Consider the following 55,203-nt stretch of genomic DNA (forward strand, 5'->3'; position numbering starts at 1 on the left):
TCTAATACCACATTTTCTTGTTTATATTCATATCAATAGACCACTTTCGAGTTCATCTGTCACCGGCAAAAACTCGTCAATTATACACGCCTTTATGACGTCATTTACCAGATAGAGGGGCTCGCCTGTATCCCTGCACTATTTACGTTCATCAACCGTCTTAGTGATCGTCTTTGTGCAGGATAAACTAGAAATAATGGTTGCTCTGTAGGTACTTACTGACATTTCCCTAATGACAGCAGTGTTGATTGTCAATTTTGAGAATTCAATTTGCCGAATAATTCGTACAATATAGAATTATAGTTTTCCAACCACTCGCTCAACATTGGAAGGAAGTGACGACGCCCCTAAACGCACAAATGACGATGATAAAGGCGCGTATAATTGACGAGTTTTTTCCGGTGACGGATGAACTCGAAAGTGGTCTATTGTATTTTATATACTGAACTTTTAATAAAACAAAAAGACAAGGCAAGTGTTTGCACATTTTATTACAAAATCGTTTACAAGCAAGGTATCAATATATTATTTATTTTCAAATAGAATGCTATGTAAACGTTACAATCCCTCTAAAATACACAAAAAAAAAGATGATATAAATTCGATTAACAAACAATTTAAACATGAGTTATATGGTCATTTTTTTTTAAAGTAAATTAAAATTTGAATTGAAACTATATATAACTAGAAGTTGCAAGACATGTCATGATAGCATACTTAGATTTGTAGTTCAAAATATAAGAAAATGGAGGTCAGAGTATCGACCGATTGAATAGCTCTTACATGTTGCAAGTCAATAATGTACGTCAAACAGTAACACAAGATAATACCAGTGCCATCTCTGGGGCAGATCCAGCCATTTAAAAAAGGGGCGGTTCCAAACCCAGGACAAAAGGGGGGGGGGAGGTTCCAGCTATATGTCCCCATTCAAATGGATTGATTGTCTAAAAAAAAGGGGGGTTCCAACCCCCAGAATCCCTCCCCCTGGATCCTCCACTGTGTCTCACTTTTTACTTTCAGATAATCTGATGAGATTGTGTACAAAGAATGCTATATCTGATATGACAGCAAATTGCCTTTTTCATTAAAACATTTTTGTACATCTCTGCCTTATGACAAGAACAGTATTCATGAGAAAAAATATGAAGGAGTTCTTTATAAATATATCAGACAGACTTACCATTGTAAAAGTGTTCAAATTAGTCAAGATTTATGTTTATATACGACAAACTAGTATATTGTGTGGATTCAATATCATTTTAGGGTTTTAAATTTTTGTGGATTTCATGGGCAGGAACTACAATTTTTAGAATTGAACTATACATAAATTTCTTATAGAAATTTCCACATGATTTGTCAAAACTATAACATGAAGTATCAACATAAAACATAATCCCCCAATCAATTGACAATAATTTTTGAATGCTACCACAATTCTGTGTCACACGATTACATCACAGCTGACTGTTTAACAATGTTTTGATCAGAAAACTCTGTATTCATAAAAGTCACATAACATTTTACTAAAATTCCACTTTAAAATAACAGACAGTATATAGAAAAACATAACCACTGTTGCTGGATATAATATGATTCTCGTATTCTTCAAAAACGGCAAAGCTGAAAGTATAGATGAATTAATGATAACTTCATGATAATATGAATAATAAATTGGTCCTTTTGCAACATTTGATTACAATACATTAATAACACTTTGCAATATTGCTAATAATCAGAATTAGCTGGATATTTATCTTGAAAACCCATACAAAGGGAACTAAAATAAAAATCTTTTTTATTGCTGTGTCGTTGATGTTTTTATTAACTTATTCATTATAAAAGGGATTGTCTTTTTTGTTCTTGTCCTGTAGATGTTTGAATTGATTCTGTTATATATTTGGCAAAAGAGAGTCAATGCCAACAGATGTGACAATTGGTTTATAGTTACGGAAAATATTTTACACATTTAAAATAATAATTCGCTTCATACAAATATTGAATGGTAAGTTGGATGGTGTAGAAGATGATTAAATTAATAAAAAAAAATACAATTGCAAGATAATGATGCCAAAAGATGGCAACACGTTACACTAGATGTCATAAGTGGCTGTTTCTAGGTAAATATCAATGTTTTCATTTCATTAGGGAATTATCTGTCAACTCTACATGTTCAATTTAATTATAAGTTTTCTGATTTTTGACATTTTTACCTATTATGTCTGTTTGATTTGTTCACACATTGTGTCAATTATTAAAATGAAATTTTATGCAACTGTTATACGTGTGAGAGGTTTAGCTAGCTACAAAACCATATGTACTCCTCCATTTTCTACATAAGAGGTGCCTGTACTTAATCAGGAATATGACATGTGTTTTTCACTGGTTTGTTGTTTCAGTTGTTGATTTTGCGTTCTGATTTAATTTTTTCTTGGAGTTTAATGTTTTTGTTATTTTACTTTTTTCGAGACTTGGAATGAATTGAGATTATTTTGTATAAACATAAGTTGAACATGTTTGATGTTTGTGCCTTATGTGGTTGGTACTAATTTGTTTGTACATAATGTAAATATACCTTTCATTTACTGGTTTTAATTTGTAACAAACAAATTGATAATACATACCACTATATCCTAAAAATGTGTTGTAAATATAATACATGATTGCTATCAGCCATAACGTGTTACCAAACACTAATCCCAGGAAATATCCTGCATTAATGAATGCTGAAATATAAAAATGAAATAATCAGTTTGATGGCAAATACAAGTTTAAGATATATGTCTGGTAAAAGACAAACCATTTCCTTGTAAATTACAATGGTAGTTTAGAAATCACTTATTCAAAGTACTGATCAGTGGACACATATGAATCAGGAAAATAAATAAATATAAATTTTAGATATGTTCTTGCTCATAACAATCATGACAATGGTAGTTTTAATCAAAGAGCATGATTTCTCTGAGGGAAACGATTGCCATTGTTCATTGAAAGTATTAGTATAATTATCAAAAATAAATTCAACTGCACATGTAAAATGTAATTTACATAATCTGAATAGTTATTCAAATTTAAAAAATAGCCAAACTTCGATACAAGTGCATGAATAATGCAACTATTGTGTTTTATTTTTATACTATCAATTCCAAGTTTACTTTCCACAGTGCTCAGTCACTGAGAGTGAGAGAAGGTATTTCACTTTGTACCTTATCTCCTATTTTCCTACGTGAATTTTTTGAGAAATCCCATTCCTAACTCTTTAAATATTTATTTTCCTTTGGGTCAGTGGGCATGACTCCTTTCCATACACATTCCTCTGTTTAAATTGCGATCTTTTTTAATATACTAAGACGTATATCAACATATTGTCGAATTTTGATTCAGAATTGATGGAAGTATAAGAAAGACAACTTAAAGCAAAAATATTGAAGACTCCATTTCAGCTGAAGGAGTGTTCTAGTTACACCTTTACATTGTGGACTACCTTTATTTTAATTTAAATGATGCATATGATTTAAAATTATGCCAAAACAATAACCCTCAATAGCAGACAGACATAGAAAGAATCCCATGAGTTTCAAATTAATCAATGAAGTTGGGAATCCAGAGCAATCATTTAATCTGATACCCCTTGAAGTCAAGAAAACTATAGTCATGCTCATAATGGTGACATACATGTATAAGACATACATCTATATTGTTTATATAGATTAGACCGTTGGTTTTCCCGTTTGAATGGTTTTACACTAGTAGTTTTGGGGCCCTTTATAGCTTGTTGTTCGTCGTGAGCCAAGGCTCTGTGTTGAAGGCCGTACTTTAACCTATAATGGTTTACTTTTTAAATTGTTACTTGGATGGAGAGTTGTCTCATTGGCACTCACACCACATCTTCCTATATCTATATAAGAAAAACTCCACTTCAGTTCTTATATTACAGAAATACATTTATCTGAATTCAGAGAACTTTCGCATTTTATCAAAACTGTGGAATTCCCTCTTACGTGTTTCTAAATTTATAAAAACACTAAATATTTATACTGCTTAATTCTGATTTTCCGTGTTGTTAAAAACACGCATATGAGTTGAGAGAAATATTGAAACATGAAAATTATGAGAAGAACATTATAGGACAGTTGTTTAAATTCAATCCTTCTGTTTGTTTTTACCTTTTAAAGCAAAACAATCTTAAGAACCTGAGATGTACCTTAATTTTAACAATAAAACAATTGATGTGAGAGCATGGCCCTGAGTCAATGGTAAAGGTCTACCTGATTGCTTGAAAGTAATCATATCCCAAATATTGTTCATTGTTTAGCCTGCATTATTTTGATTTCTCAAAACTTATAGATTGGATCTTCATTTTTATATCAGACTAATTCAAAATAAAAAATTAATGTCAAGATTTGTAAAATGTAACACTAATTGATGGCTTCAGTACATTTTAATTCAAAATAATTATTTAGACTGACTTTGTCCTCTTTCATAGTTCACACATGTCTAATATTTTATTATCTCCACAAAAAATACATTGGAAGTTGTGAAATTTTAACAAAATTTGCTGCAGTGTGAATAATTCTACAATTTAAATACTTACGTCCTAAAAACACTAGCTGGAATAGATGTAATATCATCAATAATGGGAAGAAGGCGTTCAAATGGACATCAAACGCATAGCCCCATTCAACGTCCTGTCCCCTGGGGGGAGCCATTATCATATACTTATTGGAAATCAACCTGGAAAAACAATATTCATGTTACAAATAATTAAAACACTACTTAGCTGATATATATAAGTTTAAAATATAAGTATATGGAAATGTGGTATGAATGCAATTGAGACTACTCTCCACAAGAGACAAAATGACATAGAAATTAACAGTAATAGAAATAGAAAATTAATATATTGGAATATACTAGAGTACACCCATAATATTGCGGGTCCATGACCATATTAAAGTATATGATAATGTGTAAGCAGCATTTTAGCCTGAACTTTAAGTACATGTATTTTTATTGTCATTTGATAAAGTGATTCTGATTATAAGATGCACAGTTTTCTCTGCTTTCAAAATTTTTCTGTTTGAACCTGTGGACCTGGAACTAATCACTTATTGGTAATATTATTTATTTGGAAAACAAAAAGGCCTGGAACTGAGTCATTTTTAATCAACAGCATTGTACTATACACATGGAAAAAAGTATTGCAACACCCTGATTTTTCAAAACTTGAAAAATCAGCCTTTTATTTTGGATGGAATATAATAAAATATTTGTAAAATAATATTGAAACATAGTTTATGATTACATTGGCATTTTAACGAACAAAAATGTTTGAAAAAAAATTGATTTATCTAACCACAATTTTAAAAACAAAATGAAGTGCTTTTTGTACAAAAAAATGCATTTTACAACTTTAACCGTAGTCGAACATTACAGTGTCAGACATTTCAAAATTAATCTTAAGATGATTGTTCACATCATGGTTGATCGTTATACGCCAAAGAATTAGTACTTTGTGCGCAGTATCCATTCAAACAGTCAACCGCCAATTAACGTCTTATGATTCCTCCAATAAATTGACTAATTTGTTGCTTAGGTAGCAGCAACCATTTTGATGAAGGGCATTGTTTATTTCATCACGTGTTTGGACTGGGGTGTCCTTTCGCTCACATTACGCCCGCTAGTGTCCCATTTATGCTCGATATGGTTCAAATCCGGGCTATGATCGGGCCAAGGAAGATAAACAGAATTCCATTTGAACAATGGACAAAATGATGGATCTTCCTCCACGATTCTTATTTCCAATTTTGGCAAGCTCTGCACTACATAGGATACGGATAACTGTGTGTCTCCGAAATGGTCTTATCTCACAATAACCAGTAGAAATGAGTCAATCTCGAACAATTATTGTTAAAAGGCTCATGTATGCCCACCACTCTCTTTTTAGGATTGTATTGTATGTAATGGGTTTCTTTCTGACTAAGCTTCATCATGCTTGATTTTCCCGAGCAGATGGCATAGGGGGTCTTTTTGATCTCGGATAGTCTTTTAAAATGTTTTATATCGTTTATTGCCCGATTTTTATTCTCAAAACGACTATAGTGGAAAAGTGATGACCGAAAAATATGTGCGGTTGTCAAAGCGACATTCCTGCTTCTTTCATGCTGATAATCTGCCATCTTGCTGCGGTTAAGAGTTGTGGAGGACCAATTACAAGGTGTCAATCACATAACTTTATAAACTTGGTTATTTAAAGTGTTGAAAACAATGATGGTACGTATACAAACACCTGTTTTGCTGTTTACGGGTACATGTAAACAGCAAAACAGGTGTTTGTATACGTACCATCATTTTTTCATGTGCAGATAAGAACTTATCGAGTCGATAATTATTGATCAAACTCAGGTGATATTTAAATAATGTTTAACTATAGTTCTATTTTAACAAATTATATCAGAAAAAAATAAAGAGTGTTTTTTTAATTTCAATTTCAAATTGGTGTTGCAATACTTTTTTCCATGTGTATATATAAGTTATAAAGTTGAATTCTTTGATTCACAGTTTTTACGTCATGTTGGCTAGGCCTTAATTTAAGTTTAGATTTTTAGTATTCATATTGTCATTGTAAAAAGTCATGCTGTTTAAAATACTACAAAAGGAAACAATTTGACAATGATTGAACTTAGTTGTGTCAACCCTGTGATTATCAGACATGTGTATATAGCAAATCCCAAATACATGGTTTGGTGGTGCCCCTGACATGACAGATGTGGAACGTAGAGAATAGGTAATTTGTAACATGTAACATTTAATGACATGGCTTAAAGGAAATCACATCAGATAGTTCTGGAAATTATTAATTTGCCGGATTGCTTATTATTTGAAACAGTAATTGATGTTAAAGGGTAAAACTTTCAGTGTACCCCATCAAGTATATATAAGTTTTGACTTTAGCTTTCCTCGGTTATTCATTTACCAGATGAACAAAATAGAACAAAAATGAACAATGTAGAATATGATCTAGTCGATGAAAAATCCTACTTTCTTAGTTATCTTACTTTAAAAAAATTAATTGTTACTTTTTCAACCATAATTTTTTAGATATTACTAAAATAATAGACCACTTTCAAGGTTCATCCGTCACCGGCAAAAACTCGTCAATTATACACGCCTTTATGACGTCATTTACCAGATAGAGGGGGTCGCCTGTATCCCTGCACTATTTACGTTCATCAAGCGTCTTAGTGATCGTCTTTGTGCAGGACAAACTAGAAATAGTGGTTGCTCTGTAGGTACTTACTGAAAATTCCCTAATGACAGTAGTGTTGATTGTCAATTTTGAGAATTCAATTTGCCGAATAATTCGTACAATATAGAATTATAGTTTTCCAACCACTCGCTCATCATTGGAAGGGAAGTGACGACGCCCCTAAACGCACAAATGACGGTGATAAAGGCGCGTATAATTGATGATTTTTTTCCGGTGACAGATGAACTCGAAAATGGTCTATTGGATATTAACAATGTTGACTAAATCATGATTGTTTTTTAGACTCCTTACCATCATGACCATGCTTACGATTAACATTCAGTCTTCCATTCTCAATTTTATTTGATATGTGAATTATAGTTATATTGATTTCTTATTTTGTCTGTCACAACTTGTTGTTTAAATTTTATACGGCAATAAATATTTGAATTGGAAATGATTTTTATTTTTGTTTTTACTTAATTATTAAGTTAATATAAATTTTAATCAAAGGTGTGAAATCCTCACAGGTATTGGGCATCAATTTAATATAAAATACAATGTATCATGTTAAATATTGAAATTATTTCATTTCAAAAACCCATTACACAACATTATTTACTACGCAGTTAAATACAATGTATATTTTCCCCCAATAACTGTTTCTTTTATAAACATAACTATAACCTGAATGTTTTTTAAATTTAAAAAAAAATCCAATATAAATACATTAATAAATATAAAGTATGTTTGCCTAATGTTCAATGAAAATATTACAATGAGTGAATTTATGACATCTCTGCTAGATATATAGGAAGATGTGGTATGAGTGCCAATTAGACAACTCTCTTTTGACCAATTCACAATTAATAAAAGTAAACCATTATAAGTTAACAGTGGCGGATCCAGAAATTTTCATAAGTGGGGACCCATTGACTGCCTAAGAGGGGACCGCTCCAGTCACGCTTCAGTGATTTCCTATATAAGCAACCAAAAATTTTCAAAAAATTAAAGGCCCGAGCCCCTCCTCATAATCCGCCTCTGGTTAAGGTATGGTCTTCAACAATGAGCGATATATATATGACATGTATGATGATAAGAATTTTATATACACATGTTGTTTACATTCTTTGAATTTCATGGAGAGAATAATACCAAATCTCCTTATTTTTATATTATATGTCTGTGTTTAATTGATTTGATTTGATATAAAGATATTATCATCATTTCTACAAAATCAAATTTGGATTGAATGAAATCTAAATAAAACTACAGCAATCCAAATGTGACTGTCTCCACCATTACAAATATTTGTCCAAGGGCAATAACTCCAAAATATTTGTTTATGGTTGCATTTAAGTTTTATTATTCATTGAATCATTCTACAAGAAATGTAGGCTTGAAATTGCTCACAATGAATTTATCTTTATCATTTTAAGGCATTACAAGTGCTGATTATAAAGATGTCTAAGACCATGCTATAAGAAATCTTTGGGATCAATTTCATAAAATTCTGACACAAAATGCAGATCTTTATATCTATTTGAGTGTTTTAAGGAAGATTTAGTTTGGTATGTTTTGATAATTATTGCTTAAAGTTTCTTTGTCTGTAAACAAGAGCAGATCATGTGTATGTATTATTGTTAAACTCTAATTCATTTTAATCAATGTGCTATAAAAAGCCTGACTATGATGAATTTCAAATAAAAATTGTATTTAACAAATATATGATACATGTAGGTATGTATAATTGCCCACATTGAATTAACTTGTGTATCAAACAAATGAAAAGACCTTCAATGGGTTTTATTTTTTGGGGAGGGTTTATGTATCCTTTCATATAGGTTCATTGAAAAGGGGCAGTATGACCTTTTTCAGGAATGTTGAATTCAATGGCCATTTATTCCATGGGAAATTTGAAGATATGTAATTTTTGGTGCCCTTTTATAGCTTGCTGTTTGGTGTGAGCCAATGCTCTGTGTTGAAGACTGTTCTTTGACCTAAAATGGTTTACTTTTACAAATGGTGACTTGGATGGAGAGTTTTCTAATTGGTAATCATACCACATCTACTTGAGTGTAATTTCAATTCAATTCATATGTACAAGGGAAATTGCTCCTTTTCAAATAATTGATTGGCACTATTTGTTTAACTGGTCTGAGACATTGCTGATATAAATCTTTTGATATAAATTTCATACAAATCTGAAAGTTATTTTACCAGATAAAGGGAGGTAAGAAGGGATGGACATACAGACAGACAAACACTGGTATTATATATATTTCTTCTACTGCATTGCACAGAAGACAACTACATAAAATATTAATTATATACGTGTATGACATGTCTGAAAACTAAGAAAACATTAAGTAAACAAATTCAACTAGTTTTAAACTTACCAAAATGTTGTTGCAATCAGGAGTCCAACTCCAATATAGTCAACAAACACAGTCCATAACACAAGCTTTAAAAATCCAACAAAATGTATCTTTAACACTACACTAAATCCAATGGAGGATACTGAAAAAAAAAAAAAATATTATTTTAAGTAGCAGCCCAAATTCATTGACTTTTATCCAGTTGGTCAACTCACTTTTTAAAAAGAACCTTCACAATTACCTCATTGTTTCGTTCCCTTAAAAATGCATGAGACATTTGTCTTTGGAAACATCAAGCAAAATGTTTTACATGTATTCTTAGGTATATATCATATGTACACAAACGTATTGTCATATTTTATAAAATTATAAAACTGTAATTACACTTACTGAGAATGCATAAACCAACTAGTACAAGAAAAGCAGGATCATCTCTGGCCCACTGATCTTTTGTATCTAAAATAACAAGAAACAATCAATTCATCCTTATCCTGTACATGTACATCAACATGGTTAGTCCCTTTTGTTTTTTTGGTGTTTTTTTTTCAGGGGGAGAACCTAAGCTTATATCTAGCTTGAAAAAACTAACTATAAGTAAGTAAGTAAGTAAATTTTTTATTATAGTGACATGTGTAATCATTTCAGTAAAGTACAATATATTATATACACAATAAAATACACCCGACCCATTGGGTCTATAAGTCACTTTCAAAAATTAAACGTAATTCTTTATCACGGATTTCAAACAAAATAATGAAAATTAAAATTAACCTTAATTCAAAATAATTAATTAATAGTGAAAAATAGTGAAAAATTCAAACTTATATAAAAGAAAAGAAAAATAAGTTGTCAGAAGATAGATTTAGTAAATTTCCAGTTGAATGCATAATAAATTAATATTTATAATAAAGAAACTGAAAATATTCATATTGACCATGAAGTAACCTTTTTATAATCATCTATAAATTAAAGTTTTTGATAAATAACTAAACTTGTCTGAATACAACTTGACGTCGTTTCCTAATTGTGTCCACCAGATATTTAGCAGTTTTTCGTGGAAATTTTAATAAAATATCTCTCTATATATACATACCATAATAAAATATCTATGATATTCAGATTGAAAATATTATCAAAAATGTACCATACATATTTATAGTGGAAAATAAACCTTTAAGATGTTCTGCCTATGTCATGTATGTGGTTAATAAATCCTGGAAGATTCTGTCTTTTAATGACATGTGAAAATTATTTTGAAAAAAATCATAATTCAACTACAGGTTTCTAAGAACTACTTTCTCAAATTATTAATAATTAGAACAATAATTAAAAATACTTACATTTTCTATACTGAAAATTTCTATACCTGAAATAGAAATAGATTTTTGAAAATAATTACAAATTCATACCAGTTTACACATATTTTTTTAGCCATGAACATGTCAAAAGATAATAATTTTTGTTAGCATGGATAGACAGTAAAAGTTATATTTCTTTGAACATTTTGTTAATCAATTTCCAACAAATCTATGTCTACAGTACAATTTATACCTCCATTTGTACATTGTACATACATGTATGTCATTTATTTGCAAACACAAATATTCATTCATTATTTAACTAATTAAACATATTACATGGACATGTACATATTACCTCCAATATTCATGATATTACATGTACATTTTTATTGTCTGGAAACTAGGAAAATGCTTGTTTTTTTGGCAAATACTTGGCTACTTATTCCTGAACATTTTTTATAATGACCTCCAAACTCAATCCCAGCATTCCATTTGTGATATAGAATCGTGCAGTAAAATTTTATAGAGATCTATTAACTTATACTTAAGTTATTGTCTGGTATCCAAATGTGTCTTCAGACGATGACATGATAGCTTTATATTGATTCAATTTTTTTTTGGCAGTCTTATAAAACACTGTTACATGTACTAGTTCTTTGATTACCTGCTACAATAATTAAAATGAACAAAACTATAAAGTATTACTTACACTTTCTGTGGAGATATGAATAAATAGATCATTTGCCAAAAGGCATACTCGAAATCCATCTGTCTGAATTTACACAGTCTCTTGAGATATTTCTGTCTTTTTGCTGTAGCTGTGAGTCTGGCTTCATTCCTGCTATCGTGTGCTCCATCAACAGAATTAAAGGATGAAGAGTGGGTGGATGTTGTTGGTGAGGCTGGAGGCGAGGATTTACTAAAACTCTGCATACTGATCCTTATTTGATCTACTCAATCCATAGCTGGAAAAAAATCATTACCTTCATCATGTTTATTAACATATACATGTATAAATTTGTAACATTTAACAACTTCAATTCCTGTTTGATTTGCTTACAGGTAAATAGAGAAGTTAAGGGCCGGTTTTGGCCTCAAATTTCAAGTTCATATGACGAAAGATTTTGGACACTTTTTAAACCCTTAAATGTCTATTTCACTTGATTTTATTATGTTTTGTGACAGATTTTAACTGAATCACTCATTATAAACGCTCTGATTCTAGCTTAAATACAAATCTATCAAAAATCTGAAACTTTTCATATGTTTTTTGTCAAAAATGGAAGTGGATGCATGCGTTTCATCCTCGACCTTTATAAATGTTATGTATTATCATTAAACACAACTTTCATTTCGATATTATGAATGAACACTAATGGGGCCACTTTCATTCAAGACGGAAACCGTCTAAAATTTAACTAAAATTGTGAAGATTTCAGTAATTTAGCATTAGACATTTTAATTATCTACCCAGTACATGTAAACATTTTAATGCTACTGGATATTGAAAAATTATAGATATATATGCACTTGAGCAGCCTAAATAAATGTTTAACATGACCAGAAGAAACCAGTTATTGAAATAGAAAACTTTGAAAATGCAAAAGGTCTTTTTCACCAACAAATCATTTTGCAAAAAACAAAAAAATGATGCATATGTAACAAAGGAAGATTTGGTAAAATTTACATTTTTCTTCCACTTTGTAAACAAAGCAATGTTTAAATCTAATACAATATGGGCTGTACTTAATTTCATGTAACAACTGAAATTTTAAAGTCAGATGTATTTCAAACAAAACTTGAACTGAAAATGGACATTTTGGTTGTGTTGCTCACAGTTAAAATAAAATTCAACCAACCATGCCAACTGTAAATATGCTTATCATGATTAAGAGTAATTTCTTGCAATTTGATTGGCTGATATTGACGTAATAAATTTCAGTACAATTTTTTATAACGACAATTGGTATTATCTCCCTTATAACGTTGACCTAATAATTATTTTTTTTAGTTGCTTTATACATGTTATATAGTCCTAATATTTTTCATATTTCACAATTTTAGATTAAATATATAATTTTACTTGTTGATGTATAGTCCTTATAATTGAATTTGAAGATATATTGATTTGTAATATTACAAAATTAGAATAAATTTGTTACACAGTGTGCAATTGTCCTAACACAGAATTTATAGGGTCAATTAAATTCATATCGTGTTTGGCTTCGCTTCACCCAATATGAACTGTCTTGACCCAATAAATTCTTGTATTAGCATGATTAGTACAATTGCACACTGTCAATGACTGTGTAACAAATAAAACAAGTAAGTTTACATGTACAGGTATCTGTCATTTTATAATGTGAAACAGTTCTTATTCTTTTACATGTTTAAAAAGCTTCATCAAATCATATCGGCTGCCTTAAGAAAAGAACCACCATATGTCTTATAGGTTCACTTCGAAGTATAACAGTGCTGAATTTTTTACCCCTAGCTAACCATACTAACTGTCTGTCATAAATATATTGACAAATATAATGGCCACTGATGTTAAACTGTGTAAACATGTATTTCTTAAAGAGGATACCATCCATCAAAGACCTAAGGACAAGGAAGTTATCAGTTATAATGTATCATATAGCCTTCAACAATGAGCAGCAACAGTAACTCATAGTAATCAAATTATTATGAGACAGGTGTAAAACATCATGGTGAAAGAGTCCCCCCCTTCTTGAAAACAAATAAGCACTGTTTAAATCAACATTCTGTTTGAATTGTGACTGTTAAAGTTTGTGAGTCCAACTACCCAACCCCCTTGGAAATTCATGGCTGCGGTCCAGATAACCATCATAACCATGATTGGCATAAGAACTATTGATACAGGAAAGATATTTAAATAAATTTGACATACATGTAATCTAAGACAATGTTTAAATGTTTTGTTTGTACTACAATGTAATACGGTATAAAAGCTCAATATAGCTTTTGTTTTCTGTACATAATGATCTCTTCTATAAAATAAAGCTTTTGAACATTGAAAAGACGCATGTGTCTAGTTTTCAGTGCTTACAGGCATGACAGGCTTTGATTAGTTTTTGTCTTGGTACAGCATCACCGAAAATAAAGTGCTCTTGCCTACAGGGGTTTGTTACAATTGACGGGTTTACTCTCCATACGAACACCTATATAAACAGGGGGTTCGGAGGTTTGTCCAAGACACGATGTTGATTCGATATCAATACACGACTTATCGTATGTATGTTGTTATGTCCACATGGCCTGAATCCCTTGTTTTGAATGTTAATATCGAATTGATATCAACAAGCATTCCATATCAGTAAACCTCTGTCTTTGTTGTCGATATCAACAATATCAAATTGATATTGACTAACATCCCATAACTTGAACATCTGTCTTTGTTGTCGATATCGACAATATCAAATTGATATTGACAAACATCCCATTACTTGAACAACAGCCTGAAACCTCTATCTTGGTTGTCAATATCAACGATATCGAATAGATATTGACAAATATTTCATAACTGGAACAACGGCCTGCAGGTGAAATTTTGACATCATAAAACAAAATATCTGATGCCACAATGGAAAAGTGATTGTTCTTGACGTCAAAAATTCAAGCGGCCGGGTCAGCCGGGATTAGCGATAAGGTGTATTGTAACAAACTCCTGTGCTTTGTCTTTACCTGTTTACACCATGTACACAGGGCTCAGTTGTGCAACATACATGTATGATACTACATGCAGGTGGAGATGTTGCCATTCTATCTAGCTTTATATACTGCGACGTTTGGGCGTTTCACATTTACAAGAAAAAATTATTTGTGAAAACAAGGCTTTTTACAAGGTAAATTATATATTTGTGGATTAATCTTAAATTTTTCTCTTTTCGTGTGGAAAAATAACAGGTTACAAGTCTGATTCGAATATATTGAGTTATCTTTTAAGAAATAAACTAGTGTTACCTGTAAATAATGGTAAAATTAACTTTTTCGTGGTGATTTGGTGATTTGTAGAGTTTGACGTTTTCATGTAAGCGTCTTGAAGACAAAGACGCATTTGCAAGTCCTTAAAATGTTTTGTAAAAAGAACCCACAAAACGAATACGGCACAATAATTTCCGTACATTATAAATAATTTAGAAAAAAAAACTTTTGATATGAATATATCAGACACAGAAAGATTTACAGTGCAATTAATAGTATGAGGAAGCCGATACATTAAATGCTAGCTTACCAAGTTTATGTCCTACAAAGTGATTGATTATTAGTTTGCTTAACGTCCAGCGGCAAATATCTCATGCGGCATGTTCCAGGCAGTACGAATGTCCTACATATTTAGTTTTTGTTTAAAATTAAATAATAAGCTAAGATGGAAAATATTTAGGGGAAGTTCTTTGAACTTCAAAAGGCTGGAGGGGGTAGGGTTTTTTTCCACTTAAAAACTTATGATTTTCTGATTCCCAAAATTGATCAGTGAAAAAATAACGGTCTGAATCCAGATTTCCCCCGGGCTTACCTTCAAGTGTTAAATATATACCAAATAATGTTGATAGATAGTACGTGTTGAAGCCCATCGCGTGAAAAAAAATCTGACTCAAACAAAAGACTGTACCTCCCACGCTTAAAGCGAAATGGTTGCTCCCTTATGGCCAATATTGTTTTCTGCTGAAAATTAATTTAAGGTGATTTATATAATAAACTGAAAAAATAAAGCATAACAATTAAAAAATAAAGCACACATGCAAAAGACTTTAAGTTAACTTCAAGGCAAACTGCAAACGTTTATTTAGAGATGTAACTAAAAATTACACGAAAAGCTTATCTCAATGACATGCAAAACATTCATCAAATGTGTACCACTGTCCAGGACCGTACAAGGTACTTGATTATTGAGAAAAAAACTAGTTTCTGTCCTGAAGTGGTCAGGTATCATGCCGTTCCACAGAGAGTAGCGTTAACCAGATGCCGAAAGGACTATATTTTCAAAGCTTGACTTCTAATAAAGTTTTTTAAGTTAGACAAACTTTATGGAAAATGTTTTTTTTCCTTCAACTTGATCAAAATATCTATTACTTCAAAAAGAAATGCAAGAATGAGAAATTTATATATAAATATACTCTTCTGAATGAATCTTAACGAAATAATTTTAGACTGTTGCTGAATTGATGCTGTGAATATGTCAACTGCAGAACTTACGGAAAGTGGCAGTCTAGTCAATTTGACACCTTGTATACAATATCTTTAGTACCGTTGGTCCACAGACACTTGTCTCAGATTTTTTTTTAATATATATACTTGTATATATTAGGTATATAGGATATTTTTTCTGGAACAAGTGCCTGAACGTTGGTCTGATGTGTCCAAACAAAATAATTTCTTGTCAGTGAAGCCTTTTTTCCTTAAGCTGTATAATTCTGGACAACAAAGAGTAGCTTTGTGACAGCGGAAATTCACGTTTCACTTCTTGTTTCAAATTTTTGTGTTTTATTGTATATTTATAAAAATGCGTTTTAATAAAGATTCTTATTTTCATGATTTTTATAATAAAAGTTCATTTCTAAGTTGTATGACTTTACAGATATCTGATATCACATGGAAAATTTCCGCTGTCACAGCTTTATCAGAAAATGATATCTTTTTTTCTATACAATTCACAATAAAATCAGGAATGATGTGATACGTGAAATAGTGGAAATAATCATAAAAAAAGTGGTAAGAACATCCGCTATGACAGCTTGAGTCTAGTTGAAATATCAGAAATAATGCCAGACAAAGTTGAGAAAATAATGATTCTCAATAAAATCAAATCATAATAAGCTTCTGGATTGATGGTATTCGGTAATACCTACAATAGTTGTCAATATTTCCAGATAGATGAACATGGCTCAATGAACATTACTACACTAGGAAAACGATTAAAATTATTCTTAAGGCGGGATTTTCTCGCTGTGTTGAAGACCCATTGGTAGCATTCGACTGAGTTTTGCTCTTTGGTTTAGTTGTCTTTTTGAAACATTCCTCATTTTTTTACTATTTTTTTTTAATTATACAAATTAGATTGCAGATCAGTCATTTTCTCTCGAATTTTTAACGTGTTTTTCAGCTACAACTTGGTCATTATTTTGGTTTTTTTTTAAATCTTTGTGTATTTTGTCGTGAGCTCAAATGAAGTATAACGGAATGAGTTTTATATTTTAACTAAATTGATTGCGACGGTTTTTGGTTGACCTTTCATAGGCTTGTGACTGCATTTTTTTTGGCTTGACAAATTATATATATGTATATGGCTTTTCAGCTCATTCAGTTTCTCTTCTAAAGTCGTTTTAGTAGCAACTGTCACAAGTCTTACTTAGAACATGCCTTTTCCGAAAGAAAAAAAAAACAAGTAAGTTTGACAAGGTTAACAAATTGTCTTTCTACTATACACAATGCACAGAACATTGCCCTCCACTCAATCATATCTTACGCACTATCTTTCTCACACTCAATACATATCATTAATGGGGACTTCAGAAACATCGAACGTTGTATCTAAAACAAATTGAATCTGATTCTACTTAACTTGATATGACTTTATTCATCTAAATTTTAATTCCAATTTTACACCCGTTTTATCATGTTCATTAACATTCATCACAATGCCAATATGTGTCTTTTGTCAGCAGTGCGGAATTTGAACGACACCATTTATCGCATTTGGGAGTCAGAACTCAGCTAATCTAGTCAATGCATTAGTGTGTACACGTGTCCAGAAAGGAACTGCATTCGAGACAAGTCATTTCAATTGATATATTAGAGTGGGTCTTTATTTCTATGTTGTTATGTTATATATTACTAACAGCAGTATGGTGAGAGTGAAGGTTGGCACCTGTTAACAGGTTTACATCCGTTTGCATCTGTCCTAAACAAGGAACCTTTTATTCAGTGGTTGTCATTTGTTGAGGTGGTACATAACTCGTTTCTCGTTTCTCTAGTTTTAAATATAGATTAGACCGTTGCTGTTTGAATTGTTTTACACTAGTCAATTTGAAGCCCGTGAGCAAATGCTGAGGGATAAAGGCAGTGCATTGACCTATGGTTTACGTTTTACAAATTATGACTTATTTCTATCAAAAGATCAATATAGTAAGTACTCATACAAACTATGTATCCTGCAAAAAGCTGTACCACTAACAGAAATGAACACTAAAAACAGTTATGAAAGTATAATTGAGTTAAAAGACATCGTACCAATAGTGACCTATCTTCTTTTTTAAATTTTGTTCGAACCATTTATAAGCAGTATTTTGTACGTGTTATATCACATGTACGAGATACTTTTGTTCAGGTTATATCTTGTATTCTAATATTTACATTGTTCATGTATATCATGACTGCGCATTATTTCTTTACATGTTACAACATTAACAAAATCGCAACTTGTACACGACACATACATTGGCACCGCTTCGTTCTTATTAAGTTGGAGCTCTTTACTAAAGGTGTTTTTGTTTAATTTTTCACCATATTTTTTATACATCTTATTTTTTTTTGATAAATGAGGCGTATACATTTCTTTTTATTTATTATATAAATATTATATGTAATTTTGTACTTCAGAATAGCTTACAGTACGAAGTTGTAGAGCATTCAAATCCGAAATTTTCAAAGGTTTTACCAAAAACAGACAACTAAGATAATCGTTTTCTGTGGTAGAACTCTTTAGAGTTTCAAACAATTCAAAGATTTATTAACAGTTCACTATGACCATATGAATGACATGTCAACAAATAAATGTGGATTACTGAACTGGTAATACTCTTGTCACCACTATGACCATATGAATGACAATTGATGTCAACAAAGAAATGTGGATTACTGAACTGGTAATGATTTTGTCACCACTATGACCATATGAATCACATTTGATGTCAACAAAGAAATGTGGATAACTGAACTGGTAATGCTCACGTCACCACTATGACCATATGAATGACATTTGATGTCAACAAAGAAATGTGGATTACTGAACTGGTAGTGCTCTTGTCACCACTATTACCGTATGAATGACATTTGATGTCAACAAAGAAATGTGGATAACTGAACTGGTAATGCTCTTGTCACCACTATTACCGTATGAATGACATTTGATGTCAACAAAGAAATGTGGATAACTGAACTGGTAATGCTTTTGTCACCACTATGACCATATGAATGACATTTGATGTCAACAAAGAAATGTGGATTACTGAACTGGTAATGATTTTGTCACCACTATGACCATATGAATCACATTTGATGTCAACAAAGAAATGTGGATAACTGAACTGGTAATGCTCACGTCACCACTATGACCATATGAATGACATTTGATGTCAACAAAGAAATGTGGATTACTGAACTGGTAGTGCTCTTGTCACCACTATTACCGTATGAATGACATTTGATGTCAACAAAGAAATGTGGATAACTGAACTGGTAATGCTTTTGTCACCACTATGACCATATGAATGACATTTGATGTCAACAAAGAAATGTGGATTACTGAACTGGTAATGCTCTTGTCACCACTATTACCGTATGAATGACATTTGATGTCAACAAAGAAATTTGGATAACTGAACTGGTAATGCTCACGTCACCACTATGACCATATGAATGACATTTGATGTCAACAAAGAAATGTGGATAACTGAACTGGTAATGGTCACGTCACCACTATGACCATATGAATAACATTTGATGTCAACAAAGAAACATGTTTTACTGAACTGGCAATGCTCTTGTCACCACTATGACCATATGAATCACATTTGATGTCAACAATGAAATGTGGATAACTGAACTGGTAATGCTCACGTCACCACTATGACCATATGAATGACATTTGATGTCAATAAAGAAATGTGGATTACTGAACTGGTAATGCTCTTGTCACCACTATTACCGTATGAATGACATTTGATGTCAACAAAGAAATGTGGATAACTGAACTGGTAATGCTCTTGTCACCACTATGACCGTATGAATGACATTTGATGTCAACAAAGAAATGTGGATTACTGAACTGGTAATGCTCTTGTCACCACTATGACCGTATGAATGACATTTGATGTCAACAAAGAAATGTGGATAACTGAACTGGTAATGCTCACGTCACCACTATGAACATATGAATCACATTTGATGTCAACAAAGAAATGTGGATAACTGAACTGGTAATGCTCACGTCACCACTATGACCATATGAATGACATTTGATGTCAACAAAGAAATGTGGATTACTGAACTGGTAATGCTATTGTCACTACTATGACCATATGAATGACATTTGATGTCAACAAAGAAATGTGGATTACTGAACTGGTAATGCTCTTGTCACTACTATGACCGTATGAATGACATTTGATGTCAACAAAGAAAGGAATAGGTCCGTTAAGGACCCATTTTGGCCTCAAATTTCAGGTTCATTTGACGAAAGATTTTGACCACTTTTTGAACACTTAAGTGTCTATTTCATTTGAATCAATTAGTTTATGTGAAAGATTTTAACGGATCTAGTCATTAAAAACGATCAGATTCAGGATCAAATATGAAAAATCTACCAAATATGCCAAAAAATGTCACTTTTCAGATGGTTTTTGTCAAAAATGAAAGTGGCCGCATCCGTGTTCATCCTCAACCTTTATATATGTTATGTATTATCATGAAATACAACTTACATTTCAATATTAAGGATGAACACGAATGCGGCCACTTTTGTTTTTCGCGAAAACCGTCTAAAATTTAACTAAAATGCTAGAATTGTGAAGATTTCAGTAACTTAGCATGACTTAATGGTGCTAGTACCCGATATATGTGCATTGCATTGTCAAAAACAGCCCATATTTATGAAGCGGAAACATTCTACTGTTCAATAAAGAAATAACAGTTTACATTTTAACAATTTTGTAAAACTGCTATATTTTGGGGCCAAAAAGGGGTCTTACTGGACCTACTCCTTTGGATTACTGAACTGGTAATGCTCTTGTCACTACTATGACCATATGAATGACATTTGATGTCAACAAAGACATGTGGATTACTGAACTGGTAATGCTCTTGTCACTACTATGACCGTATGAATGACATTTGATGTCAACAAAGAAATGTGGATTACTGAACTGGTAATGCTCACGTCACCAGAAGCATGATGCCTATACTTATATATATATATATATATTATTAGTAGATGACCATAATGATGTATGCACTAAGAAATTTTTTCCTTTATTCTACACCTTTAAAGAAAAATTAAATCTATGTTATATCAATATAAATAAAAATAAGTTTAATCAAATTGAAATATACATCTATTACATACATGTGTTATCATGGTAACATAATGTTGTAAACAAGTGATAAATACAAAAGCAGATTAGATACACTGCAGTGGTGTCGCCTATAGAGAAAAGGCACCGCCATTGTGTTTATATTTTTAATACAAGGTAACACACTGTGATAATTACAATATTGAAACAGCCGTAATTATTAAATTGTTCATCTTTATATCTGAATCATTATACATTATGTTTTAATGTCATCTGTTCATAAGTTTGTCTCGCCCAGGCGGTTACACTGTCCCGCCCAGTAGGTTAAATTGTCTCGCCCAGTAGGTTCAGTTTGATTTTCTCCAGTGCATTCATGTTATTCACGTTATTCTCCTCACGTACAACCTCATATTCTTGACCAGCTGGTTTCCATTGTGATGTTGGCTTCAAGGCATTTGATATTTTCTGAAACAAATAAAAATAAACTGGTCTGGTGATGTCCGGTTTCAAGAGTGTCTGTCTTTATCCGTTCGTTAGATGTGTTTGTGCTTTTGGTATTGCAATTTGATTGGGGACATTCTTTTTTTAATTTTTCTTGGAGTTCGGTATTTTTATTATTTAACTTTTTGTATATTAAGTGCATACGATACAGTTTTGATCCTGTATTTACAAGTTCATGTCATTGAACATTTGGAAATAGGCTATTTTTGACCTGATTAAATCAAATATTTAATAAAAAATATACCTTCATGTGCTACTATTTGAGATAATAATATATTTGCTCAAAATTCAGATTTGTGGCCGTAATTTCTTTTTCGAGAGAAAGACATAACTTTTTTGTTATAAAAGATAAACACAAATTGGTTTTTGTTAAATAATCGTTAACTTCTGTATTTTATAGCTATGCTAAAAAAAATATGCATTTTTTTGTTTAGAAATAACACATATTTATCAAATGTTCATGAATTGGGGAAAATACGTCATTTTTTGGCTGCATGTTTATCAAAATTTAAAAAAATCCTCTATTTACAGTTTTATAAAGTTTAATCTCCCTGCAAATTGAAACAAATTGCCGTTTTGAAAAATAAGGGTCCATGAATTTGTTTTCAAATTAAATCAGTTTGAATGATAAAAATCAGTCGAAAAATGCATCTTTTCCAGATATGTCACAGTTTGACGTCGCGAAAATAACATTTTACGTTACCAACGTCACTACCTCCCCTGTAACTGTATCGTATGCCCTTAACGAGGAAAGAATTGGAATTTGTATTTAAATAATCTTCATATAATTACCCACAGCCAATTAACAAGTTTAAAACAAATATCTTATTACTTGCGAATGTGGTGTGTTTTTTATGTTTGAAAGAAAAGGATGTGATACGCCAAAGGTGTTCTGTCATTACTACTCAATGGCACTAAATGTTGTGATTCAAAAGTGTTTATAATTTTGATGAACGATAATTTATACCAACATATTTTTATCATTTATTTCTTGCTACTGAACCGAAGAGATCCATAAATTATCAAAATTTACAACTTAACATCACCAGTTAAAGCAAAATGAATACTGAGTCAGTAATTCAGCACGGTACTGATAATATTTATAAAATATGCTTATTCAAAATGCCAGTTCATCAATGGAGAAATAATTGATTTCAACTCCTTCATACAAAGTTGACCTGGAATCAATTTGGCTATTATTCTGTTTAGGTACTTTTTTGTCATATAACTCCTATGTTGTAGAGTATTATGATTAAATACTGATTATATGTACATGCATTACTTTATAAACTGAGTCTCCCTCAGCCTGAATGATTGCAACCAAAGCAAATATGACAATAGGTACTATAGGCAGGATAGACAGCATCATTCCAATGGTGGCAGCCACTTTAGGATACTTGTAACTGCCGTATGTAGGTGGCTGGTATCCAATAAGCGTGGAAATAATCAGAACCTGTCAACACATTATTTATCAGTATCAAATTTATTATATGCATTGCCTAATTGTTAGATAGTTTGTATTGTTTGTATTTTTGCTGGTGTATATTCAGGCCTAAATGACCTTTTACTCACACATCTGTCATTTGTATTGAATTTCTTTTTGCTAGTGTATATTGGCTTGCTCCACATGTTGCACCCGTCATGATCTTCATGATTTGTACAACAGTCAGTGTTTTATCATGAAGCATTGTAATTTGGAACAAGTAAGTTTCGGTCTTTTTGAATTGAATAGTCTTTTTTTTTACTAGTATTAGTTTTTAAAAAAGTTGGTACATGTACATAGTTATATCTTTAATTATTTCTCAATAAACCAAATTATATTGTTATAGAAATACGCACAATAAGTTTTAAATAATATGATTTGTACAGACATACACAAGTTATACGAAAGCAAAAGAGAGTCAAATATCACAAATAACAGTATATTATATTAATATCATGAGTTACCCAGGAGAGTCTTCATGCATTAACTAGTCTTATAAATTTGAGCAACCTGTCAATATCAGAAAATCTTTAGATTTTTGCTATTCATCAGTTCATTAAATGTGATTTGTATATCATTTAATACAGAGCATATACAATTATAATTAAATTCATCTCCGATGCCACCAGATGTACAAATGAAGCATTTTTCTGTTTTCTCCTGCAACATTTTGCCATATTCCAGTCTGAATAGGACATTTTTTTTCTGTTATCAATCCTCATTACATTTCGAACAAAACTATTGAAAATGATATACAATATTCTCAATGTTACACTAACTATTATACTTACAAACATTATAAGAGGTGTTACAAACATAATACAGACTCTAAAAAATATCGGAATTCCTCGTCCTAACATTAGGTTGACATCTTTTGAAAATCTTTCCATACCTGTAATGTTGTTTATAATAATCATTTCATGCAATAACACAATGTCTACTTTTAAAAAAAGAGCATTCTGTAAGTAATGACATCCACTATTGAATTTAAACCAATAGGCCTTATAAGAGCGCAATATTTTCAAACTCATGCATCACAGCGTTGTGATTGCCTAACAACGTCCATACAATATTTAGGTTGACGTTGTTTTCGTTTAAGGGGCATTAATAACGAAATGACTCGTATTCCTATAGATTCCGAACGACAAATTAGATTAGAAACCGTATACTAGTATCTTTTACCCTCTTTGATTGTTAAACTTTGTAATTTAAGGTGTCTAAATTTAACCAAAATAAGGGAGAAATTATCAGTGAACAAATTTGATTCTTATGTGTATTTACCTTAGGAACTTTTTGGGGAATTGAGAATGGATATGCGGAATGTGTCAAAAGACAACAACCAGAAAAAAGACAAAAAACAAACACCACAGAATGTCACCATTGAGTCTTCAATACAGCGAGAAAACCCCGCACCAGTAGGTGTGCTTCAGCTGGTCCCTGTAACATATTTCATGTCTGTTGATTCATAAAATATTAAATACCACAACGTTGCTAATAGCAGACACTGATAGGTTCTGATAGTCCCTAGGGTATCATTTACGAAATAATCTAACCCTTACAACATAGAATTAACCATTAATTGCCATTCAAGACAATATTTTAATATTTTGTTGTCTACCTTTTGTTGTTTGTTATTTTTGTTGTTGTTCAATTTCCCCCTCAAGGCAAATAATCTTCTGTTATTGATAGTGTACATGATTGCCTTCATTTGAAGCAAATAATTAAACTTAACAAAGTACACCATGTAAATAAACTCGTCTGCAAAAGACTCATCAGTGACGCTCGACACAGAAAAGTTAAAAAGGCCAAATAAAGTACGTGATGAGCATGGAGGACCAAAAACTCCTAAAAGTTTTGCCAAACACAGCCAAGTTTTTTTTTCCTGATGTAGAAAAGCCTTAATATTTAAAAAAATCCAAGTGTTCTAAACAGTCAATGTATAATTAAGAACATATCAATGATAACTCAAGTCATCGCAGAAGTGCTGACTACTGGGCTGGTTATAACCCTTGTTGTACGCTTAAATATTATTCAATATCAGATATCTTTCAATGGAAATCGAACGTGATGAAAAGAATGTCTACGATAGTGAATATATATGGAACCGTAACGTAGCAATCGACGGAATATAAATTTCTGTTGCAATATGTAATTATACAATAAAATTAACTTACCATAAATCCAGCCTAATAGGATACATTCCAGGAAACTTATTATAGGTAGTGATAGGGCAGCAACATACCAGTCAATTAATTGAAATATGTATATTCCACCCTGTAAAGATATCACAAAGATATACGTCTAAACATCAAACACGTTATATGTGTACTGTAACACCACTATGTATGTCGCAACAAATTGTATGTGTATGTAATTCAGTGGTTTTTGTTTGTTGCCTTATTTCATATTTGTTTTTCGTTTATTGTTTTTACATAAATCAATCCGTTAGTGTTTCCCTTTTTGAGTTGTTTTACGTTTGACAGTTTGGGGCCAATTAATTATTTTTACATCTTATAGCTCCTATCCGATAGCGGTATGGATTGAGCTCATTGTCAAATGCCATACAATGGCCTATAGTCCCCTATAGTCTTTAACTTCTTCGTCACTTGGTCTCTGGTAGATTGTTGGTTCATTTTCAATCATACCACATCTTTTCGTTTTATTTACATTCACTTAGAAACAGACAATACGTCACAGATGAGATATAGTGCGAAAGTCAATGAACCAACTACCTACCAATGGACAGCTAGTGATAGACGTTCAATAAGTATTAGTATGCATAGTCTTATGTGTGGTTAACGCAATGATTTTTAAGCTGATGCAGTAAACATCAAATGGTGTACTTGCGTTTGTTTTTATGGAGCTATACGTCCAGTGAGAATGAAAACTTTGAATAAGTTATCCCGTGTTTAACAAGAGCGACATGTTGTCCGCACATTATGAATTATTGTAACAGTTATGTGAAGGGTACGCAAGTTGACCGTTGGAAAATTTAATGTCTATTCCAATATTATTATACTGCCATTTTCCAGTGGGCATTTATATTCACGACGTAAATCACTATCAAATTGTTAGGGACCTACTTATAGGTTTACTATTTTGTCTAATGCTCATTTCGTTTCTGTGTGTGTTACATTTTAATTTTGTGTTTCTATTGTGTCGTTGTTATCCTTTTATATTTAATGCGTTTCCCTCAGTTTTAGTTTGTAACCCGAATTTGTTTTCTATCGATTTATGAGTTTCGAACAGCGGTATATTACTGTTGCCTTCATTTATAGTATTTATTGATATCTATTGGTCTTTTGTTCTCGTCCTGAGTGTGCATGATATATTTCAGCCAAACAACTATAAATAAATTAAACCGAATTTCTGTATTATTGTCAAATACAACCTCGAAGGTTGACTATTTACCTGTGTACAAAATATTAATCCTAAAACAAAGCTTCCAATGCACCAGACTACAGTGACGAGCTCACGTCTATTTCGTAGTCTATGGAAACCATCTGTTAAAACTCCAATAAGGGCTTCTACTGTTACAAACTAAATCAAAATATCATTCATTTTAATATATATTTATTCTTCTGTAGACCCGTTTGAGTCAAAACGTTTGTAAACATTTGCAATCCAGAATTACATGCACCTATGCCCAAAGTCGAATACTCAAGAGCCACGGATGTATACATTCGGAAATGGTTCACGAACAACAATAATGTATAAAGCTGATGGTTCTATGTAAACTAAATCCGGTAACGCTCTTCCAACGCACACACTGTATTTTATTTTTTTATCTATACAATGTAGAATGTTATGATGTCAAAAAGGTTATATTTTTGTTATAGACAATCAAAACTTTGGTCTCATTACTGGGTATATATAGGAAGATGTGGTATGAGTGTCTATTAGACAGCTCTCTATCCGTGTAAGTTATACAAGTAAACCATTATAGGTCAAAGTATGGCCGTCATATATTTTATTTGGTGTTTTTATTTTATTGATAAAAAACATTTTCCACATCAATGCGCATCCTGTAATTTATATTATAAACGATTTTAATTCTTTTGTTTGACTAATCAGAATAGAAAAGAAACGAGACACGCTGGTGCTATGAACAATATATTTACAGATTATGTACTCACATGGCTATCTAGACCAACACAAAGAATCATAACAAAAAATATACAGGACCAAACATTTTCGCCAGGAAGTTTTGATAAAGCCTCGGGGTACACTATGAATGCCAGTCCTGGGCCTGAAATAAAACATATTAATAAGGTGTTCACAAAATGTATTTCATTTTTTTTTTAAATTTTCCCTTTCAATGACTGATTTGTTTTGATAGTTTTGGATATGTAAAACATGAAAAAAACTACAAAAACCAGGTTGCATCGTTAAGTATTAAATGTATATATGAATATACTACATAACTTAGGCCGTTAGTTTTCTCGTTTGAATTGTTTTTCATTTGTTATTTTGCTCCTTTTATGGCTGACATTGTGGTATGAGCTTCGCTTATTGTTGAAAGCCGTACGGTGACGTATAGTTGTTAATTAATGTGTCATTTGGTCTCTTGTGAAGAGTTGCTTCATTGACAATCCAATCACGTCTTCTTTTTTATAGTCAACAAAAGAAACGATACAAGGCAATACATTTTCTAAATATAATAAAATAGGACACACTTGTATATACAATGTATATTTTATATAATTTGATTTCGGGATACTAATTCTAACGACATATATAACAAAAGAGTATACAGACGTTGAAATAGTTACGATATTCAAAAATAGACAATTATCAATATTATTATCATAAACTTACCTCATGTGGTACACGTGGTAGAGACTTATTTTTTTTTATAGTTATAACGTATATATGTAGGACTCAAATTTATGGCGGGTTCCAAATCTATGGCAGATTCCTAATCTATGGCAAATGTGACGTAACAAACGCCAAATAATTCAAATCTATATCAGATTTTTAATTTCCCACAATCTATGGCAGATCTTTGAAATGAGTCACAATTTAATAACGCCATATTACATCGTCGCCCCTGCAAATGTTGGCGGATACCATAGATTTGAACACCATTCCAAATATAGACATTTTCCTCGACAGCAATTTGCGGATAGTCTCAAGAAAGATATGACCTATAACTAGTATCCGGAAGGCAGGCGAAATGTGCTGCACCGGCCACAGCCTGCGATGAACAATGGCACCGCTTTTTTTTATCGAATTTTTAAAGAAAGGTGTTATAGAAATTATTTTACTGTCTACGGCTGGCAGTTTAAGTTTATAAAAGTGAAAGATGAAAAAACGGATATCAATTTGATTTTAATAAATCGTCATTAAATTAAACAAAAAGATGCATTAACGAAGAAATAAATATTACATGTACTTCAAAGTGAAACTATTCACTTTTATTCATCATTTCTGTTTTATAAAAAAAAACAAGCACCTTCTTGTTTGTTACGGGACTTACTAGACTAGTTGGTTCAATGAATGGGTTAAACAGGTACAATGCAAAGATTAGAAAAAAATTATTTCTCAGGGGCACAACATTACAATCTTTAAGTCTGTATTAGGGTATATGAGTTCGTCATTAACGTTTTATTTTTACTAATACGATTCGGTTGACCACTGTGGAATGCTTATTTAACAAATGTTTATAGACAAGCTCCCGTTGTTGTAAATGTCCACGTGTAGGTACTGCATTATTTTCCAGTCGAAAAGATTTGGAAACCGTCACGTGAAACATAAAGTCGCCATATATTAGGAAATTACAAAACTTGCCATAGATTAGGATTGTAAAAACTATACCATAGATTTTGGATGACATGAAGTCACATTTGCCATTAATTAGGAATCTGCAATAGATTTTGAACCCACCATAGATTTGAGCCCTTCATATATGCAACGACCTGAATTTAGTCAAGGTGAACCTTGTTCTGACAAAAAGTCATCAATATAACCTGTCCATTGATGGCCATTGAAAAGTGAAAAAGCTAGTTGAAAAACAAAATGCTGGCTATAAAACACACTATTTTAATCGAGAGGCGTTTTTTCTATGTAACTGTTATTAAAAAAACCAGCCCCTTTTAATAGCATAGCTAATGTCTTTATTTGTAGTTTATTTTATACTTTTTCTTCTATTGTGAAAACAAAATTACCTCCTTTCACAATTTTCTCCAAAGGAATTGACACCTGTCCAGCCATAAAGCCAAGGACAGTAAAAATAACAAGCCCTGAAAAAATACTGGTGAATTCACTGATCAAAGAGAACATTATGGAGTCCCTGCAATAAAATAATTGAGGACTAAAAACTCGTTACTTATAACAAACAGCAAATGAATAATATTATCTAAGTCTACAGTTGTAGCATAAACATAAAGTAACACTTATGGAGACTATTAGAAAAAAACATATTTGTCTAAAACGAAACAATTGAATAATAGCTTCGGGTCGATACCACTGATGGTGTCCTGCTAATGCACAAAGGTAAGCGAGTTTTAGTTTCTATGAAACTGATTGTTTTTACAGCAGGGAATTTTAGACTTAACAAATAAAGGCAACAGTATTCCGCTGTTCAATAGTCCTACTTCGATTAAGTGAAAATAAATTCAGTAACAAACTGAATAACGAGAGAAACACATAAATTTTATGAAGAAAGTATCGGAACAACAGAACAGAAACACTGTACTGCTACACAAATAAACGTTATGAAACAAAGAAACGGATTGTAGATAACAAATGCCACATTCCGGACTTTGTACAGGACATTTTTAGAACAAAAATGGTGGTTGAACCCAGTGTTATAGCTAGCCAAACTTACCGTCTATGTAAGTATGTTCATAGTACCGTTAAAATGACAACATTACGTGACAGAAATACAGTATATGTAAACAAAGAACACCAGGAACAGAGAAATGCATAAATAAATAATATAATAGTACATTAAAACGTGTATATCACATAATACCAACAGACATCATGTCAGTTTTAACAACTGACCTCTATAAACTTAGATGTTAAATTCATTCGTGATACCTGATTAAATTATTGTCAAACTTATTGAAGCTCGCTTGTGTTATAAGAATCCCACTGCCTGGTCCTAGCGAGTAACAAACTTGTAGCGCGGCTTCAATCCAGATCTGAAGTATTCAATAGTATGTGTAATATAAAATTAAAACAAATCAGTCAAATGTAAATTTTAAAAATTACAATTTAATTGTAAATTCCGTTTTTATGATAAGAAACCCAAATATTAAACTGTGGTCGCTACAATTTTTTTTTCGTACAACTAAGTTGGAATAAAACACCCATTGTTAAGTACACATCTAAATAAACTATACACATACATATCTGCGTGTATATATCAAATGAACAGGATTTCATATGTTTACTTGCACGTATATCAATGTATATATCTAATAGAATAGAATATACGCGCATATATATCTCGTAACACCCCTGTACATTCAACAGTATTCACTAGTTCATTAAAATCTCTAATGTAGCATACACATATACTATCGTGTGTAAAAGCACAAATATCTGAATCTCAACATACCTGAGTTTTCAACAGCTTGCTAAAGTCTGGTCGTAAATACAGAATAACACCATTTATTGAACCGTCCAAAGTCAAACCTCTGATCAGTATGATTGTTAGTAGTATATAGGGCAGTGTAGCTGTAACGTATACCACCTGTAATTTATGCAACCAATATATGTTGTATGGTACGTATCCATAGAGGATGAGTAAAAACAAAAGGGAGTGAGGCCGGAGCCGAATATTTGAAAGCTTGAAAGCCAAGAATATAAGAACCGAAACGATCGAAAAGCTATTATTAAAAGAAATAACCTATTGAAAGTAAGGTTATTTTTTTCTGTCCTTGCAATTGGAAAGTAAACTGATCTAGTCTTATTAATATGAATAAAGGATTTTATATCAGCATCCAGTAAAAGTTAATTGGTTATTTGGTACCTGTACAATTGGTACTGGACTTGTTATACATTCTTATGTTTGTTTTTATAGCGGCCTTAACCGTTTCTTGAACAACTTGATTATGACTTTTAGATGCTCTTTACTCTCAATACCAGTTTGCCTCTTTTAACGTTTACCAAGTTCTGTATTCATGGAAACCATGTCATTAATCATCAAAATTATGCAAATATATTTTACACATTCAAATTTCAACATATATGACAAGAGTTCAAATTATTGCTCTCGTTACGTTTTTTTTTCTCTCTCTATGTTCATTGCAACGTCGTAAACATTTTCACATATACATTTTATTAGCCCCAGTCATAGATTACATTAGCTCTTTTTGGCTTTGCTGTTTTGAATTGTTGGTTATTGATTTTTATTTGGCTTTCCAGCTGTTGTGATTTAAACGCCACTGATGAATATGACGGTAGATTTGATTTCATCTGATTTTTTGTGTTTTAACGCAACTTTTATGCACCGCATTTAAGATACTTCGTGGCGGCCATAGAAAACTACCAACCTAGGATAGGAAAACTGACAATCCTAGTCAAATAGGATTGGTGTCGAGTGGACCTGCACGATCGGGGTTCTAACTCAAAACCTCAGAGTTGTCTGGATAGTAATAACATTAGTTACTACTTAGACTACTCGGCTACCGGGGCCTCTAATATGACGTATATGAATCGGGCGTTTACTGAAACAAATTATGAGCCTGGTAGTGTTAACAAATTGCACTATGGACATTAATTCCAAAACATTCGATTGATAAATCTGTCTTTGTCTGTTTTTACTACAATTAACTTAGGAGACGCATTTTTGTAAATGACGTCTTTTATCTATAGGTTGGATTATTACCTTTTGGTAACATGACGGTAGAATGAAACTGGTACCAACCTTTCCAACAGATTTGACTCCCTTGAATATACAAAAGCCGATCAGTACCCACCCACCTAATAAACAAATAATTATTCGCCAGTTTAGGTGACCAATCTCATGTATACCAGTCGACATCTGTAGCACATTGATCCTGAAATGTCATTTATAATACGTATATAAACTTGAAGCAACAGACAATCCAAGATGACTAACTCTTAGACTATTTAAATGGTTTTACACAGAAACTTATGGATTCTGTTCTTTTGAAACGTCGTCTTTTTTAAAACATATATATACAGTGTTCATGCGACTTATTTCTCTTATTATTGTCGAAAATGTGCTTAATTTCTTATAAACAACTCATAATTTCAGTCATTCGCCCAAGCGGACTTACAAAAAAGAAATATATATGCAGGTCATATTCCATAGAATCAAAGAAATTTCTAATAAAATCAAAAGTGCAGTTTCATGCTGCATTGACGACATATTAGTGACCTTCTGCTGTTGTCTGTTCTATGATCGGGTTGTTGTCTCTTTGACACATTTCCCCATCTCCATTCTCAATTTTTACCAAATTGGTTTTCTGCAATTATGAAAAATATATACACTTAAGATTTATAAATCTTTTAAGAAAAATGACAAAGACAATTGCCTTTATCTTTAAAATATTGTGGTCATATGATTACGTTACTTACTAGTGAGCAGCACCATTTCATATAAGAATACATATGACATTTACCCCTATCCTCTATGATAAAGGATAACACTTTCAAGTATAAACAGATCTTACTGCCAAAATTCCTCTTGAGCTGTTATCCAAGAAACATTTTGATTAGTCAATGTCAGCGATGAAGTGATGTTGAGATGGCGAGTCGCATTGTCTGTTCCATTTGTATCAAGGTAAGAAAATGTGTCCGAGTTTTCTAGACGGCCAATGAAACTACTATCTAATGCACAGTTAGGACTGTTCCATTCATTATCGCATGTTGTCCAAGGCAAAGGACTGATAAATGAGTTCCCGATATAGTACAAAGCCCATCCGAAAAGTACCGTATAATATACATTCCACATCAAATTTGGTACCAGGAATCCAAACCCAAGACCTGACGAAACAAAATATAGGCATTGTATATTTCTTGGTGTACCTTAATACGAAATGCCTATTAAGCATAGTTTAATAGTAACATTATCCGTACAACGAATACAATAATTAACCAAGTGTTAAAACGTTCAACCTAAAACAGGAAAGTGAAAGATCGACATTGAAAACATTGAAAACCGATGGGGTAATTATTTATAACTCTTAATCAAAATGCATACCCGTATTTTAAAAGCAATTATTTTCATGCATGAAAATCTTTTCCAAAATAAAATATTGTATTATAACACACCAAAGATACCAGGCTAATATAATTTGCAGAGGCAATGTGAATTAAGTTGAAAGTACTTTCAATTATTATTATTACTATTTTTTATTTTTCATTTATTTTTTTATTTTTTTTCGATTCAAATTTGTATATATTGTGTTATGCTATTATATTGTATTGATATCACTATCTCTCCTTAGGGAGGCTAATAAAGATATATATATATATAAATACCTTTTAGTCAAACCTTTTAACACAAACTAACACAAACATTTGTATGAATATGCATCATGTTGAAACCCTCATGCTTACACACACACCATAAAACATATCTGACAAATAGAACATTTCTTTAAAACTTTAACGTTATTGAAATAAATCTCCTCATACGAATTTTTCAATATTTTACAATTTTATAGTACAACCATACCAACCTTTGAACATTGGACAAATGTCCCATACTTGAAGCATTCCTTTGCCGCTGAATTGTCCCATTGCGGTCTCAATAAAAAATAGTGGTATGCCACAAAATATCAGGAAAAATAAAAATGGTATCAGAAACGCTCCTGAAATAAAATTTAAACGCAATAAATAAACTCATCATAGATACCAGGATTGAAATTTTATATTCACGCCAGACGCGCGTTTTGTCTACAAAAGACTCAACAGTGACGCTTGAATCAAAAATGTTAAAGAGGTCAAATAAAGTACGAAGTTGAAGACCATTGAGGACGAAAACTGCATGTATTGTTTTAAATTACTAAAAAATCATAGATAAGTTTACTCGCGATTTAAACTGCTTTATTTCCCAAATAGATGTAATTACGTATACCATACATGCGATATAATTTCACAAGGTCAAAAGAAAATTGACAACCAAAAAATAAGATTGCAAATAATCCATGTCTTCTGAACTCCTAAGGAAACATTCACCTGTGGAAAATCTACAGTTAACAAACAGTACTCCCGATCGTTAATCTCTCGTTTTATTAAAACTCAGGAGTTGCATTCACAAAAAAAACCCAAAAGACTTAAATCTTAAGCATACTGTTTTGTTCTTAACAGTCAATCGTAATCGTAAGTATATATGTGAAACCGATTCCAGAGTTTTACCAAGAGGTTACCTAATCCTGTTATGGACAAACGGTTCTCTAATTTATCTAGTCAATGTGACTATTTAAAGAACCGAAGAATACAGAAAAGTATTTTGTTGTACTAAGCGACAAAGAAGTGTTTATATTCTACAAATCAATCATAATCTGCATATAAAACGTGGGAGATGGTCTAATATCCCAAGAGAAAAACAGACTTTATGTGAAGATGGCGATTTAGGTCATGCATATCATTATCTCCTCAAATGCGACTATATTACAACAGAAATTAAAAGATACTTAGATAAAAACATTCACATAACATAGCACCATTCTAAAGTTCAGGAAACTTAGGAATACATCTTAACAGTCTAAGCTTAGAGATTTATACAATTTTATTAGAGTTATAAACGATGAAGTGTATTCTCTCAATACACCTTATCCTTCCTCTGTCATATCTTAAGCAATCTTCCATTAATAATACTTGACTTGTTTAACATGTAAACATATGTTATACTTCTGTTGTATTGTTTATTTCAATAACATATGTACTATTGTAAAATGACTAGGTTCTTCTGCGTTCCTTTGTTTTTACAGAGGGTTATCACGCCTGGTAAACAATCTAATCTCAACCAAATTTTATGACGGAAAAAAAGTATTATTGCACTTCCTGTTGAGCTTTACTGGTTCAAAATACATACATTGTAACATATTTAGCTTAATGAAATTATATAAGTAAAGAAAGAGCACAAACTGTAATTTTATGTTTGTAAGGATTAGAAAAATACTATTTTTCTGATATATACGTTAGTTTATCAATGATATCCCTGTCATTTTGTCAATAACTGACTGTACTGGCCACATTTACCTGCTGGAGAAAAGTCATTCCGATGTCATTTAAAATCATATTAGTCCGTGTTATACACGAGACAAACCTTAATTCAATTATATATGGCATGACATTTTCCTATTTTACAAAAAAAATCATTGATTTTCAGAAAATTGACGAAAAGTCGACCTACCCTGTATTTATTTTGAATATTTTGAACCAGTAAAGCTCAACAGAAAGTGCCAGAATAATTTTTTACGTCTCAACATTTTGGTTGAGATAAGATGGTTTACCAGGCGTGGATATAAAACAAAGAATATATATAAAGTTCATACCTCTTCCATTTATCATACAGGTGTAGGAAAAATGCAAGAGGTTACCGAATATAATTAAAGACGAAAGTTACGCTAGGTTTTACCTCCTCCATTTCTCATACAGATGTAAGGAAAACGCCAGAGGTTACCTAATCCGACCAAGAAACCAATAATCGACAAAGAATACTCTATTTTATTGTTCCATTTTTCCCTTTCTGGAATTCTTCGCGTGCTGTCTGTGCCTTCATTTTTCATATTCACTATAAAAAAACAAGTTTATACTATTACAATACAAAAACATTTCTTCACATTTTCAATCTTATAAGTTTTCGAATAAGTAGCTGTGTTTCTTTTTCACATAGATTTTGAGAAGACCTTTTCGAATTTATAAACTATAATTACGGTCTTTAGCGGCACCTCTTGACTAGATTAATCTATTTTACATAACATATCTCATTGTTTTTAAGGATATTCCCTTAGAAAAACCTGGACTTTAAATAAGTATATAAGATAAGATTTAGATAAGATTTATTTTATTAAAGTGTCACCATCCATTATATTACAATATCAATATATAGATATACATACAAATAAAAGAACCTAACATTTAAGTAAAAGGATGCCAGCTGAAAACGACTTATGAGACACTATCATAAAAAAAAAAATCTAATACATAAATAAAGGGACAGCTTTGTATTCATGTTTGATATCAGAGTAAAAACAACAATTAAAAAGAAAGTGTTTTCATCTTCAATTTGGCAACTATCACAAAAAATACATAAACGGTCTCGTAGAGGTTCTGGTGGTCTAGCATATAGACCTGTTTCAACTTTAAGTTGTAACGAACCAGCTCTGAATAGTGACAAAATACGTCATTGGCATCTATAGATAGTCCCATACATTACTCATATTAATTTCATCTTCTACATTTATAATCAAACTATATTTACGAGCTAACTGTAAAACTCTATAATCCCATGACGATTTTCTTCTAATCGCCCAGGTATGAACCTTTTTACATATATTACTGGTATTGTCACATTTAAGACGATTCCATAGCTTAAAAACTTCAACTTTTAGTAGCGCATCACCTGATAAAAACCCATATCACCTCTAGCAGTTAAGTTGCTGCTTCTTTAACTTAAACCTAAGAAAAATTTACAAGCATTGCTTTTCAAATTATTTATACAATTATGTATATTAATGCCCCATACACCGGAAGCATATGTAAAAATGGGTTTGACTAAAGTGTCATATAATTTAGTAAATACATCTAAGTTCATACCACCAGTTTTACAAAATTTTGCTTTAATAACACCCAGAGCTCTATTAGCTGATTTATATAAGACACATCTTACGACATTCGATCTAAGACCTCCTCAAATACACATAATTACATTTCAATGTATAATGCAAACAATCTAAGATACATAACGAATTGTAAGTCGGAAATTTTATTTTCATTTCTTAATTTTCTTTTTTTTTATTTCAAAAGTCTCGAAATTTATAATATAATCAAAATTATAGTTTCTCGCTGCATTTAAGACCTATTGGTTACATTCTGTTGTTGTCTGTTCTATGGTCGGATTGTTGTTGCTTTGACACATTCCCCATTTCCTTTCATTTGTCAATTTCATGTTAACATATGTTAAGGTTTGAATTTGTTGGTTTTGTTAAACAAAAAAAAATAGTATGAATGTGTCGGTTCTGTTTGTTCTGGATGACATAAGAATGCGTTGGCGCTGCTCTGTCTAGGATATATTTGTGGGTTCAATGTAGTATGGACTAGTTGGTTCTGTACAAAAGTTTTTTTCTAAATTAGTTTCATTCGTTACTAAACAGCGTCCATTAACGCACAGAGAATACGAAAAAATAGCTTAAAAATATCACTACGGTATATATTCTATAGTTATTTTTATAGTTCGTTCTTATGTTGTACTGTTAAACCACTGTCCGATGTTACAGGGATGGTTGAGATCCTGCTAACATGTTTAATCCCACCACATTATCTTTGTATGTGCCTGTCCCAAGTCAGGAGCCTGTAAATCAGTGGTTGTCGTTTATTTATGTGTTACATTTTGGTTTTCGTTCATTTCTTTTTTTTACATACATAAGACCTTTACTTTTCTCTTTTGCATTGTTTCATTTCAGAGCCTTTTATAGCCGACTATGCGATATGGGCTTTGTTCATTGTTGAAGGCCGTACAGTGACCTATATTTGTAAATTTCTGTGCCATTGTGGTCTCTTGTGGAGAGTTGCCTCATTGGCAATGATATCTTTTTATATAACTACGGTATATATTATAGATAAAGCTAGTTGACATTGTTCTATGCAACAAAACCAAGATTCAAAGACCCTAAAGTTATTCCTTATCATGAGACTAACCTTTGTATTAAACGTACCTTCATCAATCGTTTATTCAATCATTTCTTTTGTTTATGACTAGATAATAGCAATAACACGAACATAATCATAGCTGAATATACGGTAAGGATTCTACGCATCTTTCATTACCGACGACCTACATACACTGTCACAGTGACAAGCATGCCCAATTTACTTTTTATTGAATAATTCATAGTCAATAGTATATTTTAAAATGATTTGTATTAGATTATATTGTATACTACATTTAACATCATTCATTGGATTTGTATATGGCAGTTAAATTCCACTGACTTGTATATTTTAGTAACGCATGAAAGATCTTCAAGGATGATAGTTGCTCCTTTGAAAAAGTGAAAGGGAGTATTTTACGTTTTTTAAAATGAACATTACACCAGGGTTTTTTATATCACAAACTAGTCAAAACATTTACTAAATTTTATCATCGGTATAAGGACATCATTTGTAAATATAGCTCAACATGCAGACTTCTTATACGTTCAGGTATTTCACATCCAATATTTTATGGAAAAATTCTTTGTAAAGAACAAAAACGTCAGTTTTCACCTCAGAAGCTAAGAAAACCTGAAAAAAAACTTATGAGGAAGGGATATTGTTACTATACTGTTGTCAGGTCATTTAAGATTGTATATTGTGGCGTTGATATTGATTAACTCATAGGGTCTTTGAATCGGACCTAAACACATTTATTTAAAAACCAGTTGTTGGCATGAAACGGGTTATGTTCATCACATATATTTCATGATGGTATAATACTAAACCCCTAACGGGAAGGATTGTGCCTGATATTCATATGATGAAGACATAATCTTTCAATCAGTTAAATTGAAGTCTGGAGCTGACATGCCAGTTAACTGCTAGTAGTCTGTTGCTATTTATGTATTATTGTCATTTTGTTTATTTTCCTTGGTTTCATCTTCTGACATCAGACTTGGACTTCTCTTGAACTGAATTTTAATGTGCGTATTGTTATGCATTTACTTTTCTTCTTTGGCTAGAGGTATGCGAGAGGGGTGAAACCTCATAAAAATGTTTACCCATGCCGCATTTTTGCGCCTGTCCCAAGTCATGGGCCTAGGCCTCTTTGTTAGTCTTGTATTATTTTTGATTTTAGTTTCTTGTGTACAATTTGGAGTTTAGTATGGCGTTCATTATCACTGAGCTAGTATTTATATTTGTTTAGGGGCCAGCAGAAGGACGTCTCCGGTGCGGGAGGTTCTCGCTGCATTGAAGACCTGTTGGTGACCTTCTGCTGTGGTCTATTGTATGGTCGGGTTGTTGTCTCTTTGACACATTCCCCATTTCCATTCTCAATTTTAGTTAACAAAATAAGAACGTTTCTAAAAGTAAATGATGTCATAAAGTAGGGGAAAGAACAAAAAAGAAGTACAAACAAGGGAAAAATCAGTGTCAGTGTATCTTTAGATACTGAGAAATGATACTTAGGAAAATATTACATTAGCTGTATTTGGCACACCTTTAGGAATTTTATATCCTCAATGCTATTCAGCTTCGTATTTTTTTGGCCTTTTACTTTTTTTATATTTGAGCGTCACTGATGAGTCTTTTGTAGACGAAACGCTCGTCTGGCGCAAATATGAAATTGGAATCCTGGAACATATGATGAGTTTATTTAGTACTGAAAGAGTCACTTGGTTAAAAACAAGTGATTCACTAGAATCTAAATACATTAATTATGGTAATACATTTTTTTTTCATTGATAGCCATCTTATAAAAATGATTAGATGGTACTAATAGTTATCAAAGGTAACAGGATTATAATTTAGTACGCCAGTTAGTAATAAATGAACAAGTATACATAGTTGGCGTTCAACATCACTTTTAATCGCTTTAAATCGATAATCAATGCATCGACACAGTCCCGATATTTAAAGATTTTTTTTTTTTACTTCATCGTCTAGTATATATCAAGGACGTATAACCAACTAAATATGTCCTTGTATATATATATACAAAACTTTAAAACACGTCTAATAAGAAAGAAACTGTGATTTGTCGTTAGATAATATTCTCAAAATCCAGAAAAAATATCATCTTAAATGTATTACACTGATACTGTATGTACATAATAAACTATGACTTAAAAGTACTGTTATATTACTCAAATAGATCTAAATCGTTTTTAAATGGATGTTTAGATGCAAAAACATTCGAAATTTCATTATCATATTTAAAAGTTCATTTTTAAAAAGACAAAGAAAAACAAAATAACGATCCATTTAGTTTGCTCAACGCCTTTAAATATTATGTAAATCTTTAATTTGAAGTGTACAATTGTAAGATAAATTTTAAACGCATCATCTATATTTAAAGATTGTGGTTAATACAATTAACATAATTTAATATGAGAAATAATATATCTCTTAATGATCAGAAAGTGTGTTCAATTTGTTTTTTAAAATCGTAGATTCGCCAAGTTTTATATACATAAACCAATTTCCACTTTGTTTTCAACGTCATCACAAGGTATATAAAAGTATATATATGTAGGACTCGGAGGTGCGATGGGGACGCTAAAGTGATATGGTCATGCTGAAGTGCGATGGTCATTTCGCTGAGGTGCGATGGTTAAGCATCATTTTTTAATAATGTGATGCTTTCAAACACAACATTGGTTCGCAGGCAGGAGGATTGGTTTGTAAATGAAGGTGATATGCGAACAAAGGGAATAAAGGGATAAAGAAAGTTCCAAACGTTTAAAGTCACGGGAAGATTTTTAGCATGACATGTGGAGCCAAATCATGTGACACGGCTACAATATAATTGGTCAGCAATCTTGAACTCGGAATTAATGCCGCAAATATTTGGCACGATAAATAAAGTATATTGATCCAAGAAGAAGTTTTGATTTAATATCTTTAAGTATGCTTCACGTGATTTTTTGACAATTTATAAAAGAAAAAAATAATTGTTAGCATTAGCTGCAATGTTTTTGTTATATTAAGTTGATATAATATTGTTTTTCCCCCGAGTTAAATCTTAATTTGAGAGAACACCTTTGATCTAATCTTATTGTGGTTACAGTATTAATTGTCTACAATATATTAAGCCGAAATTAACATGGCTAGTCCCTACGTGTACTTCTCAATTTGTCATCCTAAAGTAAGTTTTTCGTGGAATAATTGACAAGTCTCGCTTTTAGTCAAGTATTAATTTACTTGTCGTTTTTTTTTTACTTCGTGGACATCTTTCCGACATCGGGTATGTATTAATGGATGAACAATTTTCGTTTTTAAATTTATACATTTAATATAGTATAATATAGCTTATAGTGATAAATTTTGATATGATTACTTTGATTGAAAGTGTCGAAAACTAAAATGAAATGTTAGCGCTTTGCGTGAAAAGAATATTCCGACTCAGACATAAACCTCAAACACCCCCTTTTAAAGTTAAATGGTTGCTTTCTTAACGATGTTGCATATATTTTATTTTATTTTATAACAGCTCATGTCTATACTGCTTTTATATTCATTGTCAGAGGCAGGAGGCATCGCACTTCAGTGTAACCACCATCGAACATCAGCGTAGATGTAAACAAGTTAACGTCACAATGTGACGATCGCACTTTAGCCTATTAACCATCGCACTTCAGCGTAAACCATCGCACTTCAGCGTGACCATCTCGGTTCAGAGTACCAGCGCGATTCCTTTCCTACATAATTATATTATATGGTATTCATGTCTCAGACAGGGTATATACTGTGACATTTTCGGCATAGAGTTTATATTCTGAAACAACTAAATATGTATCGTTGCAGATAAAGGGGCACTTATATTATTTATAATAAATATATACGTTTACAATTGGATGTGTACTTGTTAATACTTTAGTCTGAAATAGTTATTCAAGAAGCAGTCGATATAAGTTACTGTAATTGGGACAAACTCGGTATCATATTATTTTGTCTTTTTTATGCTTATTTGCAATCTTTTATATAAATAAAATAAAAGGCCGCTTTTAAATGATTGTATCAGTGTATACAGAAGTCCGAGGAAAATTCCTTTATCAATTTCCAAAATCTCAAACACATCAAACGAATGGACTTTTCCTTCTTTGAGCATGCATTTTCTTGATGGATTAAACCTGATTTATAGGTAGCTAAACCTCTCCTTTGTAAGACACTCAAATAAATTTTTCTTACATTAGCAACGATGTGTGAACAAAACAAACAGACATATTTTTGAATTGTTATTTGGATGGAGAGTTGTCTCATTGGCACTCACACCACATCTTCCTATATCTATATAATAGCTAAAAATATCAAAAAGATCAAAAGATCAATTTTTGAATCATGTTTACATTGATTTAAGAACACAAGCGGATTAATATAAGTTCAGTTTTATACTTTGGTTTACAAGCAAAGATATAGACATGCATATACTAGTATACACTGATCTGCATTTAAGCAATACTATAAAAAAAACAATACAAAAAAAGACTTGCCTTCTAATAACTGAAACAGTAATATAAGATGGTATGAAAATTAATGGTTTTATGTTAAGAAACTGTTCATCCGTGTACCCGTCAACTATTCGTTCTAGATCACTAGTCAAGTCACGTATGAGTCTTATGTAGACGAAACGCGCGACTGGCCTACTAAATTATAATCCTTGTACTTTTGATAACTAATCATGCTTAATAGAGTATAAAATACATATGGGATGATAGTACGCTGAAATTGGTTTTGTAATATAATTCATCATAATGGCTCTTATAAAACTTAACTTAACGTGTTTTGGTTGTATCATGTCATATATTTTTATAACACAATTTAACCTTTTTTACTAGTACAAACCTGTTTTAGAGACCACTTAATGGAGAGAAAAATAGTAGTCTCAAAGGACAGGTCATCTGTTAATACAGGCTCAATTTTATATATAAAATGCACTTCAAAGGGATCTAAAACTGGTGGTCTTTTAACAGGTTTTTGTTTAATACGGTTGGTCTCTTAAGTAGATTTGACTGTATATGGTTCCGATATTTGGTGCATTTATAATCTTAAATTAAAAAAAAACCACAATTCTTATAAATTTAAGCAGACGTATAGTAATTTTCCATGCGAAAATGTATGCCTGGAATTTCGCTGTACTAATCTTTTGGTTTAAGCCATTTGAATTTGACTGTACATTATGTGCCTTTCCTAATTTGGATTAGATTGCTGTTACTTTTTTTGCATAAGATAGTGTGTAAGAAAATAGCTTTAATATTTTGGATTATAGCTCTTCATCTTTTATATAAGCTTTGGATTTCAAATATTTCGGCCACGAGCATCACTGAAGAGACATGTATTGTCGAAATGCACATCTGGTGCAAGAAAATTGGTACTGTTAATTTTATTAATATATTTTCTTTCTGTGTATTGATAGCTCGTTTATCATTTTTCTATTTGGTACCAAATGCTTCCTCTTAAATGTGGTTTTCAAATGTTAGACAACAGTGTTAGTCTAAGATAACATTTGAAATTATATTAATTTGAAACTATCAGCGTCCAGCATATACCTTCTGTAGCATATCTATATAGAAAGTACCTGATTTGTCGTTGGAGTTATAATCAACGCCCTTATACATTTTAAGGTAATCATAAAACATTGTATGCACATAAATTATAATTAAAGAACAATGTTTTGATCTATACTCCTATGTTTGCAACAGATGTGGTATGGATGCCATTGCTAAATGATACATTTCTCCATCCAAGTCAAAATTTGTAAAACGAAAACTATTGTAGGTCAAAGTACTTGTCTGTTTGTATTTTTCACACATTATTGTCAATTCAATGGAATTCGATGTGACTGTCAGTCAAATGAGAGGGAAAGCTAGCTGTAAAACCAGGTTTATGAAATGTCTGTAACAAGAAAAGAATATGTTTTCCTTTCGTTGATTTGTTGGAGCTTTTTGATAAGGGACTTTCCGATTCGAATTTTCCTTGGACTTCGTAAAAAAAATATATTTGTCTTTACTACCTGCTATGTATTTTATTCATTGAAGTAAACAAAAAATCTAGAATGAGAAGTGTTCTTTTTTATGTTGATATTTTCAACCCTTTCTATTATTTTAATGGGAAATCAAGAATAACATTTTAGTATCTATATCTTTATATTCGAATTTCACAACAATAAAAACTTTTGTATATAAAAAAACTAGAGCAAACTGCAACTTAACATTCATAACAATTTATTTTTGATATATAACTTTTTTAAGTAGAATGATATCGTAACTCTTATACATATCGTATTACCATCGCTGAGCATAATATAGATGACTAAACCTAATAGGCACAAAATAACATGATATAAACCATTTTAAATTACCTGTGCAACAAACAACCATTTATAAGAATAAAGAACTATTTTCCAAATACTTTAAACTTTCCTTTTTCAAACTTTAGTTAACAAGTTTTTACGTTGAAATGAATGAACGCAAGAGTAAAAAAAATATATATAAAAACCGTGCCTTCTAAATACTGAAACATGCAGAGTGGTAGAACGGTAGTAAAAATTGAAATGATTTATGTTAATAAACTTTTCTTGTGTGTAGCTTCATGATTCCGTAACAGAATCATGATCATTAATCTTCTTTCGTTTCTATTTTGACATAATCGACACCGATGAGTCTTATATAGACGAAACACGCGTCTGACATATTAAATTATAAACCTGGGGCCGGTAACAAGAATCATTCGTATGTCTTACGAACGGGCGTCTTAAGATTTAAGAATGTAACAAGACCCTACCTCAGTCCTATCTTAGAATGATTGATAGCCCTTAATGTTTTGAAAAAGTGCATGATTGAAGAACCATTCTTACGTCTACCTTAAAGCATTCTTACTAATTCCGGTAACACAAAATCATTCTTAAATTTTGGTCAGTTATTTAGTGTTCTTAAAACAAACTTAGCAACTTAGTGGTGTACCAAGAACAATTCGCAATAGCTTCACTTGACATTTGGTCCCGACTAATCTTAGCTGTACATTCACTTGTTAATATTAGAACAAGTTGCTTAAAAAAGTTAATTCGTCCACCTTAGAACGTTTTTTTTTATATTTTAGTTAATAACTTAACTGAATAGGAAATTATTTATCAGTGTTTACTTGGCCATGTATGTGGAGGACTGTAGTTTCTCTTTTTTGTAAATCATTACAATTTTGGCTTGTTGAGAGAAGTGTTAAATATAAAGCAAGGAGAAATTTGTGACCTTTTTCAATTTTAAACCAAGAGTTCCAAATGGTAAAGTTTAAACCATCACTTCTTAAATTGTACGGAAGCCATCATGAGTTGGTTGACCAATTATTTACCGGCTTTGTATTACAATGAGCAACACGATGGGCACCACACGTGGATCAGGATTTGCTTACTCTTCCGAATCATCTAAATTCATTTTCAGTTTTTAGTGGGTTAGGTGTTGTTGTTGTATACCTGTTGTTTTTTTTTTTACATTTTTGCCTATTGTAAATAAAATTGAGAATGGAAATGGGGAATGTGTCAAAGAGACAACAGTGTCTTTTTTGTTCACGCATCGTTATCAATATCGTTGAATTTGACAAGACTGTCATACAAGTGAGAGGTTCAGCTCTTTAAACCAGGTTCAATCCATCATTTTTTTACACTTTGAAAATTCCTATAACAAGTCAGGAATATGACAAATGCTTTCCATTCGATTGATGTGTTTAATCATTTGGTTTTGCCATTTGGTTAAGGACTTAATTTCCGTTTTGAATTTTCTTCGGAGTTATTTATTTTTGTAATTTTATTTTTTGTAAGAAGGCTTTTAAAATGTGAAAAAAAAATTGTTTAAAGTAAAAAAATATAAGAAGATGTGGAATGAGTGCCAATTAGACAACTCTCCATATAAATTACAAATTATAAAAGTAAACCATTCTATAGTAGTGATTTGACCGAAATGAACGGTATGATAGAAAAATAAGCCTACGTCATTTGAGACTCATCATTTATACTCGATTCAAATCCTACCATTGGCCCTTAAAATGATTGTCCTGAGACAAGCATATTTTATTAAAATAATAATGTTCTATAAGCAGTTAAAATAATTTCATGTTTAAAGCGGTGCAAATTTTTTAATTCAATTTTACTTTTATCAAAAAAGGGCCGGAAGAATAATGGTGGTCTGCGGCCAAAATTGTTTTCCTTAGGTTAAATGGGTAGTTCATTGTTATGTGCATGTAATCGTTCATTAAAACGTTTCTATGATTCATTTAAGGTGATTCTCATTTCCTTGCGAGGAACCAAAAACTGAGACACCAGAAAATTATTAAGAATTCGTAACTTGAAAACTATAACGATGCAGCTTCAGGGAGAAATAAGAGCGATCTCTGAACAACCTGAGGGAGCTTTGATTTACACTCTTTGAGTGATCTTAGAATTATCTTCCCCTTAATTCAATACTTATGATCTCTCTTTCCTGTTACCGGCCCCTGGTGTCTTTAATAACTATTAGCTTGTCGTAACGTTCTATTGTATTGTTTATTTGTGTGTTCTCTGTCCTGTATGTTCTCCTATTTATTTGTATTGTAGTCTTGTCATTTAATGTTGTCATTTTAATGTTATATTTAATATTGCCATAAAAGCGTGACGTTTAGCTAGCACCAAAACCAGATACAATCCACCATTTTTTTTAATGTCATGTACCATGTCAGGATAATGGCCATGTTATATTATTGTTCGTTTCTGTGTGTCGATATTCTCCTCTTATATTTGATGTGCTTCTCTCGGTTTTAGTTTTTGTAACCCGAATTTGTTTTTTCTCAATCGATTTATGACCTTTGAACAGCGGTATACTTCTGTTGTCTTTATTTATTGTACGAAAGTTTATAGAGTATGCAATACAGATGGGATAGTCTTACATTGCATAGGGTTTTGTAATATGCCGCAAGATGGCATGTCCCCCAAAATCAAATTATTTATTATACAATTTGCATTTTAAACAAAATAATATAAAAAATTATAATATGTTTTCTCTCTTTGAAGAAATATCATAAAAAAAACATGTTTTTGTTCGCAGACAAGCTCCATTTTCTGTTTAAAGCGACATACTATTCAACATTACATGTAAACCTTCTACCGTGTCATACATTTAAATATGTCATCAAGAATAATGTTATACATTGGAACTCTAAAACACGATTGTCCTTCATTTCTATCTTGATTATTTAATTTACCATTAACATCAGAGTGCATTAGCTTCTGGATATCGAGAGTATTGTGTACGGTTCTGACATTCAATTCGATACAATGACATTTAGAAAAAATGTCTTTTTTTACTGGTCTGTCGAACGTCCAAATTGGAGAAACTAAATCCTTTGGTTACTGACATCTAAAAGTCAAACGAAACATCATTGTTATTCTATATTCTATTTGTGACTGACGTAGACATTTTCTCATTTTCATGGTTCAGTGACTGCATGAAAATTAACGAGTTGTTTGCAATGCGAATTTCTCACTTAATATGAGTACGATGATAACTATATTGGGTGCATTGGTTCTATGCATGCAGCAACGTCTACTTGTCCGTCAGACTAAATTCAATTGACCTAGACCACCTTTCATGGGCAAATGAGCAATGTTCATGCTATGTAATTATGTCCTTTTCTTAATTACAATGAGTAGCATGATAACTTTAATATGATGTATGGATTGACTGTCATAATGGCTCACGATTCGTCTGATCTTGACCTGTTTTGTTGTTCATTGGTTTAAGTTAAGTTTGGATGTTTTGGTCTGTTTTTTTCAAAAACTTTAATCAAAAGGTCATCTACATTTGGTGTATGGAATGAATGTAAGTTGAACATGTCTGTCTATAGCTTGTATCATCTGACCTTAACAGTCAACCCTTGACCTCATTTACATTGTTCATTGGTCAATATAACTATTTTGTCTGCTTTTCAAATTCGTTTATTCATAGGTCAGCTATAATGGGTGAATGAACTAATTTTGAGGTGTAAATGTCATTCTGGCAGGTATTAATTGACCTTGACTTCATTTTCGTTCTCATTGGTACCTAAATGATACATTTTCGTAAAATCGTCAGTCAATCTTATCGAATGATTGTAAGGTGTACATGCATGTCTTACCTGGTTCGAATGACCATAATCTCAGTTTTATAGAACATTGATAATGTTAAGTTTGTGTGATACTTATGGTAAAACCTTATTTTTACAGACTTTCAACATAAAATTAATGATATTAAGTAAAACAGGAGAGACATTGAAGCGTGTGCACTCTTGATTCGCACAATATACAAATAAAACTTTAAAATATAGTAGTCAATCGAAAGATTAAAATTCTGATTTTACATGTCATTAGAACCACAGAAATACATGGATGTTCTGGATAAAATGGCTAATTGTAGTGAGCATGGAACGATTCCGGACATTTTATAGTACGGCTCGGTTCTGCTGACGGAAGCGATATTCAAAGAGAGAATCTGGTGAAATACATTCGCAGTTATTTATGGTGCACATATCCTAATCTACAGAAACTGTTATCATGTATACTTTTGTGTGTTATTTTCATTTCAGTTTTAGGTCTTAGTTCTGGTACTTTCGTGACCTTGCTAATAAAGATTAAAGTATTAACATTCTGTCTTTGAGCTTTTATAGCCAATACAAACCCGTCATATAAATTGTCCTAAAGGAATAGGGTATATATATCAAGACGGCTTGTTGGAACAAACAAGTTTATTAAACATGAAAATTAAAGGTTTCAAACAGTTCCTATATACTATAAATTCAGAAATTATTGAAAAGCTTGACTTCAAATATAATAAATGTAATAAAAAAGTAAACATACAAATTTTCCTGAATATGAAAACCAATTATCAAAGCGTTTGATTGGATTGATTTTCAAATGGCTAATATAGTATCTGATATTTTAAAAAAATATTAATACAGGTGAGAGAATTGAAACATAATTTTCAAACTGCTCGGGAAAAATGTCCAAATACATAAATTCTTGTGCCAGGAAGTACCAAACTTTTTTAAACAACTTATAACATATATAATGGAAATATTGTTCTAAAAAGAAAACAATGTTTCTCTCCAATAGAAAGTCATAATGTGTTTCCCACGGGTACGATATGTGAGTTGTGTACAGTTGCAATTGTTAATGACATGCACTTAAAGATGTGTTAACCTTAAATAACTATTAAATGAACCTCGCATATAGATGATACGAATGTTGCAATTGTCGTAGCCATAATCCCGCCCTCTTCTCCTCGAATGTGACCAACCGAATTAAACTGATCGCATATTAAGTACTTACATGAGGAACACGATGAGTGCCACAAGTGGAACAGGATCTGCTTATTCTTTCTGAGCATCTGAGATCGTCCTTACTTTTATTCGGGTTCATATTGTTTAGTCTTCAGTTTTCTTTCTTTTTTTATACTGGAATTTGTCTTTCGCTTGGTTATTTGTGTGTGTTTTTTTATTGCCATGGTTTTTGTCTGCATGTTTTTGACATAAGAGTTTGAATAACCCTTCGGTATCTTTCTTCTCTGTATTAAAAGACATTTTTTTCCAAAAAAAGATTTCTCAGGTTCAACTATCGTTTAAAAGTGAGGTATTTGCCTGATGTGCCTCCATTGTTGAACATGCGTGAAATACTTGCCACTGAGCGTTAAGAAAACAACAATCAATCGATTCATTACGCTACGGCATTGATGTCGATTTCTATTATTTTGTAGTTAGATTTCAACCTTTTGATGTATATTAGACATTTCCTATTATTCATATAGAACATAAATTAACAGTTTTCAATATATAAATGTAACGGATTTTAAATATATTAGTATCATCTGCGAATAAAAACAAATATATCAAATATCAATTTAGGCTTATGTAATCGCTAGTTCTATTATGTCTATTATCATTCATAAGTAGCTAGATCATCAGCAATGTCATTTATAAAAATAAGAAAAGCAGAGGAGACAAGGGTTCGCCTTGTTTTTTTTTTGTTTTTTGTTTTTATTGAATATTGTTTATATCTGTATTTACCAAAGTCATAACAACTATAGGCATACAATATATAAACTACACAAAGTATACATAGATAGCAGAAGGTAATGTGTTAAACATATTACATCCTGTTAGATCTTAATTTGTGTACACGAAATATAAATTAGAACTCATTAATTGTTTTACACCAATATTGTTCGAAAAAAACATCTGACAGTAATCCACCGCATTTAACGCGAATGTTTACAGTTGCATATACTGACTGCACCATGGAAACAAACTTGCTACTAATTCCACCATTGAAAAGCTCATACCAAAGTATGCGACGGTCGATATTGTCAAAAGCCTTACAAAAGTCCACGAATGCTGTATACAGTTTTTCCTTTTGCTACAAGATTGTTGATATTATTCCATGAAGAATCGATCAAAACAGCGGCGACAGTTGATTTTTGGCAGCGAAATCCAAACTGGTTTGCTAAAAGAATAGCGTTATCTTTGGCCCAACAAAATAAACAATTATTATTAATTTAGGTAAAGATCTTTGAAAACACACCAATCAATATAACTGGCCTATAGGCTATAGTTATTAGGGTTTGAAAGATCCACTTTCTTTGGTACGGGTAAAGCCATTCCTTCTATCCAATTATCGGGATATATTATACTAAATTCAAAAAGTTTATCAAACAAAACTGTTAAAAATAGTTCAGTAAAAACATTTCTCCACTGATTTCACCTGTTCCTGTACTTTTACCACGCTTTAGTTTTTTTAATAGCATATTCAATTTCCGATTCAGTAAATTCATTATCTAAATCGTCTATGTGAAGATCTTCCGAACGAGTGTTGTCTATTAACGTTTTAACTTCTTTTGATAAATCACCAATGTTCCGCACCAAGAAAGTTTTGAATGTTCAAAAATGTCTTTTGCATCGGCCGCACATCTAGATCAACCTTTACTAGGTCTAACTTTTGACCAGAATTATTGAGGGTTCACTTTAGTTGACCGACTTAGCTCCTGACCACGTACACGTTTATATCGTGTTTTCGCTTTTCGTTAAATGTGTTGTATTCGTTTCTTGCTGTCACGTATAATTGTTTATTGGGACGGCTTGGGTAGCGCTGAAAACGGTTTTGTGCTTTGTGAAATTCACTTCTTAAAGTTTACATGTGTGATCGAACCAATCTTTTGTACCAAGTTTATGTTTACTCAAATGTTTTTGAACAGATGTTTACCAAAAAAATTAAGCACACATTTAAATCTAACATCGGTAATCACATTTACGGCGTTGTTTGCACTTTCATTTTCATTGTCATTCATGAATTTATGTTGTTTACTAGTTCCAACTGATCAGTTTGTTTCTCCCGTAATGCTTGTGTCAGGGGCGAGCTAGGATACAATTCAACTGTAGGCACAAATCGGAAAACGGTTTTCAGCATTTTAGTTGCATAATTTTGTGTACAAAAATATCATGTTTACTGGTTTTTATCATGATGATATCCATGAAGAAAAGTTCGAAGAATTATAAATAATTTTACATTAACACGTGAATTAACGTAGTACAATCAGAAATCTGAAAAAAATAAAAAATATTTACAATTGCCCAGTGTAGATCAGACTAGTTTTAGAGAGGGTCAAAGGAAAAGATTTTTTACTTTTTTAAATGTATCTTTTAACTTAAATTTGGGGGGAAAAAGGTTAAACAAATCTTATATTTCTGAACTTTTATAAATAACTTTCAGATCCGAGTTACACAAAATTTCAAATACAATGATACATTTACTCAAAGTCAAGTCGACGGTTTTTCCTGCTGATAAAATCAGTATTTACTCTCATCAATATCAACATTGAGGTGTCGGTGAATATGAAGAAGAGATAAATTTGAAAGTCGTTCGTCTCCCATTGTCGATCTCAGGTAGGATTTCACGCGTCTCATCGCGCTGAATGATCTTTCACTAGTTGCCGATGAAACAGGCATTGTCAATAAAATCCAAATAATCCTATACAGTATACACTGAATGGTACAGATCGGCGTTTGTTACGTTAAGGACACCAAGAAGTCTATCTGGTCTGTTGTCTTCAATACGCCAACGGGCTTTCCATCGTGCTATCTCATCATCAAATTATTTTTTTTCACCTAAATCCGAACGGTAAGAGTTGTAGATTTTGTCTGCTATTTCTGGAGTCAAGTTCCCTAATTTGGCCAGAATGAGATAAGAGGCAAGGAAGCGTTCCTCGTTGCTAATCAACAGCTTGGTAATCTCAGTAACCAAGTGGTCGAGAAACACGTAGTATAACGAAACTCTCCAATAATCTGACGGCTCAAGAATTGGATGGTTAGCTCTGTGTCGTTGACGTCCAGCCACACGCGGAACTGATGGCTGGATGTCGTGTTCTGCTGCAATATCTGTTGCTCTTGCAAACAAGGACTCCCAAACTGTATCATCACCTCTTTCATCGGAAAGCCTTTGAATTACAATTTTAGCCTCTGTCAAAGATTCAATCAAATCACTATCGGTTTTCTGTAAGTAATTTGTAAAGGCGACTGTTGCGCTCAATATGTGTTCAGCAACAACAAGACTAATAATAAATTCAAATCGAAGTATCGCATTCATACTCTGTGCTGCTTTGTCATCGTTGTCGTCTTTAAGTGAATTCAGGGAAGAGACAACAACTTCAAATGCTGTTCGAAATGTATACAGCGAATCTGCCCGGCTTGACCAACGAGTTTCACACAGTGTTCTCAACTTTGTTCGGCGTTCTAGTTGGTCTTGAACGTTTTCATTTTCTGACAGTTCTTCAGTGAAAGCAGTCAAGCTTTTAGCCGAATAATCAAATTTAAATGCAATTTCTTGTACAGTCGACATCATGTTTCTAACACAAAGTTCCTTACTACTATGAACGAGTGCAAGATTTAGTTGGTGTGCCTTGCAGTTGATGTAGGAAGCTTCTGGTGATTGCTCTAATATTTTTGCCTGCACACCATTATACTTGCCGGTGTCCTATAGCCATTCTTCCCCCATGGCAATTTTTCCTGGGGGAAAAACTGGATCGATCCAATATTTCCCCCCGGAAAAATTGGCATGATCCAACTTTTCCCCCTCAACGTTATAGGGGGAAAGCGAGGATCAGGCCAATTTTTCCCCTTTGCGGCATGATAAGCTAGTTTTTCCCCTTTAAAAATTTATAACGTCGGCGACGTCAGTTAGAAATTTTTATCCTAAAAAAAGAATATTAACTTTTTTGATTAGTTTAGCGGTACCAAAGCTTCATCGTATTATCATAAATTGATACTAGAACACGCCCGTGATATCGCGGGTCCGTGTCTGAATTAAGGTATATAACTATGCTCAAGCCTTATTTTAGTATTAGTATTGTCATCTGATAAAGTCATGCCGATTTATAAGATACACAGTTTTTCTCTGCTTTCAAATCTTTCTGTTTGAACCCGTCGAACTGGAACTTATCAATTATTGGTAATATTAATTATTTGGAAAACAAAAGGTCCTGGAATGGAGTATTTTTAATCAACAACATTGTCCTATATTAGTTATAAATAAAGATGAATTCTTTGATTCGCTGTTTTACGTCATGTATGCCCACTAACAAATTGAAAACTGTTCCTCATTTTTAGTCTTGTTATCTTAGAAAGTCGTACTGATTAAAATACTACAATAGGTAGCTATTTGAAAATTTAGTAGTGTCAACCCTGTGATTATGACCCGTGTATATAGCATATTAATCCTGAATACACCGTTTGGTGGTGCGCCTGTCAGATGCGGAACGTACAGATTAGGTAATAGGTAACAGGTGAATATACTATTGGTATCGGATTCGATCCGGAACTTCTTAATTATTGGCAATATTAATTACGTGGAAAACAAAAGGGCCTGGAGTGGTGTAATTTTCAATATACACCTTTGTACTATATTAGTGATATATAAAGTTGAATTCTTTGATTCGTCGTTTTTACGTGATGACGGCTGAAACCGTGATTGGACTTCGTAATTTTAGTATTATAGATGTATTTAAATACACCATGTACCATGTAAACATACAAGTTATATTTATACACACAAAGCACATTCTGATGCAGTGATACAATCCATTCTCATTCGTGAACCCTTAATATCATTGACCTACTGAATACAACTACGTAAACCACTTCTGGTCAGTTTGAAGATTTTGACTTTACATGATAAATTATTTTTGTACCAACCACAAGGTAAAAGTACCCATCAAAGGCATGGATAGAGAAAAATGCTCATCGCCTTTAAAGCTTTCATTCAGGCCGAAAAAGTTCGATAATGATGATACTTCATCAAACCTAGGGGAGATATGTACATTGTACCCCCTCTCCAACCAGCATGGGAGACATGCAGTGGAAACGTGGGAATACAGAAATTACCTCCGTTATTGTGACTCGCTGTACAAGATCTACAAAAATATTCCACCTGTCCTAAAGGTGTATATAAAGTGTCGACCACGATCTAGCACTAATGATACAAATATCCACCGGAGTTACACTGACCTGGAAGTAAGTAATAAAAGGCCACCGTACGGCCTCCAAAAATGGAAAATAAAATGTATAGTCGGCTATAAAATGCTCCGACCATACAAATTAGGGAACAAAACAAACAAAACTAACAGGCTTATTGATTACAAAATAATTTACAAAAAATACAAACTCAAATGACATGAACCAACAACAACCACTGTACCCGGTAATATATATATATACATGTTCCTGGTTTTGGAATGGACATTGGTACATACACAATGTGGTGGCCTTAAACGCAACCCTCCCGAATGAACCCAACCTAGGACAACACAAAAAGTATCGGTTGCAATATTGGCTTCACTAAAAACGTTGATACGTCGAACAATAATCACTTACACAAAAACAATAGAAACAAAGCACCGAAATCTATTTCAAAGCTAGTGAAAATATAGACGGACTAGTGGACATAAACAGACTGGTAAACATGTGAACAGACGGGTGAATATGTAGACAGACTGGTAAACATGTGAACAGACGGGTGAATATGTAGACAGACTTCTCGACATATAGACATACATGCAGTTAGGCATGTAGAAAGACTAGGGGACACGAAAGACAGATT

At 32.1% G+C, this 55,203-nt stretch overlaps 2 protein-coding genes across 2 annotated transcripts; both read right to left on the reverse strand.

Moving 5' to 3' along the window:
- Window positions 1-473: 473 nt before the first annotated feature.
- Window positions 474-15,032, reverse strand: LOC134695857 (protein unc-50 homolog). The gene is made up of 8 exons (XM_063557308.1): window positions 14,910-15,032; window positions 11,635-11,890; window positions 10,965-10,990; window positions 10,015-10,080; window positions 9,646-9,766; window positions 4,592-4,731; window positions 2,622-2,723; window positions 474-1,620 (listed from the first exon to the last, which is right to left on the reverse strand). Exons 2-8 carry the CDS (start codon window positions 11,856-11,858, stop codon window positions 1,484-1,486), a joined length of 816 nt encoding a protein of 271 aa, XP_063413378.1. The 5' UTR covers window positions 11,859-11,890; window positions 14,910-15,032; the 3' UTR covers window positions 474-1,483.
- A 6,341-nt stretch (window positions 15,033-21,373) lies between these two features.
- LOC134697484 (sodium- and chloride-dependent glycine transporter 1-like) lies at window positions 21,374-52,947 on the reverse strand. The gene is made up of 14 exons (XM_063559764.1): window positions 52,218-52,947; window positions 35,785-35,940; window positions 33,881-34,012; window positions 32,870-33,182; window positions 32,098-32,230; window positions 30,787-30,921; window positions 30,264-30,367; window positions 29,387-29,511; window positions 27,356-27,468; window positions 26,631-26,759; window positions 25,394-25,493; window positions 24,011-24,111; window positions 23,019-23,189; window positions 21,374-21,700 (listed from the first exon to the last, which is right to left on the reverse strand). The coding sequence occupies exons 1-14, from the start codon at window positions 52,945-52,947 to the stop codon at window positions 21,560-21,562; spliced, it is 2,583 nt and encodes an 860-aa protein (XP_063415834.1). The 3' UTR covers window positions 21,374-21,559.
- Between the last annotated feature and the right edge of the window lie 2,256 nt (window positions 52,948-55,203).

The sequence above is a fragment of the Mytilus trossulus genome, chromosome 14 (genome assembly GCF_036588685.1).
Source record: "Mytilus trossulus isolate FHL-02 chromosome 14, PNRI_Mtr1.1.1.hap1, whole genome shotgun sequence".
Classification (NCBI taxonomy): domain Eukaryota; kingdom Metazoa; phylum Mollusca; class Bivalvia; order Mytilida; family Mytilidae; genus Mytilus; species Mytilus trossulus.

What these genes read in the sequence shown, in the direction of transcription:
- LOC134695857 (XM_063557308.1), bottom strand. Translation starts at nt 11,858, where the DNA reads ATGCAGAGTTTTAGTAAATCCTCGCCTCCAGCCTCACCAACAACATCC. An exon ending in AGTTGGTTTATGCATTCTCA is followed by an intron (nt 9,767 to 10,014) that starts GTAAGTGTAATT and finishes TTTTTTTTTCAG; the next exon opens with TATCCTCCATTGGATTTAGT. An exon ending in CCAGCTAGTGTTTTTAGGAC is followed by an intron (nt 2,724 to 4,591) that starts GTAAGTATTTAA and finishes TTTATATTTCAG; the next exon opens with CATTCATTAATGCAGGATAT.
- LOC134697484 (XM_063559764.1), bottom strand. Translation starts at nt 52,947, where the DNA reads ATGTCGACTGTACAAGAAATTGCATTTAAATTTGATTATTCGGCTAAA. An exon ending in GCAAGCTGTTGAAAACTCAG is followed by an intron (nt 30,368 to 30,786) that starts GTATGTTGAGAT and finishes TGAATACTTCAG; the next exon opens with ATCTGGATTGAAGCCGCGCT. An exon ending in GTGTTGGTCTAGATAGCCAT is followed by an intron (nt 26,760 to 27,355) that starts GTGAGTACATAA and finishes ATTTTGATTTAG; the next exon opens with TTTGTAACAGTAGAAGCCCT.